The sequence below is a fragment of the Amphiura filiformis genome, chromosome 11 (assembly GCF_039555335.1).
Source record: "Amphiura filiformis chromosome 11, Afil_fr2py, whole genome shotgun sequence".
Classification (NCBI taxonomy): Eukaryota; Metazoa; Echinodermata; class Ophiuroidea; order Amphilepidida; family Amphiuridae; genus Amphiura; species Amphiura filiformis.
In genome coordinates this window covers 16,157,045-16,229,133 of record NC_092638.1, presented here as the reverse complement: position 1 = coordinate 16,229,133, position 72,089 = coordinate 16,157,045, and the positions used below count along the sequence as shown (strand labels likewise).

Genomic DNA, 72,089 nt, shown 5'->3' with positions numbered 1-72,089 from the left:
TTTCCATTGCGCGCGCTGCCGGGCAATACAAATTTAATGCTAACATTGAATAAACGCGGAATTAAGAATATGCGTTTCTAGTATATACAGCGTCTGACTCTACCTGAGGACCTAGCCTGAGTCCCATGGGCTCCAAGAATGGCTCTCCATACACAAATGAACAAATACAATGAAGGGTCGCCATTGCTCTCCATACACAAATGAACAAATACAATGGAGAGTCCGACTGCCATGCAAATGAGCCAAGTGTCCTCTCAAGGTATGCTCTGTGGTTTTTATATTAACCTTTCCATATGATAGTGTAAACTCATGTTCTACGAGAAAAGTTAAGGTAACATTTTCAAAGCCCCCCCCCCCCTTCAGAGGGATAAAAAAATTCTTTCAGGGCACGGTCCCTTTTTGCATCAGCCCCCCTTACAAGTGTTTGTGAATGTGGTCCCTATTATGCAGTTTCTTTACAAATGAGAGAAGTCGTCTCATCGAGACTATCGAGGGTCGTCTCATAAATAATTATTATTATGAACAACCATCTTCATCAACTACGGTTTTGGTTTAGATTAAACAAATTTTTACTTTACATCGTACAAAACTTTAATTATTAAGGGGCCTATATACACGTAACAGCTTCCGTTATTATTATTACATTTAAAGAACATATTTTACAGCAATGCATAATTATACCAAAAAGTAGGGGGATAACTATTTGGCGTCCTATTTTGGCTATAGTTAAATGTTGGTCACCCAGGCTTGTTAAAATGTTGTCCCTTAGGCTAGTTAAATATTTGTCCCTGAGGCTAGTTAAAATTTTGTCCCTGAGGCTAGTTAAAATGTTGTCCCTGAGGCTAGTTAAAATTTTGTCGCTCAGGCTAGTTAAATTTTAGACCCTTAGGCTAGTTAAACAGTTGTCCCTCAAGCTAGTAAAATTTTGTGTCATAGGCTAGTTAAATTTTGGCCTCAGGCTACTTAATTTTGTGTCCATCAAGCCACCCATGGTGATCTAAATGTCATAAATAGGCAAATTTGGTTATGAAGCAGTGTTGACATATCATTAAAATGAAAGCTTGTTTTACACATGCTGCCCAGCAACCTGTTTATGTAACCTTCCCAATTCCCTGTCCCACCCTCATTAGCATATGTTCCCCTTGGAGTTTGACCTGCCCCATCTCATACCATGTAGTCTACTATAAGCTACTATAGTCAGACCAGCACTGACCATGCTGACCTCCACCATGTCAAGACCATGCTGGCCTCACCTCAGCATTTGTGTTATCATCATATATCATACCCAATTGTCCATCTGGGTGGTATAAAGCAATTTTGGAAATGTTCATCTGATTTAACTAGCCTAAGGGACACAATTTTAACTAGAGTACTACTGAGAGACTAAAATTTAACTAGCCCGAGGGACAAAATTTTAACTAGCCTGAGGGACTAAAATTTAACTAGCCTAAGGGACACAAATTTAACTAGCCTGAGGGACAAAAAGTTAACTAGCCTCAGCGACAAAAATTTAACTAGCCTGAGGGACAAATTTTAACTAGCTTGATGGACTAAAATTTAACTAGCCAAAATAGGACGCCCTCTATTGATTTTGAATTTAACTAGCCAAATGCTAACTAGCATACTGCAGTTACTGTCCGTTTTCCTATACACAATACACAGTGCTCTTTCCCATTGACGCGTGACCTTTACAAATAGCCCTACGTTAACAGTATGGGGATATGACTAGTTAACGTCGCTGTGTGAAAAATAACCGGCCAATATTAAAAGTACTCTTCTAAAGTTCTAGAAAATATAGTTTTTAACATGTCCTAAATTTTTAGCTAATTTAGATGTTTGGAAATATTCGTACTTTGGTGTTTTAGTTAATGTTATAGGTAATAGTACATTGCCTAGTTAACGTCGCTGTGTGAAAAATAACCGGCCAATATTAAAAGTACTCTTCTAAAATTCTAGACAATATAGTTTTGTAACATGTCCTAAATTTTTAGCTAATTTAGGTGTTTGGAGAGGGTCGTACTTTTGTGTTTTAGGAAGGACATGTAAACGACAGATAACACCAAAAATATGAAGAAATTATTTCCAAACCGTGTTAAGTCAAAAATCATTATGTTGCTCATTTTCAAGAATGCTGGTTTACAAAAAGCACGCCATTGTCTGATTTCGTGAACAAAGCCACACATAACATTGTTTCCTTTCGTTTCCTTTATAATCGGTTACCCAACTGAAGCTATGAATACCAGCTTTATTGCGATATCGCACATGAAAACAGTCACTTGTGCACAACCAGAGAAGATCCGATTTAATCAGTTGAGCTGTTTCAATGAGTGTTATCTTGGTTTAATAGCTTTTAATGGGGTTAAGTCCTGCAAAGGTCGAGATGAATTCTACTGTAGACATGACTGCATCATGGCCAAATAACAAATCCCAAAAGTAGTGATACTATACTATCATTATGTTTATTAATTTCATCTGAATATATGAGGCAGGTTTTTTTTCTTGGTTTTTAGTGACAAACCCACCCAAAGCCACGATTTGCGATTTTCAGCCACAAAATCAATATAAATCAAATCATTCAATAGGTTAGGCGTGTTCAGTATTAATTTAATTTTTGAGCTTGTTGGCATTATATGCAATTTAACTTAGTAATTTTGTTATTTTTTGTATCAAAAATTAATTTCAAGAACCACTGTCCCACCTACCCTAAGTGGGTGGGGTAAGTGGGACACCATACTAAATAGGCCCTAATTGGCTGATTTGCACAATTTCATCATGTTCATCATGAATTTTTTTTTTTTTTGCTATCTTTTTTATGGTAAATGAACATATATTATCTCTCAATTTGAACAAAATTCTCAGCAAAGATTTTTAAATATTTGGTAATAAATAAGTATAATTCCTCAAAGTTGGCCGCCACATCAAGGTAGTCTCAAGCATCTCCCGCCGGGATCTCCCGCAGCTCAAGTAGTCCTACTACCGTATTAAACTCCAATATTGAGCAGTGAAATTATATTTGCAATGGGGTATTAACGTCCCCATTCGGTATCGCATTGGTGGATTTAGTGTTGCAATGAAGATGTAGTATAGTCCCACAATACCCCATTGTCCCACTTACCCCATTTTACCCTAAAATGAATCTTGAATCTTGGTACTCGCGCCAGGGAAGTGCACTGACCTTCTAAACCGCGATAGTAGGATGTCAACCTTGTCAAATACGTCATAGGAAAGGTCTGCCCTATGTAAAATGTCTTTCGAGGGGATTTCCGGCTCATGCAATTTTGCAACAAAATTGGTATGTCGAAATGTGCAGATTATTTCGAGTATTTTTTCTATTTTAAGTCCAGATTTGACGGATTTCGATGATCCTATAGTGATGAAATAATGGCTGGAAGTACGTTTATCACGTTCACGTTATTTTCGGTGTGTTTTTTCGGGGGTTAACATAGGCCCCGGGACATAGGCTTATTAAACTAAAACTTTAAGCTTTTACCCCGGGGCTTTTACATTTCAATTTCAGATTCAGCTAGCTCGAGATACTCGAATAGCTAAAATACAGGTTTACATTTACTATCTTACATTATCTTGCTGTATTTCAGCTAGAGCTCCAAACGACAAGCTTCCGGGTTTTTTTGGAGAATAATACTGTTACGTTTAAAGATGAAGAAGAAACCTGCCTCGGAGCCCGCCCTACTCATTATTTCATTGTACTTATTGCAATTTGCCTCCACACATTACGTAATCAACACAAAGCTTTTGTGAGGATTAGTGAGTGGATAAGAAATTGACAGTGGAGGATACGAAGGACACGCCGATTGTTAGTTGTCAATCATGAATTGCCGCAACCAGGCGCGTAGCAAGCGGGGCGACAGGGTGGACGAAGTCCATGGGCCTCGAGGGATCAGGGGCCCCGGGCACAAAAGCGAAAATTAAATAAGGGCTGATAATAGTGAGCAGGGCCGGATTTACAGTTGGGCCAGATAGGTCCAGGGCCCCCAAAATGTGGGGCCCCAAAATTGCGTTATGCATCTTTCGATTAACCCCAATAACAGCATGTTTTTTGACCAAAATAAGGCAAAATTGTACAATTTTTCGCGCTTCGCGCGCAATCCAATAGCAGGATTCATGTTGATCTGGGGCTAAAATAGTCTGAAATTGACAAAATATGTTAGCCCCCTTCTATATTATAAGTAAACCAATACTTGGCCACTGACTTGAGTACACATGCCTTCCTCGCCACGTGAGTTCGGGGCCTCCAAATTTTGGCCTGGCCCATAGCCCCCATAAGGTAAATCCCGCCATGGTTAAAGGGGCCCGTACTGCTCCTTGTCCACGGGCCCCTGATACTCTTGCTACGCCCCTGGCCGCAACGTATTAATATTTTACTGCATGGCATTCTGCAAACACCAAGACAAATTATGCCGTATTTTTCCAAAGATCATCTCATATGAAGTAAGCTGAATGCGATCTGTACTTTTGTAACATTCCGATTGCTTTTGATCACATATTATCGGCGAATTTGCTTGAAAACACGTGAGTTCATGTTGTGTAAACATAATTAGCATAGACACAAATGAAATTACGATGCAATACAATGCAATTTGAATGCGCAGCAGATCTATAGAAATAACGTTGCCCGGTTTTATGCAGAATTAGGCCCTGTCTGGATTCAGCTGTTATTGTTCGAAAATTTTTAACTTTCGTATGAACAACCGATAGCTTGTGATACGAAGCTTGGGGATAGGTACAGTTCAGTGTTGGAGGACTCGGACTCTACTACCCGCTCTACTAGTCCTTTTGTCAAAGACTCAGACTCGGAAGCTTCGGACCGGACTCGGACCACGCAGACTCGATCGACTCGAGGACTTGGCTTCGAGTCCTCCTTAAGTCCAGCCCAGTAATTGTGCATGTAAATAAATTAATTTTGCTAAAATTGCTTTCAGTATGTCTTTTAATTAAAATTGGTCAAATTGATTTTAATCATAATCGTTAGCTTTGACATGACTGTCTAGACGTACATGAATAGCAATACTATAACAGCCAGAAACAACACCCTTTCTTTTGGCACCTGAAGTTAATATTTCAATCCATCTTTTGCCACTTTAAAACACAAGAATCCTTGAGGAGGGTAAAATTGGGGGTAAGAATTTTTTGGCCAGACAAAAGGGAGTGCGCAAGCAATTTTTGGCAAGTCGTGGGGGGGGGGCTAGACTTTGCCATCCATTTTTGACAAATAAAAATATGAATTTATTACATTTAAAGGGGCATTTCGTGATCCACAGCCTCACCCCCCACTTTTCTCAAAAAAAAGTTGAGATTTTTATATCACTGGAAACCTCTGGCTACATAATGTTTATGTACAAAATATTTCTTGCAGATTAATTCGTTTTGCAAAGATATCGTAAAATTTGAATTTCGTTCTGGTGCACCAGAACGAAATTACAACGTATTGTCTATGGAGCAGTGTAATACACATAATCATGCATAACTCATAAGCGCAAAATCGGAATCAACTGAAATTTTGGGAATATGGTTTTTTCGTGGATATGTACTGAACAATGTCATAAAAAGAGGATGCTAGGATCACGAAATACTCCTTTAAGTATACAATAGTAAATGGTCATAAAAAAAAGTTTATATAATTACTATTTGATTATATAGTGACAGTAAAAGTAAAGCATACTGTACGTATGCATATGTTATTGAATGCAACTTATCTTGGCATAATTATTATAGCTAGCTCACTTCAATACTGAACAATTCTGATTTGTGTTGCACCTAAAATCCGCCATGTGTTAAACCTGTAATGTTTCATGTTACATTTAGAGTCAAGGGGTCATTCTATTCATTTGCAAATGCCATATTACTATTAGACACGTTCTCGTTGCATCGGGGCTTGTGATTGGAATTCCAGTTTCCTTTCTCACAAAGTAAGGGCTAAGAGTAAAATTGAACAATTGTGTTTGGGAGTGGCCCTTCTCTCCTTTTCCTTTCTATTTTCTTCTATTTCTTGCTTTATTTATCAAAGTTATATGGGCCAGCATGCATCTTATTAGCCTACACTGGCTCCGGGCACTGGCTATCCAGGCTTGTGCATTTTTATTGTATGAGCTTGGAATTTCGATGGATTAGCATCCTCACTGTCCAACCTGGGTAAGATTATTATTAGTATGTTAATACATGAAACTTTCAAGGATTATGAAAAAATTGCGCTTAGAGTTTCTACAACAGAATTACAGAAAATAAGACTTTTAATAATATATTTTGTAAAATGTAATAAGTAATATTCATCACGTGTCAATAAGGTCATCGGAAGTAGGTCATAGGTCATCCCCTTTTGATTTCCTTGAATTATAGAAATGTAATATTGTACTTTTTTTTTACTTTTCAGATATTTTTGATGGAGTGATATGTTGGTAAAGTACAACTGATAGCCTGTACAGAATGATGGTTTTGACTGCTACTAGTACTTAACTATAAATGGACAAGTTTATAGAAGTTGCTCTTTCATGGCGGATTCTAAGTGCGCATATCACATAATGAACTATCACTTTCTGATATTGAATTCACAATAATTCCAAAGGATGAAAATGAGACTTCTGAAACCGTTCACTTGTACATTTTGTGGAATCTACCTTCTTTCTTTTGACAGATTGAAAGCTCATGTTAAGAGACATAGGATCAAATATATACACAGCAGAGAGAAACCTTATCAGTGTGAATATTGTCAGAAATGTTTTGCACATAGTAGTGATCTCGAAAGACACATCAGAATTCACACCAAAGAGAAACCTTTTTTGTGTGACTTTTGTCAGAAATCGTTCACAACTAAGTCAAACCTTCAGAGCCATATCAGAAGTCACACCAACGAGAAGCCCTTTCAGTGTGAGTTTTGTCAGAAATGTTTTACACTTAGTGGTAATCTCAAAACACACGTCAGAATTCACACCAAGCTCTATCACTGTGAGTTTTGTCAGAAAAGTTTTTCTCAAAGTAATAATCTCACAATACACGTCAAAACTCACACCAAAGAGAAACACTATCAGTGCGAGTATTGCCAGAAATGTTTTGCACAGAATAGAGATCTCCAAACACACATCAGAATTCACACCAAAGAGAAACCCTTTCCATGTGACTTTTGTCAGAAATCGTTCGCAACTAAGTCACACCTTAAGGTGCATATCAGAAATCACACCAACGAGAAGCCATATCAGTGTGAGTTTTGTCAGAAATGCTTTGCACAAAGTAGTGTTCTAAAAGCACACATCAGAACTCACACTAAAGAGAAACCCTATCAGTGTGAATATTGTCAGAAATGGTTCACTCGCTCCCATCATCTGAAAAGGCACATGGAAATTCACACAAAAGAGAAACCCTTTTTCAGAAATCAGAAGCCCTATCAGTGTGAGTTTTGTCAGAAATGTTTTGCATATAGTAGTGATCTCAAAAGTCACATCAGAATTCACACCAAAGAGAAACCCTTTTTGTGTGACTTTTGTCAGAAATCGTTCGCAACTAGGTCACACCTTCAGAGCCATATCAGAAGTCACACCAACCAGAAGCCATATCAGTGTGAGTTTTGTCAGAAATCGTTTGCAACTAGGTCACACCTTCAGAGCCACATCAGAAGTCACACCAACGAGAAACCCTATCAGTGTGAGTTTTGTCAGAAATGTTTTGCACAGAGTGGTAATCTCAAAATACACGTCAGAACTCACACCAAAGAGAAACCCTATCAATGTGAGTATTGTCAGAAATGGTTCACTCTCTCCAGTCATCTGAAAATACACATCAGAACCCACACTAAAGAGAAACCCTTTCTGTGTGACTTTTGTCAGAAATCGTTCACAACTAAGTCACAGCTTCAGATGCACATCAGAAATCACACCAACGAAAAGCCCTATCAGTGTGAGTATTGTCAGAAATGCTTTGCACAAAGTGGGAATTTCAAAGCACACATTAGAATTCACACTAAAGAGAAACCCTTTTTGTGTGACTTTTGTCAGAAATCGTTCGCAACTAGGTCACACCTTCAGAGCCATATCAGAAGTCACACCACCCAGAAGCCATATCAGTGTGAGTTTTGTCAGAAATCGTTTGCAACTAGGTCACACCTTCAGAGCCACATCAGAAGTCACACCAACGAGAAACCCTATCACTGTAAGTGTTGTCAGAAAAGTTTTGCACAAAGTAGTAATCTCAAAGTACACGTCATCAGAATTCACACCAAAGAGAAACCCTTTCAGTGTGAGTATTGTCAGAAATGGTTTGCACAAAGGTATGACCTCCAAATGCACATCAGAATTCACACCAAAGAGAAACCCTTTCCATGTGATTTTTGTCAGAAATCGTTCGCAACTAAGTCACACCTTAAGAAGCATATCAGAAGCAATCACACCAACGAGAAGCCAGAGAAGCCTTATCAGTGTGAGTTTTGTCAGAAATGTTTTGCACAAAGTTGTAATTTCAAAGCACATGTCAGAACTCACACTAAAGAGAAACCCTATCAGTGTGAGTATTGTCAGAAATGCTTCACTCGCTCCAGTCATCTGAAAAGCCACATGAAAATTCACACAAAAGAGAAACCAAAGAGAGTCCAAACAGTTGGTACTATTAGAAGTATTTTAGCTGTCTCTTACTGAGAATATTATTGAGGTATGTCAGACTCTACTACAATTTTCATCTTAGAAATTCAAACATTCCCAATATCATCAGTACATGCCAATATCATTGTAAAATCAACACTCTTTTGATAATGGAATGAATTATTTACAGGATGTACAAATTATTTCCTGAAAAGAGAAATGTAAGTAATAAAAAAAGTAGCACAAACCTGATTGATGGAGTTGAAAACGATCAAGAAGACATTAAAGCACAATAGGCGAATATTACAAAGAGTTGTACAAAGTAAGGGTAACCACAAAACACATGTTTGATCATTTAGTTTGTGTTAACAGGAATGTGTGTTATCAGGTTACATTATAACGTAGAATATAAGCTTTTGAAATGAATTGTTTAAAAATACTATAAGTTATATATTACACAAAGGTCATATGTCAAATTTCTTTTTTCAAGAAGGGTCAAGACAAGATTGTAATTTATCTCCTTTATTATTTATAGCGGCAGAAATTATGTCTAGTAAGATAAGATAAATACGGTGTATTGAATTACCCCATCGACTATGGCGAAGGTGAAGTTAAAATAACACTATTTGAATTACCCCATCGACTATGGCGAAGGTGAAGTTAAAATAAGACAAGATTGTAATTTATCTCATTTATTAATTTCTTTTTTCAAGAAGGGTCAAGACAAGATTGTAATTTATCTCCTTTATTATTTATAGCGGCAGAAATTATGTCTAGTAAGATAAGATAAATACGGTGTATTGAATTACCCCATCGACTATGGCGAAGGTGAAGTTAAAATAACACTATTTGAATTACCCCATCGACTATGGCGAAGGTGAAGTTAAAATAAGACAAGATTGTAATTTATCTCATTTATTAATTTCTTTTTTCAAGAAGGGTCAAGACAAGATTGTAATTTATCTCATTTATTATTTATTAGAGCGGCAGAAATTATGTCTAGTAAGATAAGACAAATACGGGGTATTGAATTACCCCCATCGACTATGGCGAAGGTGAAGTTAAAATAACACTATTTGAATTACCCCATCGACTATGGCGAAGGTGAAGTTAAAATAAGACAAGATTGTAATTTATCTCATTTAATAATTTCTTTTTTCAAGAAGGGTCAAGACAAGATTGTAATTTATCTCATTTATTATTTATTAGAGCGGCAGAAATTATGTCTAGTAAGATAAGACAAATACATGGGTATTGAATTACCCCATCGACTATTGCGAAGGTGAAGTTAACTTAACACAATTTGCTGATGACACTGGAATCTGTGAGGGATGAAAAGTCATTACTAAGTGTTTAGAAATCCTTTACCATTATAGAAATGTCAGGTTTGTATCTTAAATAAAGCAAAAAAAGTGACACAGTTTGGACTGGCGCAAGCAAAAGTTGGAAAACTTAGCAGGGGTGAGATATTTTATCAAAAAGTCAAAAGAGGTACTATCAGACTTGTAAGACCAAAATGGGGTCTTTCGTTCATCAGCCAGTGTTTGTATAAAATATCAGCCAGTGTTTGTATAAAATATTAACCAGTACTCGAAATAAAGTTTATAAATTTTATGATTTATACTTAACGTGTATGTACGTGGGATGAAAAGCCGACGATCAATTGAAAATTTTGACCTTTCGTATTGAAGATATGGATTTTTTCCCAAAAACACACACAAAAAAAATTAGGTCTTTTGGGGAAAAAAATCCATATCTTCAATATGAAAGGTCAAAATTTTCAATTGATTCGGCTTTTCCTCCCAGCTACATACACTTTAAGAATATATCATCAGATTTATAAAATTTACTTCGAGGACTGTTATATATCAAAAATTTGAAAAATATCAAATTTTTATAATTTGTCATAAAATGTGTATTATATCGTGATTTTCAAAAAATGAAAATTATTTGATATCAGAAAGACATGCTTCGTATTCAGAATGCAATTCGATACGTCTGAGGTGCTCTTATGTTCCATAAAAAATACTGTCAAAACGCTCATTCCAGATCCCTTTATGTAACAAAACTCTTCCTTCACAAAATAGGAAAAGAAAAAATAGTAACATACATGTATGTGAAATTTGCAACGAAGTAGACTGTAGTGAACTTTTCTTTTTTCCTAAAAGATATGGAGTGAAGTTTACAAAATAATTTTGCAACATTACAATGTTAAAATTAAAACCACAGAAGCAGATCTTATTTTTGGCTATTATTATGCAGGAAAATTTAATAATAAAGTATTATTCATTAATTAAAAAGTCAAGTAGTAAATATCGTTACGTTAAATATAAATATCTAGATTTGATTAGTGTACTACCCAGCAAACTCAAAATGTTCTTAAAACGTGTATTCAAAACGTTTTAATAACATTTAAATGTCGGGTTATATTTTGGGTAAACATTTTTGCAAAATATTTTGTCAACACGTAAATAACATTCTGCTTAGAATGTTTTGCATCAAATTTCAAAAATGTCTTTTGAATGTTATTAAAACGTTTTATACCCTTTGTGTTTGCTGGGTACATTCTGAATTAAGAATCAGAAAGCTTAAGGGATCTAAAATGAGCGTTTATTGCGTTTCGACAGTATTTTTTTGGGACATGAGAGCACCTCAGACCTATCGAATTGCATTCTGAATACGAAGCATGTCTTTCTGATATCAAATAATTTTCATTTTTGAAAATCACAATATAATACAAATTTGATGACAAATTATAAAAATTTGATATTTTTCAAATTTTGATATATAACAGTCCTCGAAGTAAATTATATAAATCTAATGACATATTCTTAAAGTGTATGTAGCAGGAGGAAAAAGCCGACGGTCAATTGAAAATTTTGACCTTTCATATTGAAGATATGGATTTTTTCCCAAAAGACCTATTTTTGTTGGTGTTTTGGGGAAAAAATCCATATCTTCAATACGAAAGGTCAAAATTTTCAATTGATCGTCGGCTTTTCATCCCACCTACATACACTTTAAGTATAAATCATCAGATTTATAAAGTTTACTTCAAGTACTGTTAAATATCAAAATATCAATTTTAATGATTTGCCATAAAATGTGTGTTAAATTGCGAATTTCAAAAAAAAATTATTTGATATCAGAATGACATTCTTCGTATTCAGAATGCAATTCGATATGTCTGATGTGCTCTAATGTCCTACAATAAATACTGTCCAAACGTTCATACCCCACCCCTTAATATGTAGTAATTAGTAAAGATAGAAATAGACAAGTATATGATGTGATGCAATGAAATATATAATGTGATGAAATCAAACGAAGCAAATAAAATAAAGATTAAAAAAAACCTTTCTTTTCATTTGATATAATACTTTGTTTTAGATTTAATTGTTCCACCAAAATGGTCAAGGGTCAAGTGGAGTCAAGGGTCAAGTGGAGTCAGGATCATATAGTGAGTTCCGCCAATTTACAATAACTTCCATGATACCTTGCAAAATCTTTAATTGTTCTACCAAAATGGTCCACCAAATGGCTTCAATTAGGTCTTCATTTTGCAAAGGTTTCTCACTTCATCCCCACGTCGTGCTGTGCATCCCCTGCAGTTGTGGTATCTGTTCGCATTCTGGGGTCCGCCATGATAAGTTATTTTTTGTCCTGCCATGTCAAGTTCACCCGCAAATTGTTGAGAGTGTTTTCAATTGTAGGCCTACATCTCGTTTTAGGTCCGTAAATTCTCATGTTTATGTTATCTTACTATAATTCACCAGAATCTGTCTGTTTGTCTGTCTGTCCGCCTCTTTTCTCGGAGACTAGGGTCGCACGTTCCTCAAACTTGGTGGGTGGGTGCAGCTTGGTATGAGCAGAATACTTTGGTATGAGGAAGAACGAGTTTATATTGGTTAGTGGGTCAAGGTCACCCAAGGTCATCCAGGGGTCAAATTAGTAAAAACTGTTTTTCTCGGAGACTGGGGGTCGCACGTTCCTCAAACTTGACGGGTGGGTGCGTCTTGACCCGGGACAGAACAAGTTTGTATTGGTTAGTGGGTCAAGGTCACCAGAGGTCATCTAGAGGTCAAATTAGTAAAAACTGTCATATGGGCATGACACTTGGTGGGTACAGTCAACATTTAGAGCCAAATTTTGGAAGGTCATTTTGAGGTCAAATTAGTAAAAACTGTCCTATGGGCATAAAACTTGCTGAGTACAGTCACCATCAGCCAGGTAATCGCGACAGCCGAGAACCGCCAAATACGGGTAACCGCCTAGTATTTAAAATTTGCTACCATCCTTTTTATCAGTATGATGACAAAAAGTAAGATTTTTAACTTTTTTACCAATTAATTATATATTGAATAAATAATCCTAAAGTAGGCCTATATACAATGTCCACAATAAGAACATCCCAACACTCGATGATCCTGCTAGTCAAGACCTCTATGTCCGAGACCAAGACCTGCCCGTCCGAGATCGAGACCGAGACCGAGACCAAACCTTCCGAGACCAAGACCACCCCTTCCGAGACCGAGACCTCTAAGTTCCAAGACCGAGACCCGAGACCTTGGTTTAATCCCCTGTGATACTCAAGTTTGGTTTGGGTAGGGGTGTGCCGCTGAGAATTTAAAAGGGAACCCATCATTGTACCAACTGTTCAAGAAATTTGGACCTGCAGTTTACACTTTTGTCTTAATTTTTGCAATTTTTTCTCCAAATTTTGGGAAAATTTCAAAAATGTTGGCGATAGGAGGCAAAATTAGGCTAGTGTGTGAAGGGATGGAAACAACAGTGCGCGAAGCGCGCAAAATTGAGCAATTTTACCATATTTGGGCCAAAAACACACTTGTTTTTCGTGCTGAAAAGAAGATGCACACTGCACAGGGCAACTATTTGTTCATCTATTTTGCTTCTGTGGAGAATGTTCCCCTTGCAAAAGTTAAGTAGGATCCTCACTTCCACCACCTGCCCACCTATGTTTAATCATGAACTGAAATTGGAAGCTCACATCCGAACAAGCTCACTTACTTATGATTCATTTATAACGTTTTATAACCTTATAAAATGATTTCTGTATCTTTATTCTTAACAATTTCTTCAACATTCATTGAAATTTAGGGTAAGGAATAAATAATGAACAAAAACAGAAAATCATATCTTTTTCTTCAGGTCTCGACAGGTCTCGAACAAAAAAAACGTTCGAGACCGAGACTTTTCCGAGACCGAGACTTTTGAGTTCCGAGACCGAGACCTTGACATCCGAGACCGAGACACTACAAAAAAGGTCTCGAGATGGTCTCGAGACCGAGACCTGGTCTCGAGACCTACAACACTGCCTGCTACAACTAAAGAAAACTTTACGAAGGCTTTAAACTTAAATGAGTTGGAAACAACAAACCTTACAAGTTAAGTAATTACCAAATTATTGAAACCAAGTTTCCCGCCAAGTTTAGTACAAGATATATTGGAACGCTTGATACAGGTGAAAATTTCTGGATGCCAGTCTATTACAACATTTTTTTTTTTTTTAATTTTTTTTTTTTTTAAATTTTTTTTTCAGTTTTGGAGTGGCCCTGGACCATTAAAAGTGTAGAACAAGCCAGGAGCTTTGAACTGTTCTTTTTACCCTCTGAAATGGCCTTTACTATGGTGCTAAATGTGCAGAAACCATCTGGCTTCGGGGGGGGTTTCGCCCCTGGACCCCTGGACCGGGGGCCTTAAGCGGGCCCCCGGACCCCTCGGCCGTGTTGCGCGAGAGCTTCGCTCGCTGCGCTCGCTACGCTTCGCAAGTTCAGGATTTTTTTGGGACAGCCTGTGACATCTCTGGAAGTTGAACAAACTCCCCCACGTCTTTGTTTACACAGAAAGAGAGAATGATAAATACAAAACATATCACACAGGTCTATATTGGGCGCGTTTTAAGCGGGGTTTTAAGAAAAAATGGGTTGCTTTAAGCATGTTAAGGTGGTTCGAAAGGCAAGGTTTAGGGAAATCATGAATTCCAACATTTTTGCAAATATCTCCAAAACCTTTCATGATACAATCTCAAGTGAGTTTGTGCTTATGTAGGGATATGTTGGCCATGTTATGAAGGTAATAAAACCGTTGCCATGGTAACCAAGCAGTCGCTATTGGCTTCTGATCAATCACATTCAAAGTTGTTTTTTTCCTGTTTTTTCGCAAATTCACGTCATTTTTCCCAATAGAAGTTTAGGCCTACTCACATGTTGAGTCATGTTCCTGCACACCTCCACTGATTTTCCCGTAAAAAAAATCCCAGTGGAGGGGGGTCAAAGTGAAATTTTCATTTTTTGGCCAAAAATTCCATATTACTTACAAACTTTTTGTAAAGGTTGTAAAGACCATGTATTTTTTTAGTTAAATAGGGCCTAAGTGTTTAGTGTATAGCAGGGTGGTGTATTTATGAGTTAAATATGGGAGCTTATGGGGTTGGGGATGTAAAAGGTCTACCCCTTTTTGAGTTAATACAGGGTAAATTGCCCTTATCCCAGAAACTATATGCCTCTAGACCCCCCATATTACTCAGAGGCTCCGGAAGATTTTGAATATTGGGGCCCAACATTTTGGCTTGCTGCAAGGCGTGAAACGCCGGCCCCCTCAATAATTTTGGTGACGGGGCCCAAGTACCATAGAGCCCCGGCATAGAGACCCTCAATAATGAGCTATTTAATGTGAGGTAAAATTCGTAATTTTATGGTTAAATTCATAATTTTAGGATAAAATTCATAAGTTTTAAGGTAAAATTCATAATTTTAGGATATATAATTCAAAATGTAATTGTACTAGAAGTGCAATTCATGTAAAAATATATGCATTTGAAAAGCTTCCACACGAAGCGCGGGCACCTACCCCCTTCAGCATTTCGCCCCTCGGAGCAGGCCAAAAATACCCCCCTCCCCAATATTCAAAATCTTCCAGAGCCTCTGCTAAATCCTTCGCATTAATTGGTACTATCACCCTTGAATTACCCTCAGTTCATAGTCCTGGTAAAAATAGCGCCTATACTATAGTGCAAAATATATATCGGCGTCCCGAACTTGATTTGAGTTGGTTGTGTTCATAAAAACGATAGAATAGGAGCTCAACAAGCTTCAACATCACAAATCTGTTCATAAAATGTTCCGAATCAAATGTGCATGGGTGACTCTCGGAATAATATCATGCCCCCGGGATCATGCCCGGAACAGGATCAGGAGGGAGTGTTGGCTGAAATTCGGGGCGCGGCTGTTCAGGGGTTCGCTTCTCTGAAGTTTGTATTTATAACTTGTCGTCAAAATCAAATTTTGATAAAAATTTAATCTTTAAGGGAGTGTTCAGAAATACTTTGGTGGGGGGAGGGGGGGCTGGTAAAAAGGGAGGGGGGGCCAACAAAGTTTTGGACCTTAAAAGAGGGGGGACCAAAACGTTTTAGGTGGTAGGAAAGGGGGGTCAAAAAAGTTATCCCCTTTAAAAACCCAAAATTTTTGAGACTCTCTATATATCACTTTTAACATGGGCAAGTTTTGGTTTTCAGTGCTTTTCTTTGAAAAAATGATGGCACTTAGTGTACACATATCTATTAATTAATATAACATTACAGATGATCAAAAATAGAATCATATAATTTTATATCTCTTCAAAGTAGGCTACAAACATGATTATGTACCAATCTGATCAAAATACAACTAAATCAAGAAAATATTGCAAATAAATAGTTTACTATTTCTCATTGCAAAAATTATTTTGTACACATAGGCCCATGGGTAGATTTACCATAAGACAGAGTGGGCACAGGCCCAGGTGCCACGGTCTTTGGGGGCCAAAACTGATACATGTGTACATTTGCGTGACTAAATTAATCTCATATTTGACCATTTTAACTTTTTAACTTTTTGCATAAATTAGTTCCAATTTTAACTATATTTGACCATTCAAGCTTCAATATGGCCAATTTTTTGCGCGGTTTGTGCGTATTTGTACTATCATAATAGCCACGGATCCCAATTATATGCTGATGTGCCTATGAACCTCCAAATAAATCCTCTATTTCATTTATCCCTGTAAAATCAGATAAACGCCCTGATTTGGGACCAATCTAAATTAAGTATAAAATGAAAATTTCATAGTGCTTGTGTTTCATGCGCAATTGTCCCACCGGGAATGTTTCAAACATTTGCCTCCCTCAATGACATGTGACCCAGATACCACACCACTGGAAACAACATTATTAAGTATAATGTTTGTTATACGATAATGGGGGGGGGGGGTCAAAAAGTTTTGTCTGTCAAAAGAGGGGGGTCAAAAAAGTTTAGCGGCCCATCGAGGGGGGGTCAAAAAAGTTTTCGAACGAAAAATTTGAGTTAGACCAGCCCCCCTACCAAAGTATTAATGAACACTCCCTAAGACATTGGTGCGATCAAAATATTAAACCCATGGGGCACACCGACATCGCCCGGTTAATAATTACATTATCAACCCGTGTGAGACACTGAAATGAATACACGGGATCGATACACGTAAATGTGCTATGCACGATTGATATTCAGACGATAAATCTTTGGATACCGGGGTACAAAATGATGAATATCTCCCGTAAATGATTTCGTATAACAGATCTGTAGTGGTTCCTTGCACTTGAACATATATGTTCAACAGATATTATCGTCGTTAGCTAGCGTCTTGAGAAACTAGCGTGCGTCTTGAGCTGAAAAAGTGACCAAAATTCAGATTTTAAATAGCGCAGCGTAGACCCTCGTGGAGGTAGTCTCGGGCCAGACTGTATGTGGCTATCACGAACATACAGGATCGACGAGTGTCCGACCGACTGACACAAACTGGCTGTGTAGGAGACTATCGTAGAGGCAGTCTAAGGCAGCCTGATGACAATGGCGTAGGGTACCTGCAGGGAATATGGGACCATTAAGGACGTTTAGCTTATTTGCATAAAAACTAACGAAGATATGCCCACAAGAGATTGTTATGATGAACAACCTGTCCTTTAAGATTAATAAAACAGGCAATGTTACCTTGTTTTTATGTTTGTTTGGACGCTATGACGTCAAAATGACGTCATCGTCAAGTGTCCCATATTACCTGCATGTGCAGGTAATATGGGACACTGTGTTATCTCTATGGTGAAAATCAAAAGTTCAGAAAATCACTCTTTTGTTCTAAAAACATTTTTGTTACATGATTTTGAATGTTAAATGCAAATTTCTACAAGAAAATTCAATTTTCTAAATAGTTTTGCTTTTCGCATTGACAATGCACACAATTTCCTATGTGTCCCATATTACCTGCACCCATTCAGTTGAAAATCAGAGAAAATAATCATTTATAAAAGGAAAGTGCCACTTGTCAGTGGAATTTTACCTGCTGATAAGCTTAACCCATCACCTATTAAAGATCATAAAAAATGACAAATGCCCCCTCAGTACCAGAGTTTTTGGATACACAATCATAAAATGTGACGTCATTGATTTTATATCAGGCCAAAAAACGACATAATTTTTGGGCAATTTCACTCTTTTTTTTTTTTATTTCCAAGAGTTTGATACACAGACTCCAAAACTGCATTTCTAGAAGCACAATTGATGTCTCTAAACACTTAACAAATCAACTTAAAGTGTTTACTTTCTCTAAGCTACTTTTTGTTAAAATGAAAACAGGTGTCCCATATTACCTGCTGTCCCATATTACCTGCAGCTACCCTATGTATGCTCGCTGACCGTACAGAGGTCTAGCAGGCTAATGTCATTAGCCTTAGTCGGATGTCCTTCAGCCCATTATTCGTTTAAAAACTATTAAACAGGTGGGAACACAATGGTCATGCGTGGCTGTGGATAATTCAACCTACAATGGCATTTTCTGCCATGAAGATATCGGGGCGATGTCACTGTGTGGGGTAGAAAAACAAATTTACTTGTATTTTCCGCATGTAGTATTTCAATGGGACGTTTATTTAGTGGTGTGCGCCCGTGTCTATTTCGGAAATGGTACTACAGCCCGTGGTACAGATCACCAGTTTCATCACTTTGACCTTGTACCTGTAAACGAAATGACTATCCGGGATGACTATCTTCTGTACTGCGTTGTGTGCGGAGCGTAAATCCAGTCAATCACACGCATCGTGTTATTATGTATTTCGTATATCGTATATAGGCCTATAGTGTGTATGACATTGACAGCAATATAGGCCTACGGGAAAAAAAGAACTGACCTTTAATAATTCAGTTGCATGTGTGTGAATTTTTTGTGTATCGTAATTAAAGTAGGTAAGATTTTCATTTATTTATCTTTGATCTCCAAAAGGAGCGATATTTAAGCATAGGCCATAGGCCTATATGAGGCCAATATGAGAACAAAATTATTTATACACAATAATTGATGGGGCCAATCCATGTCAATTCAACAGAAGCCTCCACAGTCATTGACCCCGGGCATTGACCCTCTTGAAATTAGCTGATCGGCAGGCTGCCAAATGCAATTTTGCCACAGAAGCTTGTTTTGGTGTTCATAGTTTTGTTTTTGATGGACATTGCTTCTCAAGACCACGAACTTCCAAAATCAGTTTACTGGACTTCTGTCAGCATTGGGCATTTGGAGATATGGCGGGTCAAAGTTCACACAGAGGTCAAAATTCAAATTGCTCAAAAAAAATGCTGTTGAAAAGTTCTCCAAATTATTCCTCTTGTCATGGCGATGTAGAAAAGTATACTTATCTGTGACATACCTTGAACTGGAGTTATGAGCAAAAAGGTCAAAGGTCACGATTTGACCTCCACAGGGTCAAAACCTGAAAAATGTCCGATCTTCACCAAAATAGTCTCAAATTGTTCATCATAGAAAATCCATGCAAAAAAAATAGTAGTTTGTATTGTTTATGTCTCCGTACGTGGGTAACCATGGTAAAATCACAAAAAAGGTCAGGTCTATTTATAGGATTTAATGGGCACTGACCTTTGTCACCTTGTTACCATGGTAACGATACATCCTAGCTATGGCAAACTATTCTTTGTTTTTAATTGTTTATAGAAGACGAAACATTTGAGACTATGTTCATAAAAATCGGAGTATTTTAAGGTCTCATTTTCGGCTCGCTATTAGTAATATAAATGAGCTAAATATCAGTTTTGTGACTAATTATTAAAATATGTTCTCTCTTTCACACACAAAATTAAGAAGGAAAACAATCAGTGCAATATTACTAAATTGGCCTTGGCCATTGAAATCAATTTGATTGATAAAATGTCAACTTTGTAGCTTATCAAAGTTATAAATAATTCAAAGTATTTGATTATTTACTTACGAAGTGAAAGAGATGTCAAACACAAATATATTATTGATGCACGAAATGCATAAAAGGAGGACCATGTTGAAAATTGCAAGTTTTTTGGCCTGAAATTTCATAAATGGCTGTATTTTTCAGTGAAGATGATATAAAAAGGTAAAAACAAAAACACTAAGTGAATTGATCAAGCAGTTTTTGGATTATACCAAAAATGTCTGGGGAGACTTACATACTAGTATTGTGAGCCCTGTATCTGCCAATCCATTGGGGAGACGGGGATGCGTGAAAAGCATAAAGTGCCCCAACATTCGCGCATGAATGTAGGCCTATGTGAAAATGAACATAGTGAACTTTTTAAAGATTCTTCTTGTTAATAATTAACCCCTTAAATATTTTTACGTAGTATTGACAACTAAGATGACTGCTGTAAAAACCAAGCAAACTCGAGTAATTCTATGGGGTGTTCCACGTTGTGTTTCAACAACATTTTTGAAGTGCTTGACCTTTGTTGAAGATTCTGTATTTTGGCATGAACCATATCATTTTGCCGCTCAAATGTTTGGAACGGACGGCAACATTACGTCTTACATGAAAGCAGCGATCGTAAGTAGCCTACTGTAATAGCTCGTAAATTTTTAGCAAATGATTTGACATATTTTGCTTGTGAAACGGTATTAATGTAGTTCAAGCCTTTAATTTTCATTTCTGGATGACGCGATACTAATTTGCATATATACGCAATCGGTCGTGCTACGTGACGTGGGAAATGCTAGTCCGACAAGTAGGACCTTACTTTTCAGGTGGTGAGCGTAATGGATTCTCTAAATTCAGTAAATTTCCTTTTCCTTTGAAATTTTAAAACGCTTAAAATATCACAAACAAGTATATAGGCCTATGTTAATAAATAATATTAATACAAGCTAAAACCGTTGGGGTTCGATAATGAACCCCATAAACTAACCTTCAAATTAATTAAATGCAGTAAAATTTGATTATCAGCCTACTGGGTGAGAGTCGCCGAAATTCGCAGTGTTGGTTAGGCTCCGATCACTCAGTGTGCAAATTGAACGGCGCGTACCAGTGATCACGGCAGCTGCGAAATTCAGAGCCGTGTTCCGATTGTATGGAATGTGCCATACGGCTGAGCAGTTTTGCCGGCTCTCTCTATCATGTCATCCGCCGCCTGTTTCTTTCTTACAGACTATGATCACTATCGCACATGCCGCAAGAAAGAAAGACGAATCTTGAAAGTCCAGTGACCGCGCCGCCCGAAAAAAGTAGTCCGACGAGTAGGGCTTTTTTAAAACGTTACTCAGCTCAGACTATGATCACTATCTCACATGGCGCAAGATAGACGAATTACGGGCGGGGCGGTTACCCGGGGGCGGTTAGTGGACATTCGTGCTTTGTCTTTCTTGAGCGATCAGAGTCTGAGTAAGCCTATAGGCCCTATAGTTGGTAACTAAGAAAAATCGGGTCCTACTCGTCGGACTAGAGAATGCCGCGCGCATCTCAGCCTTTATGTTCATGGCGGTAGGGGAGAGTCCCGGGGGAGAGTGTTTTCCGTTCACATCGTTAGACAAGAGTAAAAGGATTATAAAGGCAAGAGTATGTTAAGGGCGTGACCGTATTATGTACTGTAGCCAGTTGAGCACACTGAATAAATGGAGTACGTACTGTTGAAAGTGAAAAAAAATGAGTTAGATGCATATCTGGCACGTAGCTTCTGGTTGTGAAAAAGACTATAAAGGTGGGATTAAGTCCCCCGCAATTTTCCCCTTCTAACACAAAATTATTCTACGGCGTTCCAATTTATGGAACTGGTGTTAACACTGGCTACCTGACTTACATATCCAACGCGGACTTTCCAATCTGATAACATTGGTGGAGTCAGAGAGAGGTCGGAGAAGAGTCCGTTAGAATTTGATGGTGCCCGGTCCTGAAAGAACAAGTTTTAATTTTAGTGCCCTTCAAAGCATGTAAGGAGGACAGCAGGAGCCTGAGAACGGGTGACTGTATTGTCACTAATTGCATGTTTCCGAGTGAAAACGTTGGATCGAGATTATGATTGCTATTGAGTTCGACACAGGTACGATAAGCTATTCGGAACTTGTTGAGTTGCTACGTCGAGAATTTGAACGGAGGAGTCCTGGAATGCGCTGACAGCTAGTTTTCTGAGTTTAAAAATCGGGACCAATTAGCGGAGAAAAGGGTCTGACCCGCGTCCGTGACATTTTGAGGCTAGCCTCAAAATGTCACGGGCCAGATGCTTTTCTCCGCTAGCCTCAAAATGTGTCAAACTCATTAGCAGTCATAATCTCCACCGCTTTCGCTTGGAAACACGCAATTAGTGGCAACACAATCCCCCCGATCTCAGGCTCCTGTGACATTAACGTACCCTGAAATGAGTAAGGAGAAGAAAGATGAGATTGCCAAGTTGCTTTTAAGCAAGCACTTGGGGGTTGTGGAGTTCCATGAGGAGTTGTTTCGTGTGAAACCCAAATCCTTGGACATGTTGGGGGAAGCCTTTCTGTTCACGGTGGTAGCGGAGAGTGTTTTTCTGATGTTAGGCAGTGAGGTGGAAGATTATAAAGAAGAGTTGTATGTAAAGGGTATGACCGTACTTTGTATATTGTAGACTGAATAGTATAGTGAAATAAATAGAGTACTATTGTGAAAAATAAAATAAAAGAAGTGAAAAACTATGACATGTATGAGTTAGATGCATATCTGATTGTAAAAATAACTCTCTAAAGGTGGGGTTCTGTCCTCACAACTTGCCCTGTCTCGCGCAAATTCTATAGCGTTCCAGTATATGTAACTGTTGTCAACACTGCCCACCTGACTTGCATACAAATCCATTATACACCATCCAATCTGGTAACATAAAAGAAATACAAAAATAAGAGACAAATGCTCTATCCCGCGGTACCTGAATCTACAGGATTTGATATTATTAAAAAGAGGGAATGTTATTTTAATTTTGCACACCAATTTCAAATAACAGGCAGCACCCACAGAGGCTATCTGAAATACATTTTTATCATCATCATCATCATCATCATCATCATCATCATCATCATCATCATCATCATCATCATCATCATCATCATCATCATCATCATCATCATCATCATCATCATCATCATCAACATCATCATTATCATCATCAGCAGCAGCATAAAACAATCCGCTCAATACTGCTTATTATTGAATTTATTTTGTACGTTAATCTTGTTTCTTCCACTTTATCAATATTTCAGAGTCAAATGAAAGACCAAATGCCTCCACCAGATGATTCAAGCCAACTGCTGCTTGGAGATAACATCTACGAGGCTTCCAAGATTAATCTGTCATGGGTCAGAGAACGCCTTGAAGAAGAATATCCCGGAAAGAAATTAATCTTCATCAAAGATATGGTACACGAAATTGATGGACATTATAATGCCTTTCCCAAGGGGTATCGCCACACCTTCTAAAAAGAGGGAATGTTATTTTAATTTTGCACACCAATTTCAAATAACAGGCAGCACCCACAGAGGCTATCTGAAATACATTTTTATCATCATCATCATCATCATCATCATCATCATCATCATCATCATCATCATCATCATCATCATCATCATCATCATCATCATCATCATCGTCGTCGTCATCATCATCATCAACAACATCATCATTATCATCATCATCAGCAGCAGCATAAAACAATCCGCTCAATACTGCTTATTATTGAATTTATTTTGTACGTTAATCTTGTTTCTTCCACTTTATCAATATTTCAGAGTCAAATGAAAGACCAAATGCCTCCACCAGCTGATTCAAGCCAACTGCTGCTTGGAGATAACATCTACGAGGCTTCCAAGATTAATCTGTCATGGGTCAGAGAACGCCTTGAAGAAGAATATCCCGGAAAGAAATTAATCTTCATCAAAGATATGGTACACGAAATTGATGGACATTATAATGCCCTTCCCAAGGGGTATCGCCACACCTTCTTAATTCGCCATCCTTTGAAGGTGTTTGCGTCATTGAAGAAAATGTGAGGGGTACATGCCAGGTCCAACCTGTAAGCTGCAAGAGATGACCCCATTTATGCCACCAGGGTACTTCTTTAAGGAGATGTATGATTTTGTTGAATACGTTAAGAAAGAGCAGGAACCAGAGCCAATTATTATAGATGTTGATGATCTTTTAGCCGACACCCCACGAATGATGAGAGCCTACTGTGATGCATTGGGCATTCCTTTCAATGATTCCTTGTTAACATGGCCCGCTGGCCCCGAGGTCTGGTTAACCAAATGGTTCACAGGGAAGGAGGGACTTACTGTTTTCTTTGAGTCGTGTCATGTAACTACCTTTGAATCGACAGGATTTGGTAAGCCGACCCCAATACCAAATCCAGATGAGCTACCTGAAGATGTAGTAGATGTAGCAAGCTTATCAATGCAATACTACGATAAACTCTACGAACAACGTTTTAAATGCTAAAACAGGCTCCGGAAGATTTTAAATATTGGTGTTGCCCATCCATATCGTCGGTCGCAACACATAGTGGCGTACGTGAATGACAAAATATGTCTCCGAGCAAAACGTTTTTGAAGGATATGCCACTAGTAACGGAGTCGATACTCGCCCACTGTTATCTCTCAGTGGCCCAATTCCATTTAAAATTGAAGTTAAGGTTCAAACTATTACACTGTATCTTTAATAGGAAACAGGGAAAAACTATTATAGGACAACAGCCAGCTCTAAACCTATTCGCCACTATGTGAAACGGAAAGTTTGAAAAATCACTCTACGCCACTATGTGTTGCGACAAAGGCCCGTAAACAGTTGATAAAGAAAAGAATTTTGACTTGCTACTAAAATATATTCATCCTTTGTGATCAGGTTGGTGCTAGCGGAGACCCGAAAATGGCCGACCAAATCCTGACCATGACTTGGCTCGTTGGATTCGTCTATATGGCATATCATTTCTAAAAATAGCTCATTACCTCAACACACACCAATCAGAATCGTTCACCTGTGTACTGTACTGTATCATGGTTACTGTAATAGCGCCACCACTTACTACTTTGGCAATCATAATCATTCTAGTAATTTCCATTATGTAAGACTCCAGCATTTTCTATTGAGTTTCTAGAATATTCCATGTATATACAAACAAATGGAAATAAATATCAAAACAACTGAAAACAATTATCTGATGACAAAATACATAACTTTTATTAAATATTATGGAATATTTTTGGGGCACATAACAAGACTATGCAATTAATCAACCGGAACGGCATAACAATTGAATTAATAGTAGTAGTAGCCATGTTGGTGGAACTTGGGCTATGAGTACTTCTAAATAACAATTAAATCATGTCTGATCCATTGTTCTTGATTGATTGATTATTATTAGTATTGGATTTGCTATGACTATCACCAAGTCAATTGTACGTCTTTGTGTTATTAATAGTGGCGGTGCCACGGGGGGGGCATGAGGGGCAAATTCCCCAGTCAGAACTTTTTCCCTTGTTGCCTTCCCCCAGTAAAAACCCAAAATTACAACAACAAAAACACATTTTTGCGGTAATTTTGCGTCAAATTTGTTGATCACCCCCCTTGAAATTCACTTTTCCCCCTCCCCGGAAAAAATTCCTGGCGCCGCCACTGGTTATTAATATTGTTTTAATTTAGTGCTAATTAATACTTCAGCAGGTAGCTTTTGATCATGTTGATTACCCTACTAACGATCAGGACAAAAAAACATGTTTGTTTCCTGTACCTCGTAGCAGTCAAAAATGTCAAATGCGAAATGCGGTTTTTTATTTTTATTTTTTTTATATAATCCATGTCTTCAAATGAAAAAAAACCTTTTTTGCTGCAAATTGGAATAAAAATTTACAGTGGGTCTCTCCGACGCACATAATTCTTCATATTCAAGAATATTTATGATCCCCTTTCAACCTGCAGATTAAAAAAGTATTTAAAAAATGTGTGATGTTTTCTCCAGTAGTTTTTCACTTTCAAGAGTGAAAAAAAAAATCTAAATGCGCAAAAAAGCCGTCAAAAACGAAATGCGCGTGCTACAGGAAACAAACTTTTTTTGGCCTCAAAGGCAATATGATATCCTGAAGTCACGGGACAAGAGGTTCAGAAAAGTTGAGAAAATCACAATCCCATTTGAGATTTCACTATATAGACGAATCTCATTTCACGCATTCCTACACCTCACTGGCAGCCATAACTGGGTCTCCGTCGGTTACAATGCACCCAAAATGTGAAATGATTCGGCCTTGGTGGGAATTTTAAACTGCATTCCATCACCCGTTTTACATCTGCGGCGAAAACACACGTAGACAAAAGAATGTTGAAAGTTTACAACACAATAGAATTTCCTTCGGTCTAGTACTTGCGAACAAAAGGAATATGTATGGATAGAAGCGACGGGATTACCTGCGGAATTATCTCTATTGTATATATTACTTAACCCTCTTCGTCCTTGCATCTTCTCTAGGCGTTAGGTGGCTTTTATTCACACAATTGGGCGGTCAAAACACCAGTTTGGCGCAGCGGGGACCCAGTAATGGCCGACCAAATCCTGACCATGACTTGGCTCGTGAGATTCGTCTATAGGATCCACAACATGCACATCTATCAGGGCACAGTTCTTTAACCCCAATACATTTGCACATTCATTGAATGACCTTAGAAAATGTGGGTACACAAACTCATACTCTGCAACTTGAGGTCAACATTTGCACTATATTATGATTGTTTAATTAAGGTTATTGAACTATGCCATTGGGGTGAGGCCATTGTGGTCCATAGTGCTAACAAAGTTCATCCATGGAGCAGGTTCATCGCTAGATGGCGAGCATCTCAAAACCGGCCGAAAAACTTTATCAAGGGATGTAAAAGGCGTGAGCTGGCAAACACAAGTCACCCAATTTCGAAAACTGGACCAGGGCTATGACCAAGGGGGTGACACTAAATTCACGGTTGTTCTATTAGCAACGCAAAACCTATGACAAATTCAGCTGGTTTACTAGCTAGAAAGTGAGGCCAGTTATCGATCCGTTATGATAATTCATGTTCGACCCCTTGGATCATGTTAATTGATATTGGCAAATAACAACGTTGTTAGTTTTGCGAACTTTGCCTGTTCAATGAGAGTATAGCGCGCCCCAATACATCTGGGCACAAACCAGGCGAAAACGATCCAGTTTAATGAAATGGCGGACGGGTATTCCCATCAGGCACCAGTGATATGTTTTTCAAAGAAAGTCTACTAATTTGATATGAAATGACATTTTGCAATAGCAAAGTCAAAATTAGGACTTGCTGTCAATAATATGAAGGAAATATGTGACAGAGGCCAGGTGTGAAATACAAGTAGTATTTAAGTTATAATAACCTTTGTTATTTTATTTATTTATTTTATTTATTTATTATGCTTCATCACTGGCTCATATACAATTACAAAGATAAATATATTATATAAATATTGCACATACTAATAATCAAGACAAAGTAAAGAATAAAATGCCAGCGAAAAGAATGGGACAAACAGGTGCAAAATCACCTCTAGGACCATCCCACCTTTCGATTTTTGAAAACAAATTATTGGGGAAAAAAACCCATCACAGCCCCATCCCAAATTAAATAAGCCTGCAATTCGAGCATCTGCAGTAAGAGCTCCAAGAGCATGTTTTCAAAGAACAAAAATTTTGAGTAAAATGAGAATTCAAAAATTCAACCACCCCGGATTTGAAGGAAGAAAAGGAACCGGCTGTCCTTGTAGACAAAGGCAGCTGATTCCAAAGATGCACAATGCGATTAAAATAAAAAGTCATGTGCGCTTCGGTTTTGCAACGTTGAATTTTGAGTTTAAATGGATCGGAAGATAATCTAGTGGTGGGATGGTCCTTCCCATTCCCTTGGCTGAATTTAACATAATTATTGACATTAATATCATAGTGACCCTCCCTACATCTGTAAAAAACAAGAGATCACTTTTGTCTCTCCTGAGAGTAAGGGAAGTAAGTCCAAATTGGTAAGCCTCTCCTTATAATCCTGATCAGGATAATGTAAAATGAATTTGGTAGCTCGTCTTTGGACTCCTTCCAACATTTGGATGTTATGTTTGGATGTACCGCTCCAAAGACAGCTATCCGACCTGACCTTCCATCATGGCGCCTTTTTGGGCGGGTGCGGCGTGCCGCACCCGCCCTGTATTCTCTGACTATTGACCTTCTTTTTCACATGCCGCAGTGTTGAGAAAATATTCGTGCCGGTTATATCCCAAACACCCACAGAGGTGATAGTTTACGGCAAGTTTTTTAATTATTACTTGCTTTTGATATGTAAGTAATACGATAAAGTCGTCATAGGCAGTAATGTGTTTGTATTAAAAGAAATAACAAAAATAATTATTTAAGTAATAGAAATACTATTTGGAAATTGCAGCAAGATTTGCAGATGTTTTTATTTGAACAGTACCAGTTCACCAGTTTTGCTAGTTTTCCTAATCTTTGGGCTAAATTAACAGCATCGTGAAGGTCATATATATCATTTTATACAGACAGCTTCTGTATGGACTTTTAAGTCAGCTTGTATGTACATTGTGTTCAGTGTGTACATAGGCTATTTACTTTTCAAATCTTGTGAGAAATTGTGGTTGATGATGCTTGTATAAGGTAGGCTATTATAGACAAATTATTAGAATGCATGTGCACCAGTAGAAATGGTCCAGGTTGAATAAAATAAATAAACATATGAATGAATATTTTATTCCCTGGATTATTTTTGTTGGGACGAAATAATGATATAGTTTGACGCTTTGAAATACAGTTATGTTAATCATAATAAAGTTACAAAGTTAAAAATAATATCGAAATATTGTAAAATCAAAGTTTTCCCCTCGTAAGTTGTATCAAAACAACATATTGAGGAAATTGATATGACAGATTTTTAAACTTTGATATGGAAAGATACCCCAGCTCTGTTGTCTCACCAGAGAAGATGAGCAGAAGTCTTTCTATCTGATGATAAAAAAAACTCTAGGTATGATTAGGAAAATGTTTTAAATAACTATTATCTTCAAAAGTTTTATAACAATGTTTTATATAAAATGTTAACATAAAACGTCTTCTGTCATGATGTGAAGGGTTAATATAAAAACAGGGAAAATCTGTTCCAACTGACCAGCAATAAAGGATAAGCAATAGATAAGATTAAAATCAGGGAAAATATGACACAACCTCCAATGGGGGAATAACAAACGTATAAACGTATAAAGTTAAAAACTCTTTTAACTTTGTTTATACGTTTTGTGTTATTCCCCATTGGAAATCGATGTTGTGTCATATTTTCCTATTTTAATTGTGAAGACTTACTCATTCTTTCATTTCTCTTGACAATTTTCATTTGCCCGCCCTATTCCTTTTCAAGGACTTCTTATTCGTCTTATGTCTTTCTATTCTGCTCTCAAGTATTTCTATTATGCTCTCAAGTAAAATAAAATACTAATCTGCACTAAGCAGGCAGAATGTTACTTGGCTCCCAGCATGAATTATTGATTTTATACGGAGGTAAAGAAATGCACAGTGTATGTGCAAGCCGTGCAACAATACTTTATATATTTACGGTAAATTTGAATAGTGGTCACATGTTGACAGTATCATGTGTTCAAAATCACGTGGCAACATTTTAAGATTTCAGGCTTGTTTACTAGTTAATTGCCATTTGTACTCTTTATTATTTATCTTTGTTAATTAACATATATTTTAAATGCTGATAAATCGTGGTTGGCTGTCCATGATATCTGTTAAATTCAATGTTTTATGAATATAATTCTACCATGCAGAGGGGGCCACCCAGCAGAATTTCACATCACCTGACTTAGCTAGATTTCGAAGCTCTGCTCTTCAAATTCATGTAAATTTCAAAGTTTATACATTTAATATATTTAATATGATACTAATTTTTTGTTATAACCAACTGGTACACGAAATATACTAGCTTATTACCTATGACAGAAAGGTGATTATCAGCCTTCACTCAGCAAATTGACATGCCCGGCATATGCAGCCATTCTCCGTCTGGATAACATGACTGTCGCCCTCAATAAGTCTGGGCACAAATTTAAATAACAATACGCTATTTACATATCAATGCGGCCTCATGCTAATTAAAGCTGCCCCATCCAGGAGTTCATCTATGCTATGACATATCGACACTCAACTCATTTGCATAACAAAATGACCCGTCTCCTCTGCAGCCAATTTGGTTCCGCTCCATCGAAATCTATCTGGTCACGGAGGAGACTACCCTCCTTTGTGTTTGTTCATTTGTGTATGGAGAGCCCTTCTTGGAGTCCGTAATGACATAGATGAACTCCTGGATGGGGCAGCTTTAATTAGCATGAGGCCACATTGATATGTAAATAGCGTATTGTTATTTAAATTTGCGCCCAGACGTATTGGGCGACAGTCATGTTATCCAGACGGAGAATGGCTGCATATGCCGGGCATGTCAATTTGCTGAGTGAAGGCTGATAATCACCTTTCTGTATAGGTAATAAGCTAGTCCTATATTTCGTGTCCCAGTTGGTTATAACAAAAAATTAGTATCTTATTAAATATAGGCCTATTAAATGTATAAACTTTGAAAGTTACATGAATTTGAAGAGCAGAGCTTCGAAATCTAGCTAAGTCAGGTGATGTGAAATTCTGCTGCGTGACCCCTCTGCGTGGTAGAATTATATTCATAAAACATTGAATTTAACAGATATCATGGGCAGCCAACCACGATTTATCAGCATTTAAAATATATGTTAATTAACAAAGATAAATAATAAAGAGTACAAATGGCAATTAACTAGTAAACAAGTCTGAAATCTTAAAATGTTGCCACGTGTTTTCCCGAACACATGTCACCATGTGACCACTATTCAGATTTACCGTAAATATTTGAGTATGTTGCACATCATGCACATACACTGTGCATTTCTTTACCTCCGTATAAAATCAATAATTCATGCTGGGAGCTAAGTAACATTGTCTGCTCAGCGCAGATTGGTATTTTATTTTACTTGAGAGCATAATAGAAATACATAAAACGAATCATGGCGCCATGATGGAAGGTCAGGTCGGGTATCAAAGGTTATTATAACTTAAATACTACTTGTATTTCCCACCTTGCCTCTGTCACATATTTCCTTCATATTATTGACAGCAAGTCCTAATTTTGACTTTGCTACTGCAAAATGTCATTTCATATAAAATTAGTAGACTTTCTTTGAAAAAACATATCACTGGTGCCTGATGGGAATACCCGTCCGCCATTTCATTAAACTGGATCGTTTTCGCCTGGTTTGTGCCCAGATGTATTGGGGGCGTGCTATACTCTCATTGAACAGGCAAAGTTCGCAAAACTAACAACGTTGTTATTTGCCAAACTCAATTAACATGATCCAAGGGGTCGAACATAATTATTCATAACGAGCTATAACGGATCGATAACTGGCCTCACTTTCTAGCTAGTAAACCAGCTGAATTTTTCATAGATTTTGCGTTGCTAATAGAACAACCGTGAATTTAGTGTCACCCCCTTGGTAATGACTTAGGCTACGCTCTCCGCTAGAGTCCGACGCTGCATTGCACTAGAAATACCTTTTCTGTGAAATCGCTATAGAGCCAACCGGGAACACGTATTCGTTTTGAAAATATAGCATTAAATTTAGTATCACCCTTGTGGCCCCCGTGCAGCCTTTCATTACAAGGAAATGAAAATTAAAAAAAAACACGGATCTACCTGTGCACCTATAAAATGGGCACAGCAATTTGTCTCAACAGTACGACGGCAACTTCGTGACCTCTTTTGTTCGATAGAAAAATTTTACGGGTTGGTGAACACGGGTTACGTAACTAAATGTTGAAAATTTGGCCGGCAAACATGTTTTAGCGAAATAGCTCCAGAAATGGGAGACACGGGTCGTTTTTTGCTTAAATTGTGTACCATGATCACGGATAAGATACCAAACATTTGTGCAAAGAACAAAAAACAAGTAAAAGTTGAATAATATTGAAAATAAAGAAGCTTGAACATGTCCAAAGTGGCCGGGAAAATGAGAAAATTGCATGTCACGATCACCAAAATGGTTATATCTACAACTATGAGCAAACGCCGGTCGTATGCTTTTCTGTAATGATAGATATTAACTAACTTGAGCTTGTATTAAATTTTCAGCGAAAATGATTGGTGGAACAATCGAGTCGTAGGTTGGAAAGTTACTCTCAAAACGGCCCGTGTCTCAATCGTGCGTGTCCCGTTAGTGACAAGTGTCACTAGCAAAATAGCAGCCGGCCTTGTCATTATATCGAATAATAATCGTCAGAATCGTCCAGTTGACTCAAGTGATATTTCTTTATTCAAGTAAAATACTGCATTGACTTACAAAATATTGAAGTCAATATAAAAAGTAATATCACCTCATTTGACTGAACTTAAAAGCAGTTTTAAAAATATTATTGTTGATCGAGTCCCTGAATGAGAAATAAGATTGCAAAAGATACGAGTATGTATCAGCAGGTTGTGATGGTCTAGTGGTTGACGCCGTGGTTTGAAGTGCGAGAGGTTGAAGGTTCGAATCCTACAGCAATTCGATTTTTTTTTTCTCTTGTTCTGTTAGGCCTATGGTGTAGGCCCGTCAGTATTATGATCAATTAAAAATATTTCTATGCAACACGTTTGCAATGTTTTTCTTTATGCGTAGGCCTACATATTAAAAAATATTAAAAAATCAGCCATAATTTACGAATTTCAAACCTGATATTTTGGCATAATATTATTTGTAATTTTTACACCGTTCTTACACCATGCCGACATACACATAATTGGAATCAGCGTTTCGTTGTCTAGAGCAACTTTAATTATCTTCAACAGAATACCACAAGCGGTCAAGATAAAAAAAATGCTTTCTTTCATTTTACCTCATTATTTCTGCTTCAAATGATCAGAAACCCTTCCTGAAAGTTGTTTACTAATATCATAAATATTTTCAAAAAAAACCCGCTATAGTAGGGTTCGAACTTCCAACCTCACGCACTTCAGGCACGGACTTAGCCACTAGACCATCACAACCTGCTAACTTATTCTCGTACCTTTTGCAATGTTATTTCTAATTCAGTGTCTCGTTCAACAATAATCTTTTATAAACTGTTTGTAAGTTCAGTCAAATGGCTTGAAATTACGTTTTATATTGACTTCGATATTTTGTATGACAGGACAGTATTTTGTATGAATAAATAAATATCACTGTAGTCAACTGGACGATCCTGACAATTATTAATCGATTATATGGACAAGGCCGGCTGTTAATTTTCCTGCTGACACTGGTCACTTATGGTCACGCACGATTGCGAGGGGAAGCCGTTTTGAAAGCAACTTTCCAACCTACGACTCGATTGTTCCACCAATCATTTTCGCTGAAAATTTAATACAAGCTCAAGTTAGCTAATATATATCATTACAGAAAGGCATACGACCGGCGTTGGCTCATAGTTGCAGATATAACCATTTTGGTGATCGTGACATGCATTTTTTTAAATTTTTAGGCTACTTCGCGCACAATAAACATTCATTTTCTCCACAATAATTGGACTTTTACACGTTACTGTTTGCCTTATACTCATGTTTCATATCTTATCTATGGGCTCAATATGGATATGAAGGGAGAAACCACTCGTGTGTTCCATTTTTTTGATGTTTTCTGAAAAACTGTATTTGCCACCTGATTTTCAACATTACGTTACGTAACAGCAAAGGTCACGCCGGTAAAAATTACCGGAAGTGAGCTAAGTTGCTGTCGTACTGTCAAATATGGATGAATTTTAAGAAACATACGGGATATGATGAACATTGACCTGACGCCATGATAGTAGGATCTATTAGTCGTTTTATATACAATGTATATACCGTATTGTCATAATACCAATATTTGTCATTATATAGAATGAGTAATATTTAGCAACGTAAATGTGCAGTTCATATCATGTTCATATGCACAAACGAATCCTGATCTTTATGATATTCAGGTTCTTGTACATCGCATATAACATGTCACATAGGAGGTCATACGTGTTGACCTTCATCTATTGTATTTTTTCATCTGTATATGGAGAGGATTAACGCCATTAAAACTCCATCAGTATTAGGGCGTAGTTCAGTGAACTCACCGTATTGCTATTCCAAGTACTTTGATAATACAGATAATAATGGGTCGAGACGATTGCATTGAAAAACCTAATAAATTATTCATAACAGTTACGTAATCAATCGATAGTGCGGACACTTTTCATTTGCAAACCACCAAAATTCGTGATCTTTATGCGTTGGAAAAGAAACCGCGTGAATAGAGTGCCCTCTCAAGAATATTTTCTCTCTGACTGGACGTTGAATCATGTACACTCTCATGAATATTGATTGCCAACAATTTCCGATATGTCAACCAGGCCATTGACACTATCCCATTTGCATGGCAGAATGACCCGTCCATTTATTTTCCATCACAGCCAATTTTGTTCCTCTCCCTCAGAATAAAACTGGCCGCGGAGGAGACTACCCTCCATTGTGTTTGTTCATTTGTGTATGAAGAGCTCTATTTGGAGTCAGGAGGATGAGTGTTCATAAGGGCAATGTCGGGGACAGAAATTGCAAGAATTTCCAAACAACGGTTCATATGCTCACGATGATTGAACTTTTGATATCAAATTTGGTATCAACCTTCGAAGGAAAGTGTATAGAAAATTATTATATAAATTATTTTGCCATAAACTCATCAGACTCTGATTAAATGGGGATGGAACGAGTGGCGACTTTTTCATTTGGCTGCGTTTACTTCATAATACTAGTATGCACTCATGGTCGAGGCGATTGCATTGAAAACCCTAATAAATTATTCATAACAGAATCAATCAATAGTGCGGACACTCTTCACTCGCAGATCACCCAAATTCGTGATCTTTTTGCGTTGGAAAAGAAAACACTTGAATAGAGTGACCTCTCTAGAATATCTACTCTCTGATGTCAACGCTTAAATCGGCACAATAGATGAATAGATGCTGCAGTCCGTTGGTTTAGTCAGGTAATCTCTATTATATCGGGAATTGCCTGTCACACATGATCGCACACAAGGTCGTAGGCAATTGGTTGGACCTCATCTGCCCAGAACATATTGACCCAGGTCAGCATACCGCCATATCCTTCCCGACATGATTAGTAGCCAAGTCCGTAGAAGAGTGGATCCACACACTATGTACACAAATATACATTTGGCCACATTTTATTATACGATTAATACGAATTTATTAAACATGGTAACAAATATTCTCTAGCAAATCGGTTATAGGTGGAACTGGTAGGCATATTATAAATTCGGGATATTAAATATCTTCCTGACCAGCCAGAGCTGCGCATGGTCAAAGACGAGTATCGAGTACCAGACCGACGCAAACTGGCTTAGTCTCCACATCAGCCAGTTTGGTTCCGCCCCTCCACAGGGAGCGTAACCTGTGTAGGAGACTCGGTCGGACCTGGTCGGACCTCATCTCTCCCCATCGACTGTGACGTATAATCCCCGACATTGCCCGTATGAAGTCACACCACTCCACGCCATACATAAATTCTGCCAGTCACATTTCCCCAATATGAAATTTTTTTAAAGTAAAATTTCAATTTTAATTTTACTTCATTAAAGTTTGGCGGAGGCGGGGTTCGAACTCACGGCGGCGGCGGACTGCTTTGGATACACTATGAACCCAGCGCCTTAGACCACTCGGCCATTTGTCTTCTTGGAATTCATTTGAAACTTATTTGAAGGTATAATCGCAACTTCAACATAGGCCTACCACGTGACAAGCAAAGGCAGAAAACGTACCATATTTTGGAATTTTATTTGCCTAAAAACATTTATGTGTATTATTAGCGCTCAATTAAGTTAACTGCGTGTTTTATACAAAAAAATCCAATAATAAACAGTGATAACTGGGCGTCTGTATGGACAATACATTATATCGATTTTGACACGTGCTTGTGTCTCAGTACATTTCCATGGTCAGTAAAATACTATAGAGGAAAACCTACCATTTTCTTGTATCACGTTCGATGTTTTTATCAATTACATAAAATTCCATTTTAGACCCCAAATGTTTTTTCAGGAAATAAAAGATTAGATTACCATAAAAACGAAACAGTAATCTTTTGCCGGGTCTAATGTAATATTCACATAGGATTTTCAACGTTTTTCTATCCTTATTTTTGCTCAATTAAAAAATATTTTGGCGTATATAAAATTGAAATAAAATTCTCTGCTTCTTAAACGACATCAAATGTGCCACAATTGGGTATCACGAATCGTTATATATGATGTGCAGTTAATATTCATATTTTCTTTTATGCAGAGGATGCTTCAGTTTTGACAGGAAAAATATTTTCTTGAAAACCCTCTCACTCGGTTATTTTAAAAAGGTAACCACGCTTCCCTAGAATGTGCAATAAATTAGCATTAAAATTTTTCTTATTCTAACAGCAAGCGTTTCTAGAATGTATTTTGGCGAAATGTGGTGTGGTATGAAGTCACATCGCCCTGGTTTAATATGCTTGAGCAGTCAATGACACAGACATTCAAAAGGGTAACAAAACACAACACCTGTTGACTGTTCGTTCGGTTCGGGCATCGTGGCCAGGTGATGCACAGCAAGAAATGTATATCAGGCACGCTGTACAAATGGTTATTTAAAAGCTCTTGGACTTGGCGGTATTATGCGATATAGTTTTACGATGGCTCTCAGAAGTTCACAGACAGTGCTCGTTTGTATTTGGTAGGTGCTTTTGTTTCGTTATAAGTGGAGTATTTACACACGGCGTGGTATTATACGTCACACGTGATAATATTACTTGGTGGATAATAATGGTTTCTAATCTTGCAAGCATGGTTTAAGGTTTAAAAGACTGCGGAACTTTAATATTCAGTAATGATAGTAAACCAAGTCTCGGGCGGTGCGGCATACGTCGAATATATATTGCCCGATATCAGGGGCCGTTCACAAACACTAATAGGGGGCCTGTTATGCAAAAAGGGGGGTCCTGAAAATTTTACACCCTCCTAAGGTTTGCTCGAGATGTCTAGCCAAGAATTTGCTCACCGATTGTGTGCAAATTCAAAGCTAGAGTTCTCGAGTAACATAATGGGGGCCCCTGGATATTTAGTTTATATGCTTTTCTATGGGGTTGACCTATAACTTTCATGTCAAAAAGGGGGGGCTGAAATTTTTGAGGTCTGTAAAAGGTGGGCCCGAAATATTTTCGGGAAGTGTTTGTGTACGGTCCCTCACTATATCCTAATATTATATATAGGCTATTGTGCACAAAAAGTATGCGTACATTTGCTGCTCGGGACCTGAGAGCACATAAAAATTGCATTTTGAATACGAGAAATATCCTTCTGATATCAAATAATTTTTCATTTTTTGACATTCGTGATATAATACAAATTTAATGGTAATTTATTAAAAAATATCATTTTTTAACATTTAGCCGTCCTCGAAGTAAACTGGGTAGCCTGTGTAATTGTAAACCTAATGCTATGTACTTAAGGGTAGATGCGGTATTGTTGGTCGAAGCAGCCGAAAGATCGATTTTTATTGTCTAAATCAATATATTATTGAAAAATAACACTTTGATGTTTTGCAAAAGTTCATTCTACAAATCATATACTTTGAAAACTTCCTTAATTTATTGTTGTTAATGAGTTGTGTACATTTTACAAAAGTGTTGCTGTTTCAGCCCTCATTACAACATAACTCAAGAACCACAGGACCTACAAAAGTATTTCTGTGAAATTTGAATTCTTCTACACGCTCGCAAGGAAATGAGTAATGCAATTTTTGCCAAAGCTCACTACCATTCGCAAGATGTTGTGAACTACCAAATCGCAACACTTTAAAATAGTGTATTACCTTAACAGGCCCTATGTCACCTGATCGATAACGCAAAATAACGAAACATCCTAAAAACACAAGAATATTGTAAAATAACACAAAAATCACAACATTCTCTAAAATAACGAAAATATCAGTAGATATTCTAAGATAACGCTGAAGTTTAGGAAATATTCTAAAATAACTTGTTTTTCTTTAAGGATACTTGGGGGAGTGTTCATAAATACTTTGGTGGGGTTGGGGGGTTGGAAAAGTTGGAACCTCGGACGTCAACATTTTTGATCCCCCTAAAAAAGGGTGGATTTTTTTTTGGATCCCCCTTCATGTCCTATAAAAGAAACCATAAATATCACTATTAACAGTGGCATAGATTTATTTTTGACATTGGGGTTTGAGAACATTTCTTGAAGTCCAGTGAATCCAGCACCTTTTGCCAACAAAATAACTTTATGTTACAAATGCGCGCGCAAAGCGCGCCAAAAAATTTGTCATATTGAAGCTAAACTGGTGAAATATAGTACAAAACTGGAATTAATTTGCGCGAAGCGTAAAAAAATTGGCACTTTTTATGTTAAAATGACCACTTTTTTATATGGGGTTAATTTTTGGTTAGAAACCCAGGCGTCAACATTAGGGGGATGATTGTATGGACCATCCCCTATCAAAATATTGGGGGATTTATCCTCCATCCCCGGGATCTACCCTATGGTCATTAACTCATTAGCTAAAATTACCGTTTGGAGTTATTATTCATTGGAGTCCTAGTGTTACACCCAAATTGTAAAGTGAACACATTTTGTTGATTTGTAGTTTGAGATTACATAATTAAACACTTAACATTCAAAATTTTGGAATGTAGGCCTACATGGCTTCTCGTACATTTTACCCCGGAATTTTATCCTCAATTTTTTTTATCCCCCCCCCCCTTTGAAGGACCCAAAAAATTGTTGATCCCCCCAATATTTTCCAACCCCCACCAAAGTATTTATGAACATTCCCTTTGCGTTATCGATCAGGTGATCAGGGCCTCTTGTTTGCGATATGCCGGTGAATTTCCATGTAAAATCACCTGTCTGCCAGGCTGGGAGCTATGTGCTGTCTATTTCAGCTATATTGCCCGACCAGTGACCACACACACTGCGTTGAGGAACTCACTTCGATTTGAATTTTATCGCTTTTTTTTTATCTCGAAGTCCAAAAGTAATATGGTATTTCCGCTTCCAAATATCGAAACATTAAAGTTTGTTTGTTTTTTTCAAAAGAAAGTTTTCCGGAAAAACGCATGTTAATTATTCATCCTCCATAAAACTGTTATTGGTTACTGTAAACGCAAAATAACGAAACATCCTAAAAAATCCTAAGAAAACACAAGAATATTGTAAAATAACACAAAAATTCACACATTCTCTAAAATAACGGAAAATATAAGTAGATATTCTAAGATATCGCTGAATTTTAGGAAATATTCTAAAATAACTTCTTTTTTTAAAGGATAGGCCCCTACTTTGCGTCATCGTTCAGGTCACATAGGGCCTCTTAACGTGTATGTAGCTAGGATGAAAAGCCGACCATTATATGATAATTTTGACCTTTTGTATTGAAGATAAACATGAAGTTTCCCAAAAGACCTCAATTTTGTAGGTTTTTTGGGGAAACCTCATGTATATCAATACCGGTACAAAAGGTCAAAATGTTCATATGATGGACGGCTTTTCCCAGCTAAATACACTTTTTACACTTTTTAAAGTGTTTTAATAGCTGGGATGAAAAGTACATATCATTTGATTTACAAAGTTTACTAACTTGGAGGACTGTTAAATGTAAAAAATGACAATTCTAATAATTCTAATAATTTTATCTTATATCGCGTAATTCAAAAAATAAAAAATACTGTGCAAAGGTGTGTGATTTTTCATTTGTGTGTGTGATTCTAGCATCCTCTTTGTATGACATTTTTCAGTCATTTTTCTCTTTCCCAAAATTTCATTTTATTCCAATTTCGTATAATTTGCGAGTTATGCATGATCAGGTCAATGTGCATTTCGTTCTGTTAAGGGGGTACTACACCCTTGCCCAATTTTGTGCCTATTTTTGCATTTTTCTTTAAAATTATAGCACATTGGTGACAAGTAAGATATGTATATTATAGGGGCAAAGACTACAACTACTGCACTGGAAATTTTATTTAAACACAGGCAACAGTTGTGGAGTTACAGTCAAAAATGAGGGAAACCCAATATTTGATCAATAAATCAATAACTGCTTGCCTTGAATTGCTGAATATTTAGTGCTATAGTTATAGTCCTTGCCCCTATAATATACATATCTTACTTGTCACCAATGCGCTGTAATTTTTGAAAAAAATGCAAAAATAGGCACAAAATTGGCCGGGTGTAGTACCCCCTTAAGGGCTCTGGAATGAGCGTTTCGATAGTATTTATATGGTGGGACATGAGAATATATCAGACATATCGAATTGCATTCTGAATACGAAGAATGTCCTTCTGATATCAAATCAATTTTTTTGAAATTCGCGATATAATACAAATTTTATGACAAATTATTAAAATTTGATTTTTTTCAATTTTTGATCTCCTCGTATAACAGTCCTCGAGGTAAACTTTATAAATCTAATGATATGTACTGAAAGTATATGTAGCTGGGAGTAATAGTCGACGATCAATTGAAATTTTTGACCTTTCATATTGAATATATATATTTTTTTTCCCAAAAAGACCTTTTTTTTTTCTTTTTGGTGTTTTGGAGAAGAAAATCCAAAAGGCTGGGGTGTATGTAGCTGTAGACGTTGCTTACTTCGAGGACTGTCAAAAATGGGCAATAATTTCCCATAATATTTGTATTATATCGTGAATTTCAAAAAATCAAATTATTTGATATCATCAGGACATGCCTAGTATGCAGTTTGGTGTGTCTGATGTGATATCAGGTCGCACAAAAATACTGTGCAAATTAGGTTTTTTGCTTTAGGTGTATTGATATTTTTGTGAAGGTTTCCGAAATTGTGTTATGAAGTAATTTTCTGTAAAATTTTTATTACGTTTTCCATCTTAAAATATGGCATCATATGTGAAACACGTTATTTCATATCTGCTCCCAATTTTTCTGTGCGTACGGCGATCGGATTAGATACGACGGTATGCGAAATTCAGTTCTGGGTGATCTTGCCAATTTGCCAATACGACAGTATGTGAAACGCACAATTTAAAAATCCACCATTAATATTTGGTCTACCTAATTAATAATACCTCGCGAATTGGACCATATTATTTAGTTTTGAAATTTGGTGTAATTGTAGTACCTAACAAAACAAACACATAATGCCCCAATATTTTGCTAGGGGTGGTCCATACAATCATCCTCCCAATGTTGACGCATGTATGTGGGTTTCTGACCAAATTAACCTCATATTTGGCCATTTTTTCGCGCGCATTTTTACCATAAACGCCCGCATAAACGTATTCTGTCGCCAAAAGAAACTGGATTCACTATACTTCAAGAAATTTGTCCCACCCCATCCCCCAATGTCAAAAAGAAATCTACGCCACGGATACCGCAGTTTGTGGTGCGAGCGACGACATGTGTTTTAATAAATGGTCTCAATTTTCAAGGCGTTGCGGTTCTACATGAATACCGTCAACGCTGCTTGCCTTGTTTCTGGTGCATCAGCAACGTAATTGAAAACGAACAACAAAATATGTAATGATCCTTTTCCCAACCTGCCAACAGTTTTTCCTCCGTTAGGCTTTTCGAATGTATCTTTTTACCACCTGGCAAAAATAACCAATTTCACATTTTTTACATATATTTTGTGCAGTATTTTACGTTTTCTGGCGCCAAGTCATGGGCATGTTGCATCCCCTGTTGAAAGCCGTGAAAAATGGGACGGATATGGTTTGGATGACGTAGCTATTAGTGAAATCAACGACTCGATTGAGACAGCCAAACACTGGGTACATCTACAGGAAGTTGAACATCAAGCAAGGCATGGTATGTCATGGAGGCGGGCATGGAGGGTGGGTGGGTGAGGTCAGTGGCTGCACCATTAGGCCCCGTATCCATAGGCTGTTCCCTTGTGCCGTTTGCCCTTGTTCCGTGTTCACTTGTTCCCATGTGACCTGCCACACAGACAACGAACCGTAGCAGCCACTAAGCAAAACAAAGGTTACTTGTCTTTGTGGCAGGTCTCATGGGCACAAGTGAACACGGAACAAGGGCAAACGGCACAAGGGAACAGCCTATGGATACGGGGCCTTAGGGTGGGATGGGGTGATTCCCCAAATAAAAATGTGCGTTCAATAAAACGAGTAGCACAGGGGTTCAGGTGCTGTTGACGATGACTCAATTTTGCTAGGTCTAGATATCATGCAATGGTATAGGGGGCTACATTACTTTATATTGGGGTTCGGTGTATCTATTGTTCCATTACCCAGTGACGGAATCAAGCCCCGTAGACCTAAATCAGGAAGTCTTATCAGATAAATAAACATTTGTTTGTGTTTCCTTTCCACAGCGAGATCATTAACGTTTCACAGTGATCTTGGTCGCCGTGATCCTTACGCATTGACACAGAGATTTGGATTTGCACACAATACCTCCATGATGATGGCTCATGCAGCTAGGGTCATCGAGAATGTCACACAAATCTACGGTGAAGAGTAGGTTAACAATAAATATACAGATAGCAAAGGAATTAAAGTACCAGTTATGTTCCCCCTATGCCTATATTCTTAAAACCAGCAGCTAATATCCCTTTACCCTCAAGCTCTGCTTCAAGACCTCATTTCTTAAAATCGATTAAATTAAAGAAACGGTGATCGAAAACCCCAAGGAAGGAGCGGAATCTAAAGTTGCATTTTAATGTTCTGATCAATGGAAAGCATGGCGCTTGTGTACAAATCAATAGGGCGTCCAGTGGAGCAATCTGCAACTTTTGAATTAGCATCTTACTTTGCTCCTTATTCATGTTATTTGTATTTAATTCCTTTTTCTTTCTTTTTTTATCGTACAGGAAAGTAAAACGCCTTTGTAAGCGTCAAATACAAGACCTATGCCAGGAAGCCGGTTTTACCATCTCGTTTGAAGACTGCCCTGTGTCATTCAAATACCGCACCCAGGATGGGTCGTGCAATAATCCGCTGCACGTCAACTGGGGCAAATCCTTCACGCCGTTCCAACGGTTGCTATCACCTGTGTATTCTGACGGTAGGCATTTATGCAGTGGCGGTGCCACGATGTGGACATGACATACAGGGTGTATCAAAATGATTGGTACCCATCAGTATCCAGTGAGCATATCCAACAGTGCCACATCAAAATGCAGTATAACGCACACCTTATTTTTATTTGTAAATATTTCTTATAAAAGGTCTTTAAACAGTAAATAATACTCATTTTAAGAGGATCTAATATTGAATGTGGAAGCAGCAGGCATTTCATTAGACAACAAAGCTATTGGGTACCAATCATTTTGATACACCCTGTAGGACAGATCCCCAAGTCAGAGAGCTTACCACAGATGCCCAATCTAAAAACAAACAAAAAACAATCGAAAATCTTCGATGATTTTTGACTCTCCCCCAGAAATTCATCCCGTCCCCGAAAAAAAGCCGGTGCCGGCACTGCCTATTCGCCGTTGCACTCATCACCTGTGTATGTCTGCAATCATAGATTGAAATTCCCTAAGATTTCCCAAACGGGAAGTATACGATATTTACGGAAGGGAAGGTGGTATGAAGGTCAAACAACCACCAAAATATGTATTTTTGCAAACACTAGATAATGGCATGCAAGGCCTTTTGCAACAGAGCTCTTCATATCACATTTGACATCAATATCACAATGTAAGAGCCAAAATGACTGTTTTCGCTAAAATGAGCACAAATAATGGATATAGAGGATGATTTAAGCACTTCCCACCACGCCACTGTGTTGACTTGCGGTTAGCACAGCTGTGTGAGTGAACATGACACGACTGCTCGCACATAGCATTGACGGCCATGGTTAAATTTGAATTTGGACTGATATATTTACAATAAAACGCATTCACAATGCTGGTCGATTTCACATTTTATGTTACCTACAGAAGGTGTGAATTATCCTTCATGCATACATCACTTTAGATCTGAAATCGACCAACTAATAATGACACACGCACAATTCTTAAACAACATCTTTTGCACAGAGTTCAATGGGATTTGAAAAGTAAAGTGGCAGTTGAAACTCTAGTGATAACACGTTTGCAGTGCATGATGGGGCTTCCTTAAATCATCCTCTGTAATGGATATAAGATTAGCTGAAGTTATTAAGCGCTTTAAATACTTTAACGTTTTAGTGTTATATTTCAACCATTTTGTGTGTATTCTTCAGGTATATCTGAGCCACGGCGAGCAGTATCCGGCAATCCTTTACCAGGGGCCAGGGATACATCTGGTCGATCCACTCATTTCACACATATATTTGAGGATAGTTACACAACTATGGTTATGAACGTCGGGCAGTTTTGGACCACGATACCGACCATTCTAGCACGGAAAAAGGTATGTGCAGTAGCGTACCCAGGCCGCTCCTTCCGGGGGGCTGTAGAAAAGGTTAATTTTGCCACCCCCTTCAACAGCCAGAAAAAGTAGGCCAAATTTTTTTCCGATCGTTTGAAAAGTGAAAAAAAAAAAAAAAATTTAATAGGCGCTCGCAAACTATAAGAACAACAAAAATCGGCATAATTCACAATTTTGAAACATTTTTACAATTCTTCCGCCTTCTTTTCTTCAAAAATTATTTTTGCTGCCCTTCTTCTGCCACCCCTTCCTTTTGCCACCCCTGCATTTACCCCTGGTCGCTCGTGCCCTCCCACCCCCATATACGCGCATGATGTGTACTGAATATTGACTTTTCCTCGTACCAAGACAGCTCCAGTACGTCATACCATCCTATCCTGCATGACTGTTCCCAAATTCTGTACATCCAAACCAGTGTCCCTCTTCACAGTGTCGTATCATGCATGAATCGTCTTATTGGGCATGGGAAGCTTATGGAGATCAACATAGAGATATTTGTTTTGATGACATGCTATTTCCAGTTGATGTGATCTACTGCTATTCGTATGTAGCTAGCAGCAATCAAGTTCTCAACATAGTTTCTATAGATTAGTACAGATTCGACGAAGTTGAACTTCCTTTGCAAGTGATGACCACCGGAATATTGAGTTTGAAGGAGAAAAACCCGTTAACCAGAAATACGCTTATAATCATTTAGTATCAATCAGTATAGCGCCTAATTTTATACATGTTATACTTCCAAAGCTTTCCAAGATTAATAAAACTTTTTTCTTTGTTTTGTTTAATTTTGTTTCTTCTTATCAGCCGATTGCAAGCATTGTCAAAGAACCGACAAATGCCTACCAATCCCTGTTCCAGCGGACGACGATTTCTTCCGGAATACATGTATACCCTTTGCTCGATCTGTACCAGTGCCTAGTACGGATTGTCTGCCAGGACCTCGTCAGCAAGTCAATCAAGCCACGTCATACCTGGATCTATCGCTGATATATGGCTCGACTCGCGTACAGATGGAGGACGTGAGAGACCGTTCACAAAGTAAGTCTTGTATGGTGTTTAATATATCATTAATATGTCGTTGCAATAATGTGCTAAAGTTGAATCGATGTAAGTGCAATGTCTGCGTTACGAACTTGAACCGACAAAAAAAACCCTCAGAACCATAAAACAGATAACGAGAGCCTTATTATTGTGATAACAAAAGTGTATAAAAATTTACGATAACATTTACTTATTCCCTATAAAGGGTATGCAATACGACGTCACTCTAACAGTCATCCTCATTTACATAAAATTCTGTCCTCCATAAGTTACTATGGTAAAATTCGCATGAAAATACAATAAAACGTGATAGGTATGAATGGTTGTGGAATCGATCTGGAGACCTGTCCCTCTGTCATAAGTTATCTTAGAACTGTCCTCCAGCATGGCTGCCATTTCAATTGTTATACCGTTCCGGTTGGTCTATTGCATACACAGCACAAATTTTTTGGGATTAAAAAATATATTATCCTGTTTTGCCAAATGAATCATGGCTAAATTCTAATTCTTTAGTTAGGAGGACCAAAAACGTTACGGTGTTTGTAATATTAAAGGTTTTAGCTAAAATATTCAAATTTGACTTTTATTGCCAGTTAAAACTAGCTAAAGGATTGGGATTTAGCTATGTTTCATTTGGCAAACTGGGTAATATTTTTTTAATCCAAAGAAAAAATATAATGCTATATTTTTCTGGAATAGGGAGTACCTTCTGTATTGTATTTAAGCTCACTGATTGGCACGTGGGCATTCCATTCTTTAGTTTGTTTTCTTGTCGATTATATAGGAAGCTAGCTATTGCGTTTCGGCAAATCAGTTGGACTTCACAATAGAAGCAAAGTATTAATCCGCCTTATTGATGGATTCATGTTGGTAACCATCATGCGCCAAACAAACATTTCATTCCGTTCCCAATTCCGTCATTCTGGATCTGCTTGCTAAATAAACCAACCCCAAAGTCGGCACAATTCCTAGATCCTCTACCGCACGAGCCCTATAACAGCGTCACTATGTGGATGATTTTTTTTAAATATCTCTACAGATACCGGTCAACTGAAAACCACTAGAAGCCCACGTGGTACTCAATCTCATCCGCATCTTCCTAATGACGAAGAACACGAAGATTGCTTCATCATGAGACCAGAGGAGAAATGTGGTCGCGCTGGTGATGCGAGAACTGCTGAACAACCAGGCCTTACATCATTAATAACCGTATTCTTCAGACAGGTTTGAAATTACATTGATTCTGTTAATTTTAGTATTATTCATTCCATTCGGGTGATAACACGATATGACCCTCTATGGTCGTCTCCATAATGAGATGGATTGAATTCACTCAAATTGTTGGAGCAATTGATTTCTGCTAGTTGGATTCGTTGGATCATTTCCTTTATGAAAATGTATACGTTTAGATACTTACATAATCATTTTTTAAAAACAATACAAAACAATGTCTAAAACTTCCCGCTTTTTAGAGTGACCGCCTTAAGGGGGTACTACACCCGTGTCCAATTTGCGCCTATTTTTGCATTTTTCTCAAAAATTATAGCGGTTTTGGTGACAAGTAAGATATGTATATTATAGGGGCAAGGACTACAACTACTGCACTGGAAATGTTTATTTCAACACAGACAACAGTTGTGGAGTTACATTCAAAAATGAGGGAAACCAATATTTGATCAATAAATCAATAACTACTTGCCCTGAGTTGCTGAATTTTCAGTGCAGTAGTTGTAGTCCTTGCCCCTATAATATACATATCTTACTTGTCACCAATGCGCTATAATTTTTGAGAAAAATGCAAAAATAGGCACAAAATTGGCCAGGGGTGTAGTACCCCTTAAGGAGCCTGTGAGTATTTTGCCATGTGTCGTCTAATCTTTTTCAGCACAATAAGATAGCGCGGGAGTTATCCTTTCTCAACCCGGAATGGTCTGAAGAGACACTGTTTCAAGAAGCAAGACGGATTATGATTGGCATATGGCAGCACATTATATACAATGAATATCTGCCAATTCTATTAGGTAGAAAGGTGAGAAACTTTTAATACATGACATTCTATTATGCATGATAATTATCTCGTATAAATGCACCATAAAAGCGCACACACCGGCCGCCCTGCATCCACCCACACACCCCTACCATCACCCCTATCATCACCCCTAATTTGTGGGTTTTTTAAGGGGGGTGTAAGCCAACTGTGGAAAGGTGGAGTCAAGCAATTTGTTTACCCGACTATAGGAGCGGATCATAATACAAGAACTCGACTTTGGTTACTGACATATTAGGCCCTTCCGAAGAAAATGACGGCCCCCTAAATAAATGTTTAATCATGATTCTTAAACATGTTAAATACCATTTTTTGGCAGGCGATGAGTGATCTTCAACTACGACCTCACCCAACAGCATTCTTCTACGGTTACAACCCAGAAACCAGCCCTAACCCTTCCGTATCTAACGTCTTCGCTAATGCCGCCTTCCGAATGGGACACAGCCAAGTACCACCGACCATCTGGAGAGTAGACCGTAACTTCGTCCCAATCTTGCCCCATGTCCCGTATAACGAGGCCTATTTCAACGCTACATACGTATTTGACATGCCTAACGGGGGTATTGATGCCATATTGAGGGGTATGACGGTGGATAAATTGCCCAAAGTGGACGGCTATTTCGCTGTTGCCGTGACGCGGCATTTATTTGCTGACCCTATCGATGGGTGGGTATAATATACTGCTTTGTTTTAGATTTACACCACGTATAATCAGGTCCAAAATAACCCCGTTTATTCCCAGGAAGCTGTTCCATATCAGTGCATTTTGCTGTTGTGTCAGTTGAACAACTGCTTGGTTACTGACATGTGTGTTAGAGTAGAGTATTGAGGCAATCCTGTGTGTAATTTTGGTTAATTTTGATGGACAGGATTTTAAGATATGACCTTGTGAAAAATTAAAAGGCTTCATTTTGACTTAGTGTATAGGACAGTACGGATGGTAGGCCTATACCACCAAGCCCATAACATAAAGTTTACATCTTCAAGGAAACATCTTAGACCTATTGATGTTACTGAGATTATGAGAAAACTTTCTTCAGCTTCCACAATGGGCTATTCCAGTTGAAATCCACACTACCCCTGTGGAAGATTTTGGAAACACCTTCTTCAGGGGGAGCATGTTTTTCAAATGTAATTGGTCAGAGTTAATCATATTGAAACCCACACTCCCCCCTAGTATTATGGTCTTCCACAACTGGAGTGAGTATTTCAAACGGAAGTTACCCAATTGTCTATTCTATTAAAAACTTGTACTCCCTCTGTGGAACACTTTAGTTAAATCTAACACAGGGGTAGTGTGGATTTTAAATGGAATAGCTCAATCTGTCAATCGTATTTAATACTCACCTTTACTTAAAACATTTACCATCTTCTGAAGATAACAGGTGCATGTCATGTCAGGGTTAATATGATGAAAGAGATAAAAAGACTAGTTCGCGTCTAAAATTCTGGACCGAAAAGGCCGTACTGCGCATGTCGGCAACCAATCACGGCGCGCCTTTGCCCTGACGTCAGACGCGAATTAGTCTTTTTATCTCTGTCTTTCATTATACGATGTCACACGTTTGCCTCAATTTTCAGCCAAGGTATCGATCTTGTAGCCATGAACATCCAGCGGGGACGTGACCATGGCCTCCCATCCTATACGGCGTGGCGTCGATTTTGCGGCATCCCTACCGGAGCTGGTTTCAATGGGCTTCTACCACAACTCAACAGCACCAAGGTTAACAAATTTCGAAGCATATTCGAGTAAGTATCTTGCAACCTCTGTTTGGTCTTTGTAGGGCCGTCGATATTGAACAACTTCCATCCTCTCGCCCATAACTCTAGGAAATACACGGAAACCCGAAGCTTCTCCGCAACCGTGGACATTCGCGATCGTCTCTTACCAGGTTATCGCAAATTACGTAGAATGCATAATACGAGTATCTCATTTGCCGGTGTATGGTTGGTCTCGATTGACGTTTTTCGGTTAATCTCATAAGCCTTTGCGAGTACACCCGAGATGTCGTCATTTGACGTCACGCCGACTTGCAATGCGCTGTAACGATGTATGATAAACGATGTGCGCATCGGCGCAGAATTGCGTGACGTCAAATATCAGGTGTATTCACAAAGGCTTATGGGATTTACCGAAAAGGTCAATTGGTTTGTAAAAAGTCAAGTGGGTCAATCCACTGTTTGGCCCTTGGCTTCGAGGGCTTTCAGGCAATAGGTCTTCGGTCTGCTATATAGATAGCTCCACGGTTGTCCGTCGCAGGTCTTTGCAAGTAGGGCCGGGGTGGAAGCAGGGGGTGTGTATGTGCGTGGCCAAGTACCTAGGGATGTGTGGGGTGTGTGCATGAGGGTGCAGCAGCGTTTATGGGTGGGTGTGTATCCTGTGTGGTTGTACGTTATCCAAGAGGGTGGGTGGGTTGGTGTGGAGTATCATGTTATTGGGTTAAGGTTAAACTATCTCTTACGACGTATAATTTGTCGCGCTTTTTTTTCCAGAAACGCAGAGGATATAGATGCGTTTACTGCCATTACAATGGAGCAGCCTGTCCCTGGTGCTTTAATGGGCGAAACACTGATATGTTTAATTGGGCGACAATTCCATAACCTCAAACATGGCGACCGATTCTGGTATGAGAATGGACTAGGAGAGCAAGCTTTTACCTCGGGTAAGACACAAGCTGAATGTATTTGGGCTTTGCATTATTTAAGTGCAGGTCTACCCCGGGGGCGGTAGATTCAGGAAATAGTCTGCTCAAAATCCCTTTAACTTGCAAACAATCCAGATAGCCTAACATCAACCACAATGCCACGTTTGGCGAACCCATGTGATACGAGCACATTGGAACTTTTTGTTGCTACTTTTGAGGAGTGTAATATTAAAAAGGTGCCCGCATATATACGTACCAAAACTTACCCCCCCTTCGACCTGAAATTAATACAAATAGTAGGTCTAGGCCTACATGGTGTGAAGTTTCCCTTTGAACATTGTTTGCAGCATAATGATTTTAGAGTAGCAAAAATATTGGGAAACTTTAATAACCGGGCTACTTGAAAACCAACATCCTTAAGCGTGTAAGCCCCTGACTTACCTTTTCGGTAAACCCTAAAAGCTTTTGCGATTAGAACACTGATGACGTGTCCACGACACACATATTTACTTCAGATTAATGACCTTTTCGGTAAATCCCTTAATTCTTAGCGGTTATACCCCAGATGTCGTCATGTGGGGTCTAACCGCGTGGAATTTTGGGATTTGCCGAAAAGGTCAATTAACGTTTTCGGTAAATCCCATGTGCTCATCGGCGTGACGTCAATTGACGACATCTCAGGTCTACTCGCAAAGGCTTATGGAATTTACCGAAAGGTCAGGTGTATATTTCTAGCATATGCGTAGTATATATGTAGGCCTGCGTATCCTTGATAAGTCATCACGGTCCAATTCGCAAAGGCTTTTGGGATTTACCGAAAACTTATCCCGGGGAATTTATTTGTGTCTTCCATTCTTGTTCAGATCAACTTCAAGAGATTCGCAAGATGACGTTGGCTCGTGTACTATGTGATAACTTGGATGAGTTGGATACAATTCAGCCCTTTCCCATGAAACAGGCAGAATTTGGTGTGCCACCAACTGGGTGAGTACATGCTTCTTCTTGTAATGCTAATAATTTAATCTTAATTTTCTTTATTAAAATTGTAACATGTATATTATTTAAGAAGTGATAAATGTCTCAAATACCACCAGAAATTCTGCCAACATAGGCAAAACACCGTATATCGCATGTAACATGTTTCTGGGCATACAAGACGGACTCGGAGGTACGAGCACACGATAAATAAATGCCTGCATGGTGCAGCCCGACCATTACAAGAGCTGACCACCAACAACCCTGTCATAACTTGTTCCGGCACTAACTTACTGTAATTCTACTGAAACCTACCAACACCGTGCTGGTATCTCCCCTTTCGCCGTGAAGCAGCCAACACATTGAGCTTGGCACGCGGACACCTCCACCATTCAATGGAATGAAAGAGTCAATGTGAACAAACATGGACGCGGTAGGCTTCAACATTATTCATGAGTGCCAATTGGTTACATTTCATCACGTGACATTGTCCGTTTACGTATCACCTTCACGTTGGTTTATACTTGTACAATACGATTTAACCTGTTTTAAAAAATGACTATTTTATTCAGACAACCAAAACACCCCTAGCGAGCTCCTGCATGTCCTAGGGACGATTTGGGACAAAACGTCCCGGGAAATTAGGGCACTAGCAAACTCCTGGTTCAAATAAATGATCTTCTTCTTTTATTCCACAGATCAACAAGATCATTCTTTGAATATGCTGCCAGCCATAGCTTCCCTGACGAAAGAGGTCTAATGCCCGGGTTTTTCAATGGAAGATTGTCCTGTCGTGATCTAGATAATATACCGCGAATTAATCTTGCTCTGTGGCAGGAGACGTCATCTTAGTAACGTCAAGTCACGGTTAGCTGTAGTCTGCCAAAAGTGCTTAATGATTTTCAGTTGTTAATCTTGCAAAAGTAAACAAAGATTGCCAGACATTTATGATGAAAATGTAACAACATGAATGTTGTTTAAAAGAATGTAGACTTCAGTTAACATGCTTTTCCGTTGAGTCGGACGTAACGTTATCCCCGACGTTACCCGTTCTCCGCATCAATTTTCCGTTGTCCATTGACCTTTTCGGTAAATCCCATAAGCCTTTGCGAGTACACCTTTGATGTCATTTGACGTCACGTCGACTTGCAATGCGCAGTAACGATGTTCGCTAAACGATGTGCGCATCGGCGCAGATCGGCGTGGCGTCAAATGACGACATCCCAGGTGTACTCGTAAATGCTTAATGGGATTTACCGAAAAGGTCAATTGAGACACCGGATTGAGACTTCTGATGCAGAATCCTCGATAAAGCGAACGAAGCCAATCATTTAAGAGAACGTGCATAAGGTCGCAGCAGACGACAGAAAATCGCTGCGGCGAACCGAAAACACCCGGAAAAACGACGGACTTTATACACTGGCTTTTACTTTGACCCCAATCCGACGGTCCAATTACCGTTTTGGGGAACTTTGGCTGTCTGGCTGCTGGTAAAAAGTAGCATATATCGGCCTGCCTGCCACTCATAGGTCATGTAGGGTTGGTACCTTTAGCATGTTTAGTGGTAACATTCCAAGTCGACCCGAATGGCTAATACTAAATACGTATACTATTTTTGACGTAAGACATTTTGCATTTTTGAATACAATGAGTAAACAATGTTGAAGTCGTTCATGAGAAACAATGAACATTTGTATACATTTTATTTTACTCGTGTCATTTTTTATTTTTGTTGTATAGAAACTTTATTATTTACTGTTCAGGTAACAGTATGTTATTTCCATTTTTGTCGATTATTGACATTTCAAAGATATTCAAAATGAAACCGATTATAATAAAGTGTCGAAAGTAGATTACTCTTTTCTGTTGCCTTTATTATTTGCCTTTATAAGTTCACTTTTTGCAGACTGCCAAATCATCTATCCGAATTAGACGTGAATTGATTTTGAGTGAAAAATGCACGACAGCCCGACCCCGTTTGAAAGGTCCGTCCGCCTGTAGAACTGTTTTTGTTTTAGTCGCTTTGTAAAATCGACTTAGTAGAATATTTTTAAAATTCCTTTTTGATTCTTCTGTTTTCAGCAACATGAAAATAATTTTATCCCAATTCAGTCTGGGAGTACTAAATTAGAGAAAAACCACTCCGCTCACAAAAGTGAGGATAGTGCCTAAGTGGGATTGTGTCTAAGAGCCTGTCATGCGCAGACAATAAGGTGATACTTATGAGCTATTAGGATGTAGGTGTGCAAACCGTTCTTTATTCTGCGAGTTGTACAAAACGACTCGTATTTTTGGCTTAATGAATCCCACCCATCGTACGCCCCTCTAACAATTGAAAATCAATCTGTAACAGAGCCAGGTCACTTATGTTGCCAGTAATTGAAGATTCTCCTCGTACAAAATGAACGCGCGGACAACGTAGAAAATACACAAAATATGTCGTTTACAATATATATTAAAGACAATCAAGGATATTGAACATACGAAGGAAAGTCTAGCTATTGATATAATAAATTTGTTGGTAAGTAATCATTATAATAAAGCAAAAGAAGGGTGTGAAAAGTTGACTTCATTCATAAATGCAAATTGTCCATTGAAATTGAAATGCGTGTGGGATCGGCCAAAAAGATCCACGTCTAACCCCAGAGGACGTCGAAATGGTCGGTTTTATAATGTGTCGCGCGGTTCATGCAACGCGACTTAATTTCCCCCACGAAAAAGTCATTTTGATAACAAAGTCATAATATAATGCATGTAGTGGTCCTTAATCTACCGACATACTTAGTATTTGTTTTTGGCAACCATTATATTGAAATTCAATCAATTTTAAGCGGCATGTTAGCCCTGGTTTATATCAAAATGAAAAGTATGCTGAATTCCAGACAACTCTGGCATTCTTTGTCGCCCTCTTGTGGCCGGACGTCTTCCACACAAGCGTTGGTCTCGGTCTCTGACGGCTTGTGCTCCTCGATCTTGAGCAGCTTGGAACCGAGCCTAGCGGTATGTACGCAGTTAACTCCCGTATGAACGCACGTACCGCGAAAGGCGTACCACATCGCAATCTCTTATGTCAAATCTTCTACAATTTTAGTCTTTTGATAACCAATCTCCAAAATTGATATCGTTGGGTGACTGCGATAACAAACATCATGCAAGTGATCGTAACGAGGCGAGGCGTTCGGTGTAATCCATGAACTTTACCAAACGCCTTGTGCTTTACCAATATACATGAGAGCAACCAGGCCCGTAACCAAGTTTTTGCTTGGGTGGGGAAGAATTTCCAAATTTCAAAAGTATTTAGCAAAAAGTGGACTTCCCCCTAAAATAAACTTTATAGACTATTTTGAGCAGTTAAACATGAAAAAGTGGTCCCTCCGTTAATTTTTTCAGTTTTTCTAATTGGGACCTTCTTGATGGGTACATTTTAAACATTTCCTCCTGAAAAGTGGACCGTTTTGTAGATTTGTGGGGGTGGTGCGTGGCACCCCTGTGGCTACCGGCCGGATTGGAACCTGGTGTGATTGAAGTTGCTTGGAAATCAGAACTGAACTGTGAAGGTCCCTAGTTCACCTCGGAGCCTGGATTAATCCACGGCTTGTTTTCCCTGGTGATAGCACGTAATGAAATGCCATACTGGTAGCAAAGCCCCCACCAATAACGGCCAGTGCATGTTTGGTATTCTTCCAACTCAAAACAGACTGGGCTGAACACGTTGAAAAATAAATGTGCCACGGAGTTTGAGATCGTTGTGTTCACGTCACGGAAACATTGGCGTAATCTGTGTGGGAAGAGGCAAGGAAAACGTATTAGGCGAAATCACTTTTAAAAATTTAAAATTTTTAATGTGACCGTACACCACGAACGAGCCGTAAAGTCGGCAAAATGTATTCTGAGTTAGTGTGTGCGTGAAGTTCGTATTCATAGGTACCTCACGTTGGTGCTACATGTATCTCATTTTGGTAGTGCCAGTCAAACGCCTTTTAAACCAATCGATGATCCTATTGTCGGAGAGGATAATAAGCTTCTACCTATGTCTATAGAATTCTTAGGGACGCACCATTAGATACTCAGGGGGGGTAGGAAGTTGGAGTCGGGGGAAGAAATTTTGGGGGCGAAGTTTTTTTTTTGGCCGCTGAAGGCGGCAAGTTTTTTTTTTTTTTAATTTCATGCATTTATACACAGGTGGGGGAAGGTTTGTTTTTTTAGTGTTGGTGGGGAAAGTTTTTTTTTTGCTCATGTAGTGGGGGAAGTTTTTTTTTTTTTTAAACTTCCTACTCCCCCTCCCCCTGAGTATTAAATGGTGCGTCCCTTAAATAGCTCTAGTCTTTGTTTGCTTTGGTTAAATCTTGTTCAAGTGGTGGGTTGCAAAGTAAAGTGAGCTCAAAAAGAAACTTTTTCACAAGGTCATATCTTGAAATCCTGTCTACCAAAATTACACACAGGTTTACTTCAATACTCTACTCTTAACACATGTCAGTAACCAAGCAGTTATCCAACTGACACAACAGCAAAATGCACTGACATGGAACAGCTTCCTGGAACACATTCACAGCCCAGCCCTGTTTCATGAAAAAAGCGTATGAAAAGCAGAAAGCATCTGTGCAAGGATCTCACAGATTTCTTGTGCTGAGTGCCAAATGTTGGGCTGTGAAAGTGGAGGAAGTCCAGGAAGCTGTCCCAAGACAGTGCATTTTGCTGTTGTGTCAGTTGGACAACTGCTTGGTTACTGACATGTGTTTTGAGTAGAGTATTAGTGTAATCCTGTGTGTAATTTTGGTTCATTTTGATTGACAGTATTTTAAGATATGACCTTGTGATTCACAAGTTGTAAAAAATTACAAGTTTCTTTTTGAGCTCAGTTTATGTATAACCAACAATTAACAATGAGAGGACATTCCTAAGCCTCGGTGAGTTGGGGATGATTCAAAATGACCGCCAATTATGACGGTTTGATATTTATTACCAGCAATGTGGAAAAAGAGACACATGTAGAACCGAAATAAGGTACCATTTTGTTGAAAGAGCAAAGTTCAATAAACCATAACCCCGCTTTAGGATATCATTTTGAAGTCAAATTATATACGATTTTTAAAGCTTATGATGTATATTTTCTAAACACGAAATAAAACAAAATTGACCGGGTCAACTTTACGGCTGGTTTGTGGTGGACGGTCACATATCACACCCTCACTGACTCTAGAGTCTAGTAAAGAATCGGACCTTCTCTCTATTCTGCCACAGCGTCACCTTATTCAAATATTGATTATTATTAAATTAAGGGCTCGGTCACCCTCTTTGCACAGTATTTTTTGTGGGACCCGAGGGCACATCGCCAAATTGAATTCTGAATACGATTTTTTTTTTCATTTTTCTCAAAAGTAGGTTTTTGGCATAAATCAGCTCTTCATCATGAGAAACATTCTGTGGTAAGAATGTTGGGTTTTTTTGGTTTTTTTTTTTTGGGGGGTTAATCGGATAAAAAAATAATTGTCCAAGTCAAGCAATTTACTTTTGGCAGAGCAAACTGGTCGTTTCAGTTTTTCTCAAAACTAGTAAATATAACTTGTGTAATTATTTGAATAAGGTGACGATATTATATTATATACATGAACTTGGCATAAATATGCTCGCATATCTAAAGAATGCGAGAGTCTCGATGGCATTTCTCTAATTCAGTACTGACAACTTGTTTGGACTTCAGCAGATTGGACCAAAAAGATAACACACCTCACTTATTTTGTCACAATCTCATTGTTTATCAACAACTCGTCAAAAATCCTACAATATTCGACGAGGGGGTGCAACCACCCATCAATGTTTAATATACAAATGATTTTGTTTTACCAAAGTAACCTCATACGCGACCACTTAGGGGCTGTGCAATAATTATGAGCCCTGGGGAGGGTAAAATTGGGGTGGGGGAAGAAATTTTTGGCGAGCCGAAAGGGGGGGGCAAGCAATTTTTGGCAAGCCGAGAGGGGGGCAAGCGATTTTGGGACACATTCATGGGGCGCCTTTTTAATAAAACGCTCTAAACAGGCTTCGGAAAACAGTACGGAAACGCTTTAAATATGCAAATTTTCATGCTCGCTGCTCTCGCAACATATAGAGACCATTTGTGACGTGTCATGGCAAAAGGAGACACTTTTGGGCATGTTATCAATTTTGAGGTTTTTACATATCTTAAATATAAAGATATTTTGCTCCACAACGCCGTTTTCCCCAAAGAAATCAGACAGTCCTAAGCGAAGATATTGTGTTCGTAATTTACGGTATTATAAACTTGGAAATTGAGATATCGGCCTTTAAAGATATTATTGACAATGTTGAGAGTAGGAATTACCTTGAAAAATGTCTAAAAAAATACAAGATGCCAGTTATATACCGGTCTGAAACTATCAGACAATATTTTTAACATTAATAACATCACAAATTCGCAACAAACCCAAATTGGGAAAAAATCACCCGGGCAAATTTTTGGCTATTTCTCCATTTACGATCGTGCCCAAAAGTGTCTCCTTTTGACATGACACGTCACATTTAAGGTTTGCAAATTGGGATCCCAAAAATTTGGCATGTTCAAGGGGGGGGGGGGCAAAGATTTTTTGGCGGGCCGAGAGGGGGGGCAAGCATTTTTGGCAGGCCGAGAGGGGGGGGGCAAGCGATTTTTGGCGAGCCGTTTGGAAATTTTACCCTGGGGGGGCTAATAATTATTGCACAGCCCCTAAGCTTCATCAATCCCAGCTGTCGTGTATGTGGAACCCCCTTTTAAGAGTGCACGTAACCGAATACACTATGAACGGATATTTGCCAAGAAATTCAATTACAACACTCGCGGATGTGTTAGGTCTTGCATTTAATAGGTCTTGAGTTCGGGGTAAAATAGTGCAAGAAATCGACTGACATCCCGGAGTCCTAAACAAGCTTAAAAACGTAAACGTCGACGTCACGGGGCACTGGTGATGCATGTTTATCGGTACCAAAATAGTTGAAAATAAATTCAAAATAAAGCTGCCCTTTTTAATTATTTGCAGGTATTGAGATAAGAAAGAAATTGAAATTGGGGTATTACTGACGATGATGGTAATCTGCAGGCTAAATATTCGTGAATATTACGACCAAAACGTCGACCAAAAATTAATGTTGAGTTCCTTTAAAAAGTTTTGAAGTTATTAAATATTGAGCCATAATTTCAAATTCCAAGTTTTGTGCATGCAAATTTCTTATTAGGTCGATGAAAATAGATTGAAATAAAATTCAAGCTTAATTTCCATTGACAGTGTCATTTGCATATGATAGCAATAAGTAGGCCTACACTGTAAATCCAAGTGTTTAGGGTTTCTGTAACACTTTTTAAACACTGCAAGGTGTTTAATTTTTCATTTACACAGTAAAGGTATAAGTATACACCTAAACACCAAAGTAAACACAAAGTAAACACATAAACACAAAGAGTAAACATATGAGAGTATTTAGATTGTAAACATTCAACATGTTTACTTTCAAAATTGTTTAGAAAGTAAACACACCAAATGTTTACAAAGTAAACACATTTGCATTTACTTTCCGAACAATATGAAAGTAAACATGTTGAATGTTTAGAATCTAAACATGCTAAATACTCTCATGTTTTACTGTGTTTATATGTGTTTACTTTTGTTTACTTTGGTATTTAGGTGTTTAGGTACCCTATACCTTTACTGTGTAAATGACAAATTAAACACCTTGCAGTGTTTAAAAAGTGTTACAGAAACCCTAAACACTTGGATTTACAATGTATCAAACTTTATCAAAGGTAAAAGTGTATTTACATTCAATTCCACTTCTTTCTTCACATCGGTACTCATTTGCACAAAACAAAGTGCCAAAGTGGTGCCAGGTTATGATTTCCTTCATAATTTATTTATTTTAAACTATCATAAACATCTCAAAAAAGTAATTAACCCCTTAAATAATGGCCATTATTCAGAAAGGGGTTATTGTATTACAAATCTGTAAAATGCGTTGGAAGCAGAATTTATTTCTGCGCATTTTGACACCTCATTTGATACGATAGCCCAGAAAACAAAACACCGGTCAATTTAATGTAGTGAGGTCCAGATTTGAAAGTTGCACTTTACAATACAAAAACACTCCGATATCATTACACAGATTTCCTTCCAATAGAATTTACTGCAACTTTCAAATCTTGGGTTACATTGATTTAAATGTACGCTGTGACGTCAATATTTAGTCAATTGCTACAAATGAGGTGTCATAATGTGCAGAAATAAATTCTGTTTAAACGCATTTTACAGATTTGCAATACAATAGCCCTTTTTGAATAATGGCCATTATTTAAGGGGGTTAGTTACTTTTTTTGAGATGTTTACTTACTTCAGGTCACAGTCGCAGAGATTAACGGAGTATGGGCGAAAATTAAAATAACCAAATTTACTTTGGAATCGTTCGATATGATTCGGACAAAAGTCATGCTCTCTACAACAAGCATCCGTATCGGCATGTACTCCCATGTCATCGAAAGAAGATGCGGTATCACCCAAACCACACCACACAGTGCCTGGATATATACCAGGAGCTCGCCGCGCTCGATTTGGCTCATTTGTATCATCAGTCCCTGGTTCGAGTCCTGTTTTGTCAAATTTGGCGTGAACGTGTTTCCACTTGGATTCAGTCGTCATGCAGTGATCTGTCACGGCAAGTATTCTGTCAAAAGAATCCTGAAGATGAAGAGGAATTTGATTATCCAATCCATGTCGTAAATTCCATTCAGACCATACTGTAGGTTTCATAGTTACTCCATCGCTCTCGGAAATGCTATGTGAAGCAGATGAGTCGCTGGCGACATGACTGTCGCTACTATCAACTATAACCCCATCACGAAATTCGGATAATTCAGAGCCGGGAATCTCCATCAAAAATATAATCCCGCTAGAATCAATTGTTCTAAATTTGGCATCAAAAACGTACATAAATTCTTCCATTGTCTCCTCATCTGCACTTAAAAAACACTCCTCATTAATCTCATGGGATGTCCTTGTGGTCAAGCTAATGTCCGTATCAGTTTTGGCCAAAACTAGCCCATTTGTGGTCATCGAAATCACATGATCTTCTCCGCCGTCTTCCGATTCGGTGGAAGTTTCAATCCCGGAGACTCGACCAAATCGTACCAGCGTAATTCGTGTTCCTCCATCCACTTTTTCGGCAATGAAATCTGGAATATCATTGTAGCTCTGAAAGACTGCCGCTCCAAACACCAGCTGCAGACAAATGGTAAATATAGAAGAGTGGTATACGATTTTCAAACCCATTTGTCGTTATTTAAAGTCACCAGTCAGACAGATTCAACGAAATCGTATGTACAGATGAAGCCAATATGGAGACTGTGAGAAACTTGCAACAATTCCATCAACAATTTATCATGTCAACTCAGAAATGTCAAAACAATGTTTTGATAATGAGATTGCAAAAACAATTGCTCATCATTGCATAACGCTATATATAATGTACAATGATCGGATTTGGCAACACGAACCGATACACGTGCAAAGGTCTATTTTGGGTCAAATCAAAGCAAATAGACGAGATAACCCTCCTCCAAGTTTGAGGCCATTCCGATAAGCCATACATCACACAGGTGAATAGTTTCATGACCATGACATATCCGTATAGAATGTTTATCAATCGACTACAAAAATCAAGATTTTAGGCAAATACCATCAAAAACAGGGTCTCCAGAGTGTTTTTACTTTACTTGACTTGACTTTTCACTGCATTTGAATTCCAGAAAGTTAAATACGAAGCATGTACATTTAATAACATCACCAAATCTCAGGAGGTGTAAACGATCTTGCTGTCACAGGAAACTATGAAAACTGCTGTAGGAAAATGTGGATTTACATAAATGTCAGCAAACTCTGATTAATAATTTTGTAAAATTTGTTTCAAATCCCGTTTTAAATCTTGTTCCTGATATGTGTAGGCGTTTTAGTCGTAAAATATAATTTTTGAGTTTTGTGAAACGGTTGCATAAATGACATTTGCTTCCTTCCGCAGCATGTTTAAAGTTGTCAACAATTTGTTGTTGCATGAATGTGAAAAACATTGGTTAATTCTCATGAACACATTTAGTCATGTGTAAGGCGCCGTAAAACATTAACAGCCATAATGACAACTTCTTGAAAATACAGGGTGTTCCAAAAGAAAAACAGAACCCTCATTGCGACCTCTTCTGCGGCACAGCGCATTAGTAAAAAGAATAAAAAATACTAAAATTTTCACCAGGGTTCGAACCACTGCCAAGGCACTATGAATGCTAAAGATGCATATGCTACTGTGCCACGGTGACTGTGTTTAACATTCGGCGATTTTCAAAGATATACATATCAACACGTTTCTAGTGTATTGAAAATCAGATTTTGGTAGGAATACAGTCATGGAAAGACATATGACTTTACTTGTCTGTTTGTTTTCATTTAATACAAATTAATTTTGATGAATTGAACTGGTACGACTCTTAGGTTCTCGTGATAAACGACGATTAATTTTGTAATAATAAAATGAAAACGCTGGGTCATTCACGACGTCATTTGTAATTCATGTCAAAACCTGGGGAGGACCACACACATCCGTGTATACGTGCGCAATCGATATTCAATGATCGTTGGTGCCCTTGATCGTCGGACTAATCCAACTGCGCGTATCGATCTTATATCCGTGGATTACAGCCGCGCCTTTGATTCTATTTCACACCATGTGCTCATTAAAAAGCTTCATAAGACCTACGGCATTCGCGGACCTTTATTGCAATGGATAACATCATTCCTTACTGGCCGTCGACAACGTGTCTTGTTTCGCGGTGCTAGTTCTGAGTGGACCAATGTATTATCTGGGGTCCCTCAGGGATCTGTTTTGGGCCCACTTTTGTTTAATATATACGTTAACGATCTTCATCTTCATCTTCAGTCTCCCATGTACGCTTATGCTGATGACACATTTATTTTTAGGATCATTAAAGATGACACGGATCATTACTATATTGCAATCTGATCTGGACAAATTAAACTGGTGGTCAAACAATAACGCTCTTCAATTAAACCCATCTAAATGCCATGTCATGTGCATAAGCAGGCGCAAAAACAAATCTGTTCCTGTCTACCATGTCAATAACACTAGCCTTACTACTACTGATAACCTTCGTCTCCTGGGTGTAACAGTCTCCAGTGATCTTTCGTGGAATTGTCATGTCAACAACATTGTCAAAAAGTGCAATAAATTACTTGGTTTTACCAGAATTGTCGCGGGAAGTAAGAACTCCTATGTTCTACTCAAACTTTACCAGTCGCTCATTTTGCCAATACTAGATTACTGCTCGCCTGTTTGGAATGTTTACAAGAAATGTAATATTGATAAATTGGAACAAATACAGCATCGTGCTACTAGGTCAATTCTTTGTCAACGTAGGGGGATCAATCATATGAGGACAGACTCAGAACTCTAAATCTCACAACTTTGAAAACTAGAAGGACTTATTTGTCTGTTTCATTCGCTTGTTCATGTCTTACTAATGCCAATTCCTTTCTTTTTTCCAGGTGGTGTGTTAATACGAGACATGAAGCTTTCATTTTTAAACAATCAATCGCTCCTAAAACAGATGCTTACAAAAACTGTCTTTTAGTTAATTTCCCAGTGTTATGGTCTTCAATTCCATCCGATATCAGAGACTCATATCTCACCTGTAGCAAGTCTACTTTTAAATCTCAACTCAAATCTCACTATATGGAGCATGATGATTAATTTGTATTGATGCCTTTTTGTACTTTTTTCCAATATGATTTGTATGTGTGTGGTCTGCTGAGTTGGGAGCGCTGCGCCTTGCGGTGACAGTGCTCTTTTGTGCTTTCAGTGTTCCCCGGCAGCTCAGTAGACCCAATTTGTTGTTTTGTCTCAATTTTGTTGTTAATTGCCAGATGAATAAAATAAAAATAAAATAAATACCATTTGAATATACCGCCCTTATGTATGCACCTGCTTGACACATCTTGTCACTTGCGGAAATATATACTATAGGCCTATACACTAATAGCTTACAATAGATACCCGACCGTAAATAGCTCTCTTCGTTACCTCGCTGTGCCAGTATACGCGTAGTGTACGCACTTTTGAACCATATTTTGTTCAAAAATGATAGGAAGGGACTGTTTTCAGACAAATTGTTGGCTCTCAGCAGATGCTCAATGATACCGGGAAGTGTTGCAGGAAGGTAACCGTACTCTTTATTTATTCAAAATATCACATATCAATGAATTTAAATTGGAAATCCAAAAAGGAAATGTCAGGTCAAAATTCTCACCTTAGAATTATTGTGAAATAAAATCAAACCAAATTTAGGCTCCGCAAACAACGTCCAATTATTCCCATTGGTGTTTGCTACACGTGCATATATAATAAATTATGATTTGGGGCTAATTTGAGAAGAGTTAATGCCTCGAGTTTCAAAAACATCGACAATTCAAGACGCTGTAAAAACAAATCAAGAATTATCTGGAATAATTGCAACTAAGTATAATGAAAGTTATGATCTAAGCTACCAGATGCATCATTAATTTCCTGACTATGATATTTAGTTGTGGGAAACGATTGCTTTAAGAGCATGTAGCCTTAACCCAAAGATGTTTTACTTTATACGGACCTCTGTGCTTTAACCCTAACACCCATAAATACCACAAAATACCACGATGATAACCACTGCGCATGCTTTAATCCCACGTGATGCGAAGACGCATAACTCTAAGTATGCTCAGGGAATTGCTGGCTACAGGCCGGTGATCGTGTGGTTGGCACCCGAGGGTCTAAGGTTCGAATCTCGGGGTACCAAGTGAGTCTTTGTTCATCTTCTCTCCTTTTTCGTTTCTTCTTTGACTTCCGATAGCAAAAAGCAGTGTTCAGTGTTAGGGTTAGGGATAATCATGGTTAATATTATAAACTGAAAAAAAAATCAATCTTCTCATTTGTTTGTTTCAGCGGTTCGTGAAGTTGCTGAGAAAGTCATTGGAAAGCAAGAGTGAGTCTTGATAACAGTTCATTTGCCAAATGAAAGTACAATAAATATTATAGGTATATATCATACAATTTTGATAGCAAAATTGAGGCAAGCCATCAAGTGAAGAAGGTTGGTTGTTACAACTGAAAATGACCCCGACAGTTGTTGATTTAACCACAAATAGGGTTAAATAAAATTGACCGCGTAAAAGGGTTGATATTTTGTCCCAGTCGTTTTAAGTGTATAGGAATGGGGCTGTTCTCGAATTGTGTCCTGTAACCTTTCCTCAGTTTGTCAAGCTGCCATTCACGACAGAGGGTTCACTTAATTAAAGTAACCATATTGTGGTTCAGCCATGGCCTCTAGTTAGTGAAAAATATTTTAGAATTTTAAGTCCTACCTTTATAATATCAGGTTTGTTGGTGATCAATGCTGGTGAGCCTTCACCGAAGAGTGGCTAATGGAGCAGGTGGAAAACCTCAATTTTGTTGACATAGAAGGTTTCAAGAAAAATTACGACGGGTGCAGGTATGCGTGTAAACCATGTTCAAGAGTGAGATAGAAAGAATTTATCTAGTCCTCTTTCAAGTACCTTTTTCAACGAACTTATTGACCGCCCCTCGTACACATGGTTTTGTAGTAAATTTATTACATGTAGATGTGTGGGTGGGTGTGGAGGTAGGTAGGTGGTTCTAATCACAAAAAGGTGTTTTGATTATGGCTGGTTCCCGTAAAATTACAGGAAATTTCGAAATACGGGCGTCCGTTAATTTACGGCCATTTTGTAAAGTGAGGGGTCAAGTTCAAAATTGCTTGGACTCTGTTAAAAACAATACTTTTATGTTCCTTTAGTCATAATGATTCAGAAAAAGTATAGTTGGATCTATCTAAGAAGTAAGGTTGTATGCGAAAAATAGTATTAACATTTGTGACGCCACACCCTATAATAGGCCAAATTTTGGCTCCACAGGGAGCGAAAAATTTTGTTTCCCAACTTTGGGAAGCCATGTATTATTGAGTCCATTTGACCTTGACAATTGTTGTGTTATCTGGATAAGAATGCACCCTAGATAGTCAAACTATTCTTTTTCTGATTTCTTGCAACAAGACAAACAATTTGAGACCAAACATGATGAAAATCATTTGCAACAATGTCCGATTGATATGTATTTTCCCTTTTGATAAGGGTACGTATTCTGCAGTTATGTGTCCAATATATGATTGGAAAATACATGTAGCCTTTATTTTCTGTCATATCTCTCTCCGTCTCCCTCTCCATCACTCCCCTCGCCCTCCCCTCGCCTTCAACTCCCTCCGCTCTCCCTATCTACCTTTGTCCATCTCTCTCTTTCTCTTTCCCCCTCTCCCTCTATTTCCCGCCAGATGTGGTGCATTTAATCTAATGAATGAGGAATATCAGCAAGCCACGTTGATTTTTAAATTCAAAAGTTATGCAAACTGACTCAGACTTGATTCAATATAAGTTGTAATACATTTTTTATTTGCTTGTTTCTTACTCTTTCATATATACAGGTTATAAAACGTTCACCTTTTATCAGTAAATGAATTGCATTGTATAGTTGCGAAAATCATTTTTACATCGAGAATAAGACATAAAATGTTGATCATTCGTAACATGCGGCTCAACTATCGCGGTATCAGCACATTTTCATCGTCTATTTCACTGCCATTGCGACATCGTTACGCTTCATTGAACACATTTTTATCATTATTTACCCAGAGCAACCATTGCACATAAACGTAAAAACACCAAGTGCGCCTGACCGGATTCGAACCCGGGGATTCAAACCAGCGACCTTCAGGAGATTCAGACCAGCGACCTTCGTAATACTAGCACGATCTCGGCAAAGGTTCTCAGCACTACAGAATACCCCTGTATACAGATTCCTATTGCACCTGGGTGGAGTGAGGCAGACGATGTTAAAACGCGTTGTATTATGCTAAGTGCGCAACACGCTGGCATTGCGAGGATTGGAACCCACATCAATCTTCCTCTCAATTTATTGATTCTTACATAATGCCGAATACAAGGTTACTGCAAACCGTCCCTATAATACAGGGTGCCCACAATGTAAGTCCCCTCCCCTAAGAAATTTTAGTATATAATCCAAAAATCAATCGATCATTTCTCTTGTTTTAAAGTTTAGAATACATACCTATTAGTTTTGCATCAAGTGAGTTTGTTTTTGTTGCCTCCCTTTTTCATCTTCACTGAGAAATACAGCCATTTATGACATTTTCGGCCCAAATAAAATAAAACTTTTCTACGTCATAACATTCTTCAGCACAACTAATCAGTCTGTATGTGTTCCAAACTTTAAAACAAGAGAAATAATCGATTGATTTTTGGATTATACCAAAATGTCTTAGGGGAGGAATTACATCTTAAGAACCCTGTATAACAAGCGAAGTGCCTTAAGTCCGATTCAGACTCGACATCCCAGCGCGATGCGATGCTTTTAAAACATCGCAGCATGGCGCTATGAAATTAAAATTCAATATCCGAGCTCGTAAAAAACCTGGCTCAGATTTCGGTTTTAAAAGCATGCGACGTGGAGTCTGAATCGGCCTTTACGCGATTCTCTGAACGTGGGTAGCGAACGTCTCCCTCTGCAGTCGTACATAGGTGAACTGTTTATTGGATACTATTCGTAACAATGCGACATCGCGGCCTCGGTTATTTATTAACATCAAATTATATATAATTTTTTATTTTTTATCTTTTATTTTGTTAATAGATGTTTATCGCGACCTAAAATTAAACCACTGTCATATTCTCCATCCATTATAATACATTGCATTTTATGACATTTCATTTTCACAGCTGCTCAGTTTCATCTTGTAGTACTGTTTATGAGTTTAAGACCATATTTATTCCCAATATTAATTATATGAGATAATGGGCTATTCCAGAAATTAATGGCACCCCCCCCCCCCCCTTTAAAGAAGACATGTAAGTTTGTACCATAAGTTTGTACCATAAAAATTATCCAAAAAGAATGGGAATTCCCATTTTGACAATAAAATGATTAAAAAATTAGGAATTCCCAGTGTCCCTGAAGAAGACTGGCAAAATTGTGCCAAAATTTTTGGGAATTCCCCAAGCCTAAAATAAAAAGGTGTCTTTTTCTTGGGAATTCCCATGTCTTCTTTAGGGTTGTGAAAATAATGACCCATTTTGGGGGGGAATTCCTAGAGCAAAAAATCATGGTGAAAATTTTTGGGAATCCCGTGTCTTCTTCAGAGCAGTGGTACTGGTACTCCACTGGTAATGCACACTGCAGTATTAAGTACCCTGTGTCAGCCAAGTATCTTGGCGACGGTGTACCTATGCAGTTGGTCTTATGTGACGAATATTTAACAAATATTGCCATTTATCATTCAAGAACATGTAATTGAAAATAAGTTATAATGCTGAAGAATTAATTTGTAGCATTAAAAATAATACTATTCAGCATTACAAATTATTTTCTTGAATGATAAGTTTTGTATTTTAAATTAGAGTTTGTCATATTCAAGTTCATTTTTGACGAAATAATGTTATCTGTGGAAATATTAAAAACTAGTAAATTTATGATAACATGGTTCTTGAGCTACTAAAACACCCCCTAACAAACTCGCCCCAACGTAAGTTTGCCCACCACGGAGTCTCACTAGCAGCTGTAGTATTGTTTCAGTAATGTATATAATTAGAGTTCTAACTAGCGGTGTGATGTTTCAATGGATTCAACAGGGCCTACGTGGTCAATAAGTCCAACCTCTTCCTCCCCCATTCGTCTACATCGTCCCCACCAGCCGAATTCGACACATCTCTCCTCTGTGACAACTTTAAAACACGAACATCCCAAAACGTTAAAGTAAGCCCGTGCTACGGCGTAGCCAAGACTGTTGCCTGTATTGGTGAGACACTGGAGGAACCTGGAAAATGAAAACAAAATAATCGTGAACAATGTGAAAAGTTACATGATATCGATAAATCACTTTTTAAGGGGGCACGCATGGTCACTGAAATTGGGAAATTTTAGACATTGTTATGTATTGTATCTTTAAAAGTAATGATGATAAGCACAAGCACATAAAAGTATGCATTTTCAAAAAGGAAATGATGCAAGAAATCCAACTAGCATGGCCGGCAGATTTCTGAAATATGTCCATGTCATTTTTTCAGTCCACCATAACGACTTTTCTAAATGAAAAACAGTGCCTTTTTTTGACGGGAATAAGCAAATTATGATGAAATTTTATCAGTTTCGCCATCGAGTCATTTCATCATAGTTAACTTATCTAAATTTCCAAATCGGTGAAAATTGCATATTTATGTTCTAAACACACAAGACTAAAGCCGGCTTTTGATCCTTTTTGACCCACATTTATTTTTAAAATCAAGAAATAATTAATTACTTTAAAAGATACAATGTCTAAAATTTCCCATTTAGAGCGACCCTGCATGCCAGCTTAATATGGTTTTAAGTGCTCTTAAATGTGATACAACTTTTAATATTACATTATGAATTATTCTTCAATTCCAGGAGAAAATGAATCACGCTGGTTCGCCAGAACTTAGACATTGAAAAAAAACACCGTAAGTCGCCACTTTCATATCTATCGCCTGGAACTATTTTTTGTAATAGATTGGATAGAAAGATCTCACTGATTTGGTACATTATTTTAATATTATATGCTTGAGTTGTATTCAATTTCATTCCGGAAATATTATGAGAAAACTTATATATCCGCTTTAAATTAGATGCACTCTTATTCAGAAAGAGGTGACAGTTAGAATTGAGTCATACACGTATTATTATTGTGCCTTTTATTTATTCCATACACGCAACGACTGATATGGCCTAAAGCTCATTAGGAAACGAATTTGGAGAACACCTTCTGTTAATAAAATACTATGCTGAGCCTGAGCCACCAGCCTGGGTGGCTCACGCTCCAGTAATTTCAGATGATTGAGCTCAGTAATGCATCAAAGAATGTCTTCCAATTCATGAAAACAAATAGATAATCAGCTTATCGGATTAAAAGCTTACAGGGACGGTCTTGCTGCTCAGCGAGTGTTTGTAATTATCAGAAGGTTTTCTCCAAATTCATTCTCTAATGTAAACCCTTGCCTCTCGACAGCATGCTCTATTATAAAGCCGACAACAGGTTGGTCAAAAAGGCGTTTGCATTTTTAATGGGACCAATCAGCAATATTATTATAATAATTTCACCACGTAAAAAAATTGGGGTGAATTATTTGCAAAACTCCATTCTGATTGTTGATTAAAATGAAGATATCATGTAATTGACCAATCAGAGGCAATGTTAGATCGGCAGGTAGAGCTCAGGGGGTTATCATTATAGAAGTAACACTTACTCATTGTCACATTGGCAGTTACTGATGGTGTACATTCTGTAGTTGAAAATATCATATTTGGTCTCAAATGACTCTATGTAGTCAGGGCAATGATCGTGTTTTCTGCAACAGCTGTCCACAGTGGGTGCTTCTCCCAGATTATCATAGTCTCCATCGGCGACATCTCCGACACCACACCACAAGGTCCCCGGGAAGATGAGAAGATCTCTCTTGTTTCGACGCAGCTCTTCCTCGCCAGCTTTATGTTCTTCTTGCCCCCGTCGACGTTTAAGGTTTTCCTTCATTGAACGACCCAGATTGCGACAGAGCAACTTTGCCGATTTAATGTCTAAAATTGATTGCAGTTGTTTGGATAAGTCTGTTTTGCGCTCTTCCAGAATCGGTCTTGTGTCTATAATATTGGTTGAATTGTACTCGTAAGATAAATCTAAGACAGACTTCGTATCTCCATCTTCTTGGGCAAGAATGTTGATCTTGTCAAGAAAGTTTGCAATGGTTGTCTCATCCCTATCCACCTTGCATTCTCTCAGGACCATCTGGTCGTCGTAAATACTTTGCACAAGCCGATGGCCATCGGTGATCTGGAATGTAAAGAAATGACATCATCAGCTCAAGATATATTTTTTCCGACATGATGGTACCATGTTTAAAATACATATTTGATATTAATCAATTCTAACGACATGTAGGAATGAAAAGGTCGAAATGACAGTGCTGTGGAAAGGATTCACGGCCGGTGTACCTTTTCAGGGCCTTGGTCCAAGCTTAAATTTAGTGCCCCAGGATGTCCGGGCCCACCCACCGCATCCCACTTCTGTAACCTATTTGGGTACAATTACCCTATTCGGCAATCGCTTCGGAAAGTTACGTTTAACGGTCATACCGAAGCAATTCTCACAGGCCGAAATTCCCATATCATTAGGCTTGTCTTCTGTTCCAGACTCCCCATTTAACTTTGTGTGGGGATCGTCACTATTCCCTTATCAACAAGTTTGTTTTATCTCCCCATCATGCAGCACAATCATGCCAGTACCCATTTGTATGGAACCATGCAGGAGGGACCACAGAGGTTCGGTACCTTGTCTATAAGTGCTCAACACGATGGCACTGCCGCGCTGGGTTTCGAACCCGCAACCTTCCAATCATGATGAGTAGAAACCCGTATTAAATCACAAAGTATTAAAAAGCAAAATCGTTAAAAATAACACAAAGGACCTATATATTTTCGACGTTTGACCCATACATTAATTTTACAAACATATATCGCATCCCGTATAGGCCTATGCATACAATTTGGATTTCGGCAAATCATCCTGCAAATATATTAAATGTCTCCACTATCAGACTATGGCTTAACCTGCTGAGACGCAAATCGCAAAATAATCAGTCTCTCCTATTCACTACAACGTAAAAAAAACGCATTACCATGATTGACCTTCGATTACAATCGCAACCCAAGTATATATTTTGCATAAACTGATATACGTACCTGTCTTATAATGATGTCAATTTGTGGTCCGTCACTAGCGGTGACTTCGACTGCCGAGATGCTCCCAAATCGTACCGATATAACTCTCTCCCCCAGTTTCTTTTCCACTCGGACAAAATTCCCCCCATCAACTGCAGACGTTGAACTCCATAGACTGATACACACAAGGAGGATGCATGGGATGAAAAATAGATAAGAACCCATAATCTTGATTAGAATAGTTGGTGAGACTTATGCCGGGCTATTGCAACCTGCTTCAGAGTTAGGCTGGTAGAGAACGATGCCGTGCCGCTGGTGGAGAGTGAGTCAATTCAATCACGAATCGGCCACCCCTTAAATAGTATCGACAAGTTGATTAACCCACTGGGTGCGCAAAGTTAAGCCATGTATTACTAGACAGTCACGCCATAATTATGTCAAAATTTGTACATTTATAGATAAAATGTAGCATCTCCAGGATGTCAAATTTGATATTTTTTATGAAAATTGCTTTCAAAGGAGTAACATTCGAAGCATTGGTTCCTTGATTATTTTAATTTTCTTATCATTTTTACGGTATATCGGCTACTGCAAATGCCTGCCAGTTTAAACTTTCTTAGCTTTTCTTCCGCAAACTTTGAGCTATTCCAGTTGATCTCCATACACCCCTTATGTAACACGATCTTAATCTCCCACACAGGGTGTAGATTTCAAATGGAATCGCCCATTCAGGTAACCTCATTTGAAATACACACTCCCGGTGTGGAAGATTAAAGTTAGGCCATTATGTCTTCCAAATAGGCCTAATAGGGGGTGTATGGATTTCAACTGGAACAGCCTTTTGAACCCGGCTGACTGACTGACTTTTTCGCGGGAATTTATAATAGTAACTGATGTTTCATTCACTGGTTTATTTTACTACGCCGGATATGCACTTTTAGGCTCGTCCCACAGGACATAAGTCATCAGATTGTATATCCTCTGTGACTTTTGCTAGAGTCTACATCGCTAATTGACAAAGTCACATACGGCACATAGT

At 38.2% G+C, this 72,089-nt stretch overlaps 5 protein-coding genes across 6 annotated transcripts; 3 read left to right on the top strand and 2 right to left on the bottom strand.

The window, feature by feature from the left end:
- Positions 1-3,291: 3,291 nt before the first annotated feature.
- Positions 3,292-10,133, top strand: LOC140164428 (uncharacterized). Of its 2 annotated transcripts, none has more exons than XM_072187708.1 (2): positions 3,292-3,391; positions 6,389-10,133. In XM_072187708.1, exon 2 carries the CDS (start codon positions 6,582-6,584, stop codon positions 8,637-8,639), a length of 2,058 nt encoding a protein of 685 aa, XP_072043809.1. In that variant the 5' UTR covers positions 3,292-3,391; positions 6,389-6,581; the 3' UTR covers positions 8,640-10,133. The 2 variants fall into 2 exon arrangements, with proteins under 2 accessions (XP_072043809.1, XP_072043810.1); XM_072187709.1 differs by having other exon boundaries at positions 3,347-3,420.
- A 10,146-nt stretch (positions 10,134-20,279) lies between these two features.
- On the top strand, positions 20,280-25,261 carry LOC140164427 (uncharacterized). The gene is given in 3 exon segments (XM_072187707.1): positions 20,280-20,475; positions 23,661-23,917; positions 23,919-25,261. Coding segments are annotated over 3 exon segments (891 nt in total). The 5' UTR covers positions 20,280-20,289; the 3' UTR covers positions 24,367-25,261.
- Positions 25,262-36,563: 11,302 nt separating this feature from the next.
- On the top strand, positions 36,564-52,305 carry LOC140164426 (salivary peroxidase/catechol oxidase-like). The gene is given in 14 exon segments (XM_072187706.1): positions 36,564-36,752; positions 41,707-41,879; positions 42,403-42,547; positions 42,901-43,094; positions 44,259-44,390; positions 44,393-44,428; positions 45,251-45,484; positions 46,527-46,711; positions 47,373-47,516; positions 47,854-48,200; positions 49,116-49,283; positions 50,028-50,197; positions 51,043-51,163; positions 51,853-52,305. Coding segments are annotated over 14 exon segments (2,262 nt in total). The 5' UTR covers positions 36,564-36,693; the 3' UTR covers positions 52,007-52,305.
- A 577-nt stretch (positions 52,306-52,882) lies between these two features.
- Positions 52,883-61,002, bottom strand: LOC140164425 (uncharacterized). Its single transcript, XM_072187705.1, has 2 exons — positions 59,531-61,002; positions 52,883-54,932 (listed from the first exon to the last, which is right to left on the bottom strand). The coding sequence occupies exons 1-2, from the start codon at positions 60,463-60,465 to the stop codon at positions 54,716-54,718; spliced, it is 1,152 nt and encodes a 383-aa protein (XP_072043806.1). The 5' UTR covers positions 60,466-61,002; the 3' UTR covers positions 52,883-54,715.
- A 4,663-nt stretch (positions 61,003-65,665) lies between these two features.
- Positions 65,666-71,359, bottom strand: LOC140164424 (uncharacterized). The gene is made up of 3 exons (XM_072187704.1): positions 71,072-71,359; positions 69,583-70,163; positions 65,666-68,135 (listed from the first exon to the last, which is right to left on the bottom strand). Exons 1-3 carry the CDS (start codon positions 71,273-71,275, stop codon positions 67,919-67,921), a joined length of 1,002 nt encoding a protein of 333 aa, XP_072043805.1. The 5' UTR covers positions 71,276-71,359; the 3' UTR covers positions 65,666-67,918.
- Positions 71,360-72,089: the final 730 nt, after the last annotated feature.

Coding starts and splice junctions, on each gene's coding strand:
- LOC140164428 (XM_072187708.1), top strand. CDS start 6,582: ATGAAAATGAGACTTCTGAAACCGTTCACTTGTACATTTTGTGGAATC.
- LOC140164425 (XM_072187705.1), bottom strand. CDS start 60,465: ATGGGTTTGAAAATCGTATACCACTCTTCTATATTTACCATTTGTCTG. Junction 54,933..59,530: donor CTCTGCGACTGTGACCTGAA/GTAAGTAAACAT, acceptor CTTCCCACACAG/ATTACGCCAATGTTTCCGTG.
- LOC140164424 (XM_072187704.1), bottom strand. CDS start 71,275: ATGGGTTCTTATCTATTTTTCATCCCATGCATCCTCCTTGTGTGTATC. Junction 70,164..71,071: donor TTGACATCATTATAAGACAG/GTACGTATATCA, acceptor TTTACATTCCAG/ATCACCGATGGCCATCGGCT. Junction 68,136..69,582: donor AACTGCCAATGTGACAATGA/GTAAGTGTTACT, acceptor TTCATTTTCCAG/GTTCCTCCAGTGTCTCACCA.